Below are 72,089 nucleotides of genomic sequence, written 5' to 3'. Positions count from 1 at the left end.
GATCATTTATCACCCCTACATGTATGTGTCAAAAAGAAGTATGAAGTTCTGCATGAGGAAGAATATTCCATCTTGAAATATTCATGTTTCAGAAGTACTAATACAAATAATCCTCAATGGGAACAACTTTAATATAAAAAAAGAAACATTAAAAGCTTATGTTACGGAAAATACCTATGAGCTGTTGCTTTTTATGCTATTTTAATTAAGAGGGAAAGATTACTCCTTTCTTATTATCATTCCGTATGTCTGTTCCTAAAAATTCTATTTGAATACTATTAATCCAGTGAAGAACGCACGTTTATTTCAAAAATAGTTTTATTTCGACTGAAGAACGTGTGGTTGTAACAAAGTCTTAATATGCACTGGAATTTATTCTTTTTTTACCTTTCTTATATTGTCCGCAATGATAGCAAATTGGTAATTATGTCATTGTAGGTAGTTCGGTTAACTATTTTTTAGATCACTTGTCCACCAAATCATGTTAAAACATTACGCAGAAAATTGTCATATCATGTCAAACTAGATTCTAGAATCCCTTGTTTGGACTGTTAAAGGAAATAGTAATATCAAATTATTGATAAGTAATAAGTTGCTCATATGGTAAATGTACAACAATTGAAAACCAAGACTAATTGTATTGTTTTTTTGTACGTTGTTCATGCTGAACAAGAACTATCTTTTATTACCCTATAATATTCATCTTTTGTCATCGATTGTTCTATTCTTCTTTTTCAAAGTTTCATTGTCCATGATTCCTTTTCCTGGTACGTTTTTGTTTCCTATTTGTCTTCTAATAACCACATATTTTTCTGATATTTGCTATGTGCTGTCGAAACATACTACGTCCATGAAAAAGACAGTTCCGAAAATAACAGAGATAAATAACGCACCAACATAACCAATCGTGTGAGATGACTTTCGTTCGTCTTTAGCCGAAGTTAGTTTGCGCATGGTTGATGATAGCTCAGTTTTGTTTACTTTTAATTGATCTTGAATCCGCCTAATGACTGGCTCTAACTCTTTCCTCAATTCTTCAACTGTTTGATTTTGTGGTAATTTCGACCCCCAATATTCTAGTTTTCTTCTGTATTCACAACGGCAAGGACACATTTCTGTTGCTAGAAAAGACAAAACGATTATCAAATAGTTTTAATCGAAAAAAAGAAAAAAATATCAATTGATATATGTTAAATGAATATATGGGACAATGAAAACGCAAAACAAACACTATATTCGTCGGGGGTTATTTGTGAAAAAGATTAAAAAACTATCAGTAAAATGATTGTGCTATAAAAATCATATTTTGAAAGATTGTTTTTTGTCAATTTTCAATTCAGCGTAAAATGTATAGCAAAATATGCATTTGTACAACTGCAGTTGTATTATTCGTGTTAAATATCACTTGACCGATAATTCATATGCTGGATTAAGGAATTAAGGGGTCTGCTGCATCCTGCTTCATGTGCAGAATTTTCTCTCTGTGTTGAAGACATATTGGTGGCCTTTGTCCGTTTTCTGCTATATGGGCTCAATCGTTTTTTATCAGATTTGAATTGCACTTAATGAACCTCCTTGTATTTGTTACCATTATTCGTGACTAATTGAACACATGTGGTAATATACACAACGTCATACTCTCATTTGCTAGTCCTGAATAGATATGACGGCTGATAGAGTAAAGCCCAGGAGTCATTGATTCAATAGTGACATGATTTATAACATACATTCTTTAAAAATTGTTTTGCTGAATTAGAAATTTTCAAGAAACTATGGTTCCAACTCTTTAAAGTAAAGTTGATGTAGGTAGGTTGTTAATATATCCCCTTGTTTTCATATAGCTCCGTATAATCTATATAGCCATAGTGTTCCATTTTTTTTTCTTGAAGAAGGTACATCAAATATAGCTCTTTGGATGCAACAATTTATCAAGTATCATATTTCCTCGGTTCGTATTTTTTGTCGTCCTTAAAAGTAGTAAATGATATTTGATACTTAATCTCCCACCAAAATAAAAATAAACATAGATTAGTTTGTACATCAGCTTAATGTAAAAGACTGTGTTGGGAAATTGAAATTTTATTTTTACAATATGTACGTTCGATTTCTCCTTCTTTACCTATACAAATATGTAAAAAGTTATTATAAAATCGTGAGCACGGCAGTATTGGCTAATTTTACAGTGTATCTTAAAACAATGAAATCAATTTAACATACAAGTATTTACGAATAGTCTTGTGGTTCTGGTTTCCAGTATTCCTATGGTATTGATAAAACTGCATTCATAACTTCCTTCATCAGACCACTTGACATAATCTATTACTAAACTTGGGAAAGTAAATCCATGGGCAAATTCAGACACTACCACACTTGTACCATTCACATATCTGGTCCATCTAGTCTTTATGTCACTGACGCCGCCGCAAGTAAGTGTAACGCTTTCACCCTCGTTCACTATAATATCTGTAAAACAACATTTTACTTGTATATATAGCACAGCATTTATTTTCCATTCCAAGTTCCTTAGCAATGGATTTTTATAGTAATATTTTATGAATAAAAACTAGCCTTATTTAATGTAGTGATACGAAATAAGTAGGGAAAGAATGTGAGATCTGCGCTTGAGATTGTTGTCTGGAATTCTCAACGGAAATTCTGGTTCTTATGAAAGTTAATGGAACGATTAATTTTACTTATTGGACCATGGCAATATAAGTGTTTTAAAAATGTGAAGTACCTTTCAGCTGACAAACTGCACTGTAATGATTGACAACACTACAAGAAACGTCCTGCCATTGTGTTACGTCCTTATTAATAACAACACAATTTTCCACAAGGCCCCCTCCTGGTTGTCCTACAAAAAACAAAACATGCACATTAAATACTGTAAATGCAGGTCTACATGAAACTAAAAAGATTCGTATTATATCGTAACTGGTTTTCAAATACACAAATTGATATGGCAATTGAGACTACAAGCTTACATAATAAATATTATTTTAAGTATCATAGGAGACACACTTTATATGCTGGCGCAGTTGGTATTTTGCCACATAGACATTAAAAGGTCCCAATAATGAGGCATTTTTTTTTTACTCTCAGCCAACCCTCATTGTCAATTGTCAATTGAGATTCGAGCGTCACTGATGAGTCTTTGGTAGACGAAACGCGCGTATAACGTATATATAAAATTTAGTCCTGGTATCTATGATGAATTTATTTGCTTGATACAGTGAAATCTGGCTTAACGGAATCCTGCATAAACCGAAAACCTGAATAAACGAAACATGTTCTTAGGCACTTCCAATTCAAATTGGATGCGTTATGAATCTGATTAAACTGAACATCGGTCAAAACTAAACCAAATTTAAAGTCCCGAAGAGGTTTGGTTTAAAAAGGTTTCACTGTATAAGTTTTAATATGAGACAGACTCACTCAGTTACCACTATTTCAAGCTCACAATGAAGTTCGATTTAACAGTTTTGACTATATACAAAAGCCACGAAACAAAACATTTTTAGTGCGAACACGTCGGAACTGCAAGTAGGACGTAAACACTAGCTGACTTTTCTTTCATCTCGTATCAAGTTGTTGACGTGTTTATAAGTTGTCAATACAATATTATCTAATACGCTTTATCGCTTGTTAAAAAAAAGACAGCCAGCAAGCTTAACAAACTTTTTGTCAATTATCATGTTCCCCTTGTTGTGTGATCAGTTATCTATATCTACGTTCTTTTTATGAAAAAAATTAAGGATGATTTCTTCAATTAAGTTTTAAAACTTTAAAGTGGAATACTTGTATAAGTAGGAAAGTCAAAAGTTAAACCACAAAAATACTGAACTCCAAGGGAAATTCAAAACGGAAATCCCAGAACAAATGACCAAATCAAAAGTTCAAACACTTTATACGAATTGATAACAACTGTTATTTTTTTGACTTGGTACAGGCATTTACTCATGTCGAAAATAGTTGATTAGACCTTGTTTTAAAGCTAGCTAAACCTCTGACCTATATGCCAGTCACCATCAATTCCATAATATTAACAACGATATGTGAACAATACAAACAGACATAGTTGAAAAAAAGGTAAACAATTAGGGTATACATGATAACGGCTGTTCACTACTCTGATTCAAAATAACAATCTTTTCAAACTACTGTTATAAATTGATAGTATATAAATAAAAGGAACTAAAAAAAAAGAAATAAGTGTCCCTGTGCTTGTTTCAAGATATAAGCCATCAAAAATTTGGCGGGAAATACTTCTTTCTAGATTTTTTAAAACATTTTACATAAAAGGTTTTTTTTTCAAAAGCAAAACAAGGATTTTATAAGATTTTCGAAGATGACATTTCAAACTGTGTGTAATCAAATCATGCAAATGATGGAAAAGAATTTAGGGGTTGGTGATCAAAATTGGTTATGACACTACATCATCGTAAGAGGAAAACAATAACAGCAACAGTAATTTACCGCTGTTCGAAATTCATAAATCGATTTAAAAAAAAATAATTTTGGGTTAAAAACTAAAACTGAGGGAAAAGCATCAATTATAAGACAACTGTTACACGACAAAAACACAACATTAAAATGAAACAGACAGAGAAACTAACTATAATATAACAATGGCCATTTTCCTGCCTTGGTACAGTACATTTTAAGAAAGAAATGGTGGGTTGAACTTAATTTGTGGCATGCCAAACCTCCAGTTTTAATGGCAATATTAAATATAACATTAAAATGACAACATTACATGACAAGACTACAATACATATAAACACGAATAATAGCTATCAAAAGGTACCAGGTTTAAAATTTAATACGCCAGACATGCGTTCTGTCCACACAAGACTAACCAGTGACGCTCAGATGAGAAACGTTTGAAAGCCAAAACAAAAACTACGTTAAAAAGCACTAAGGACCAAAAGTTCCAAAAAGTTGTGGTTAATACAAGAACATCCTTTCTGTCTAGAATAGTTTATACTTCTGCAAACAGTCAATTTTATGAAATTACTATATAATCGATAAACATGATAAAACTGAAGTGGTGACTAACTACAGAATAAAAACGGATACATTACATAAAACAACCTAAGTACCAGAACAAAACAATACACAGCTGAGGTAGCCAAAGCCAGTTCAACACACAAAGTGACGCGCCATTTACATTTCTATAACGTTTGACAAACATAAGATAGAATAAGGATAGCATTCAAGATTATATTTGTATGCCTAATATATCATTTATTAATATCAATTAAAATTACAATACTAATTAATATCAAATTGTGGAACTAATTGGATAATTAATTGTATAATCTAGCTACATGCATGTCGGTGTTTTTTTCTGAATCAAACTGTAAACCAATTATGTCTTATAATTTTCGTTGATCCAAACTAAAACATAATAAATGAACTGAATGATAAATTATCTTTACCATAACACAATAAAACAACAAACAATTAGAGGTACTACAACTTCAAACGTAAAGACATTTGACAAAATCCGATGAGAATAACAAATATTACATCAAAACTAAACACATGAATTTGGGATGGAAAAATACCGTGAAATGTCTTATAGCATTGCGAATTCACACTCAGTAAAACAGTCCCAATCGGGAATTGTCTATTTCAAACCACTCAAAGGTATGATGTTCACACATGTTAGAAAATAGCACTAAATATTAAAAGTAAATTTCCAGTACTTCATATAAGTACAGAAATAGTACCTATACAGAAGTAGCAGTGTAGTTTCATAATGTTTATAATGCCATGTTTTGAATTCTGATAATAATTTTTTGAAAAAGTCTTCATTGTTTACGTGGAAATATAGTGATGAAGCGTTGTTTTATACACAATTTAGGTAACAATACAATTATACTTTTAGTTGAAATTCCCCCCGAAAAACATAGAACAGATTTATAATTATTTAGGATTTCCTGTATAGTAAATTTAGTTACGGTATATGTTAAGATTCCAAGAGAATTTTCAGTACCTGATTCGTTTATCAAGCAGTTTATGTAAAGTGGTTTACGGCTTTATCTGTAAGGACATGACTAGTTTTTGTGATTGAGGTATAAACATGGCTTTCGTAAAGTAGATGTAGAATGATAATTCATATACCCATTTAGTTTTGAAAAAAATATTTGCATCATTATCATATATCATAAAATTGAGAAAGGAAATGGTGAATTATTCAACGCCACAACAAATCGACCATAGAGCAAGCAACATCATGTATGTTCCATATTGATCAAACAACTAAAGAAGTAAGTCCGGTAAGGATCGATTTTGGCCTTAAATTTCAGGTTCTTCTGACGAAAGATTTTGACCGTTTCCTAAACACTTAAGTGTCTATTATATTTGAATCAATTAGTTTATGTGAAAGATTTTTAACTGATTTGGTCATTAAAAACTATCCGATTCAAACTCAAATATGAAAAATCTACCAAATATGCCGACAAATATAATTTTCACATGGTTTTGGTCAAATATGAAAGTGGCCGCATCCGATGTTCATCCACAACCTTTATATATGTTATGCAGTATCATCAAATGCAACTTACATTTCTATATAAAGGATGAACACGAATGCGGCCACTTTCGTTTTACACGAAAATCGTCTAAAATTTAACAAAAATGATAGAATTGTCAAGATTTCAGAAATTTAGCATGACTTAATGGTGCTAGTACCCGAGATATATGGATAATATTGTCAAAAAACAGCCCATATTTACGTAGCAGAACCATTCTTCAATAAATAACAAAAGTTTACATTTTAACAGTTTTATAAAACTGCATTATTATGGGGCCAAAAAGGGGTCTTACTGGACCTACTCCTTTGCTGTTTTTGTTAGACTAAAACCAATTCTTAAAGATTTTTTTATTAACGTATTTAAAATTAATTCACTTTTTATTGCAAAGAAATCTTTGTGAAATTAGTTATCTCCATTTCGCTGCTTTGGTATGATTTCTAATTTTTAAATTGTATATATTAATCACGAAACATAATTACCCAAATCAGTCAACATATGTAGAATCTAGTTATGTTCCTTCATTCCAAATCCATGTTAAAGCATATTCATTATAGGTTTGTCTAATCCAAACTAGATTCAAGATATCAGGACTCTTAAACTTGATCCTTTACAACTGTTCAATTTGCATATTATTCATTCAACATACTTACCAGATTTCCAATCTTCAAATGCAGAATCTAGTTTTGTGCCATCATTCCAAATCCATATGTCTTCATTTTCAGTATCGGTTAGTCCAATCCAAATTCCATTCCAGATATCATCAGGATCATGACTCTTGAACTTGATCCTTTCAGGTGTAACAATTTGATGCATTAATATAATTTATGTATATGTTAAGCATCGAACAATGGAGAATACAAGGGAAATATCATGTTTTTTGTTTTTCTTGTTTATTGAAATACCTTACTTGGTCAAAAATTCAAATATATGCTCAATAAAATCAGACTGATTTGGTATGTTTGTAATAAGCCTACTTTATGTGAGTGAAAGACCAATTGATAAGCTAGTTCTCAATATAACTCGTAAGAGTTTGCTATTTCATTGTAGGAGACTCAGTTGTTCGATCGTTTAATTTGTTGATACTGCATGACAGTCGTTGAATATAAAAATGTAAATTATTTAGGTTACCTTAGTGTTATGTGAACGTTTTTTAAAGTTGCTCGTTATTGGTCTAGATGTATGTAGTTTCAAAGGCAATTATATCAGATCTTCTTATTTTTATTGAACGCTAACATATTTATACGCAGAAAGACATTCTTGGTGAGGCTTCCTTTTCACAAATATTTATTTTTATATGATTCTTAGAAAAACGTCTTGCATAGGGGTAGAATTACTTACTGATTAAGCAGCTTTTTGGCTATTTCGTTTTCTTTTTTTGTTTTCGGCATGATCACGTCAGCATTTTGATCATGACAGTAATTTTGTGCATTTGAAAAGTCAGAAAATTGATGAGACATTTTATAACATTGCTTTCCATGAGGTTCCCAACCAGTAGGACATGTCCAAGTACCTATAAACACAAACAAAATATTAAAACCCAATGTACTGTTATCGAACTGTTTATATATATAAAAAAAAAGAAGATGTGGCAGGTTTGTCAATGAGACAACTCTCCACAAATGACCGAAATGACAAATGTAAAGCAATTCAAACGAAAAAACTAACGGCCTAATGTATGTAAAAACAATAAAACAACAACATGGAACACATCAAGAACGGGAACCACTGAATAACAGGATCCTAGCTAGTTTTAGAATGGCACATACATACATAAGGTGGCGGGGTTAAACATATTAGCGCGATCCCAATTCTTCCCCTTACTCGGGACAGTGGTGTAACAGTACAACATAAGAAGCTTGCACTTGTCGTATCATGACAGTGATTACCGAAAATCATTACACCTAAAAAGGAAAATTTGGTACGTCTCTCCACCAGAGACAAAATGACACGGACATTAAGCATTATATATCACCGTAGGTCCTTCAACAATAAACAAAGAACCTACCGAATAAGAGTCCAAGGAATGATAAATGTAAAACAATTCAAACGAAAAGAACTAACGGCCTAATGTATGTACAAAAAATAAAACAACAAATTTGAAACATATCAAAAAAGGGAACCACTGAATAACAGGATCCTAGCTAGCTTGGGACTGGCACATACATACATACATAAGTTGGCGGGGCTAAACATAAAAGGGCGATCCCAATTCTTCCCCTTAACCGGGACAGTGGTGTTACAGTAAAACATAAGAAGCTTGCATTTGTCGTATCAAGACAGTGATTACCGAAAATCATTACACCTAAAAAGGAACATTTGGTATGACTCTCCACCAGAGACAATATGACACGGACATTAACCATTATATATCACCGTAGGTCCTTCAACAATAAACAAAGAACCTACCGAATTAGAGTCCAAGAAATGATAAATGTAAAACAATTCAAACGGGAAAGCTAGCAGCCTTATCCCTGACAAAATAATAAACAAAAAAGAAGTATGTTCCATAACTACAATACAAAATCACTACCATGTAACTTAATGATATACCAGTTATTTAAGGAATGACTGTAATGTTTTATTTCTGTCTATGAAGAAATAAAATAAAAAATGTGGTGCACACTGAATAACGCGCGTAGCGGGTTATTCAACAATGTGCACCACATTTGTATGTAATTTCGAATAGACTGACACAATATCACAGTTATTTCTTATAATTTGATTTATAATTTCATTTTAAACTGGCGTAAATCATGACAAAACGTTGATTACAACTTGGTCACATGACAAAAATATGTCTACGATATGATAAACAAAACGACGCCAGCCAATCATAAGACGCTTTACATTATTTTTTTCACGGTATCTTATTTATACAATTTTACTAACTGGCCATGGGTGATAAGTTCAATTTATAAGAAAACTAAAAGTTTTTTCTGAAACAATTTTTATAATTAATCATTTACTGCGAGACGTTTATTGCCAATTTTGTTTAGGATGACGAAATAATTACAATTGGCATCCTTGGGTAGGATTGCTATGGATGATTCCGACAACAAAAGTAGGCGTGTAACTCAAATATATTCGAGATATGATCAATAAGAATATATATATCCAAAATGTTAACTTAAATGGCAAGAATTTTATGGGCACGAAATTAATTGGGAAATGGTATGGGGCAACCTGAAAAAAGGTTAATATCACCAATAAAATGACACAATGTCAATGGAAATGCATTCACAATATCATTTATACGGAAAGTAGACTTAAAAAATTCAATTATCAAACGGAAAATGTCATATTTGCCAAACTGCTAATAATACCGAGAGAGGTTCAGGGCATATAAATGTTGTAAATATGACGCACAGTCCTATATTTTGACCTTTGAATAAAATAGTAGTGCGGATAAATTTTCCGTTCTGTGATATTATTTTTCACGAAACTTCAGAGTAAAAGTGTCAGAGTTTTCGCCGCAAATAGAGTTCCTATGGGAAATTGAATTGTCTATGTTAATAGAACTATACTAATACTACAACCTATAAATAAAATACGGATAAACTGGATTTTTGTTTTTGCAAAAATTATTCCTAGATACTATCTTATGATTACAAACAAACTTCGATCCAAGTTTTGTAGAAATTTAGGATAGTTTAAGAAATTTTTTTTTTTATTTTCAAAAACTTTAACCAATAGCATTGTTCTTTTCCTACAGCAATGATTCTCTAAAAAATTGTATTATAATGGACAAATCTCGATCCTACATCATAAAATTCGATTCTGCACCTTAAGAGTCCGTTTAATGTGTGGTTTCATTAAATCGAAGTGAAACGGGGGGGGGGGGGAGTACGAAAATTTGGTTTGAATCATTTAACCCGAATCACGGGTTCAAACTAAACACAAAACGATATGGAACATAAATAGTTCCTACAACTGTAACGTCACTTGTGTATGTAAGTCACATTCGGGAATATAAAAAAGACACAAGTAGACGGGCTATGGTCATTCGACATATCAGCTAACCTATGTGGCAAATATAATCTGCAACGGACAATAATAGCCTGGTGCTGTCTGCAAATTTTTAAAGGATGAAATTTAACTCTATTGCATGATACACTTAATACTTTAACTTCAACTTGATTCGATCAATGCTGAATAAATCAGCAGAAAGTACAAGTTATGTTATTTTTCTTTTATAATCTTCTTTTCATTATGAAATAATAGATTTTTATAATACATTTGACTGTCCCTTTGGTATCTTTCGTCCCTCTTTTATTGGTACAAGAAACCAAGGCTTGGGACATTTAAAGATTGATCTTGTATTGAAAAATATAGTTCACAGCACTGAAATTGATCTAACACCTTGGCAATACTAGTATATGATCCTCTCAAATGAAAAAAAAAAGAATGTAGTTTTTAAACTATGTGTATCAATAGAAATAATATTTCAATATCAATATTTCAATCATTTTTTGTTTTATGCACCCGAATCGGTCATCCATATAGTAACTAACCTCTTGTAATAACAAAACATAGTATGCCGTTAAATAAAATATATGACAAAATAAATCATCCTTAAAGAATTCAAAAATAAAACATTTTACGTAATGAGACACAAATATGAAATCTGATTTTAAACTGAAGGAAATCGGAGTTTTTAATTATTTAAATTAATTGATGATTAAATCTACTTATCTTTAAAATACCCTCTTTCATCTAGATGCAGAGATGAATGATTATTGACATTTAGCATTTAAATTTTACAAAATTTCAGAAGATCACACCAAGCATATGCATGACCAATATTATTTTACGCATTGTGTCTTTTTAAACAACACTGTATTATAACAATCAACTCGATTCGACAGTCTACTTTATATTTTCAATAATAAAATTGCTCAACGAAATTTCTCAAATTCTAAACATTCAAGACTTTGTGTCATCTTTTCGAACCATCTTTAAGATTTTCATATTCAAGATTAAAACTCATACCTCAAAATTATATTTTGTTGTTCAACAATTACTTATCATTTCAAACATTCACCATTTGTTTTACAACATTAGACACTCAATGTTTAGAATTTAAACATTTGAATTTCAAACTACAACTATATTTGATTTTCATCTTATAATATTCGTTTTAGTTTTCAACATTCAGCTTTCATATTCTAACATTTTAATTAACATTTAATTTGCAGAATTCGACATTCAATTCCAACAATCGACTTCAATATGAAAACTTCTGTGATAACACTAAATCGTAAAGTGCGACATCGATCTCTCGATTTTAACCTACGATTGCAATTTCATTTTTATTCCATCAATGCTTAATAAACCTGATAACGGAACGACGTGTGTTTTATTTACCAGCAGTGCTAATCTAATGATGTGTTCTACTGCTTTTTTGCTTGTAAGACTTTTGGAAGGGAGCAATAAGTACATGATAACATTTGTTTTTTTATAATTTGCTTTTGTTATGAAACATTTATGTTCTCGAACATGACAAAGACGATATTCAAACTGCGTAGCGAAAACCCCTTGCGTCTATGATATAATTAACGATCGATGACAAAAATAATAACATGTCCAACCAACAGTAAAAATAATTCAAACTAGAAACCGGATTGTTCCAATAACACACATTGCATGTGTATGCTCCCTTTTAAAACATAGACAGCATGTTCTATATGTATGATAAAAAAATCAAACCACGTGTGACGAAAATAGTATTTGTAAAAAGTTGCTTTAAATATAAATCAAAACCAGATATTTTTACATCTTAAACAAGGAACACCCATAGATTGACTGAATGACAAATTAAGAATTGAATTAATAGAAAAAACAGTAAATTTCTATACAAAAGTCAATACAAAGTTGAAGTGTAAACACAAGTCCATACAAAGTTGAAGTGTAAACACAAGTCAATACAAAGTTGTAGTGTATACACAAGTCAATACAAAGTTGAAGTGTATACAAATGTCCATACAAAGTTGAAGTGTATACACAGGTCCATACAAAGTTGTAGTGTATACACAAGTCCATACAAAGTTGTAGTGTATACACTAGTCCATGCACAGTTGTAGTGTATACACAAGGTAATACAAAGTTGTAGTGTATACACAAGGTAATACAAAGTTGAAGTGTTTACACAAGTCCATACAAAGTTGTAGTGTATACACAAAGTAATACAAAGTTGAAGTGTATTCACAGGTCCATACAAAGTTGAACATGTTGATGTGAATACACAAGTCCATACAAAGTTTGTAGTGTAGACACATGTCCATACAAAGTTGAAATGTATACATAAGTACATACAAAGTTGTAGTGTATACACAAGTCCATACAAATTTGAATTGTATACAAATGTCCATACAAAGTTGAAGTGTATACACAGGTCCATACAAAGTTGTAGTGTATACACAAGTCCATACAAAGTTGTAGTGTATACACAAGGTAATACAAAGTTGTAGTGTATACACAAGGTAATACAAAGTTGAAGTGTTTACACAAGTCCATACAAAGTTGTAGTGTATACACAAAGTAATACAAAGTTGAAGTGTATTCACAGGTCCATACAAAGTTGAACAAGTTGAAGTGAATACACAAGTCCATACAAAGTTTGTAGTGTAGACACAAGTCCATACAAAGTTGAAGTGTATACATAAGTACATACAAAGTTGTAGTGTATACACAAGTCCATACAAATTTGAATTGTATACACAAGTCCATACAAAGTTAAGGCAAGGAACAGTTATGCTTTTTTTACAATGATCAGGTCGAACGTTTTCTAGTTTGAATGGTTTCAGATTTCTAATGTCGAAACATTTAATAGCTTGCTATCCGTTATTATTTTTTGGGGGGAATATTGTTTTCCTTTTCTTTGTAATAAGTCGTCAGATTATAATTCAAATATAATATGTAACATAGGGGTTAAACATACGAGACGGACATTGAAACTCATAAGTCGAAAATGCAATGGCTGAAAACAAAATATATAGTATACAAACTCAACATAACAAATAGAGACTTAAGTGCAAGTCTTTCTACCTTAAATTTTGTAAACTTTGTGTGGCGTTGGTTGTTGTTTTCTAAACACTACAAATGTGGAAACAAATACATCGTTTAATCAGTGTTTACTTACCCTGTTTGTACTTTCAATAATTAATGCACATCTTGTTTGTAAACAGACTTTTTACAAACTTAAAAACAAATACATTGTTTAATCAGGGTGAAGTTATAAACAAATGTAGTGTTCTTCTAACAAATAATGAACGACAAACTGTAGACGTATTTTTAGCGAGTGCATAGTTTGTAAAACATTATGTAAACTTTGCAAACGTATGTTAGAAACACATGAACCAAACATGTACGTGCTTAGCATCGTTTGTGTTAGAAAGAAATGCACCTATAGAAACACGAACCCCATCAAAACCTAGGTTGACCACATATGCTCAAGAATGTGATGTGACAGGCATTGATAAACATGGTCTTAAAAGATTTAATGTTTTAAAAAAGCATGTTTTAATGGGTTTTTTAAATGAGAAAGACTTGTTTACGTATAACAAGATGCGCAAAAATAAAAAATAAAATAAAAACTACCAGCTGATATTTCAAAGATTTCTTTTCGTTATTTGAGTGTTTGCTTTCACATATATAGGGTCACATTTGCTGTTCACAATGGGCTAATTGCGATTAATTCAGTATTGGAATACATGTCAACGTTCTGATCTGAACATCGACGATTGGGCGATTTAAAACAAGAGTTTAGTGCACGTTAATAAACGGTGAATTAAATTTTGCAATATCAAACAGTTAAAAACATTGAATCTTTTTGAATTTTGGAAAATATATTTAAAGATACGGTACATATTACATGTAGTACAAGTTTTTTGTTAATTAAATTGGTCATCAAAAGCGAAGTCACTGAAATGCAATTGTATTTAGTATAGAGAAGAAAGTAATATGATAAATTGCGATTGAGATGAGAAATTAAAATTAAAATGGAAATGCTTAATATGTGAAAGAGACAACAACACGACCAAATAGCAGTAACACCCGAAGCCCTCAATGGTTCCTCATCATACCGAGAAAATCCTGCAAAATTATAAACATACAAGACTATCAACGGCCAGAGGCTCCTGGCTTGACACAAACGCGAATATGCGGCGCGATTAACATGTTTTGTGGGTTCTCAATCCTTCCGTACACTTCTAACCAATAAAGAAATAAGAAACACACAGCGATACACACAGTAAAACTCAGTTTCAAGAAGTCAGAGTCCGATGAAGAGTTTATATAAAGACCATTACCAATGAACTTACTTGGTTGTGATCCTATCAACATGGTCAACTGATAGATCATAGAAATGACCAAGAGTCTTGCAAAATATATCATCTTAAATATGTACAGAAACAACACATGTTATTCATTAAGACACAACAATAAAACTGTTACATGACAGAATGTGATATTGGATATTTTAATTATTGAAACTTTATGATATGCACATCAACTTTGACTTCGACTTTCACATATGGGTGCCTAGATCGATGTTATACAGTTATTAGAATCTAATATTCGCATTCACCTAACTTTAAAACTAGATGTGTATAAGCAATGTTATTAAACATAATATTTTAACATTGATCATTTTATTCGACAAGATTCAACCTCGAGCCTATATGAAATGTGCCATTCGTTGAACATTTCATTTCGCCACAATACTGTGATATTGTGCAATCCTGTGCTATAATTGTGCAATATTGTAATACTGCTCAATACTATACTATTGTTCTTCTGCTAAATAATGTGCAAATGCACAAAACTGCCATACTTTGCAATTGGACATGTCTTGTTATTGCGCAATACTGTGCAATGAAGATTTTTTGCTGTTGTGCAATCTTGTGCAATTCTTTATATAATAATTCACACATTATGTTTAGTGTGTATGTCCTGGTATATTACTATGTTTTACTTGTATATGTAAATCAGAAATAATCAATGGATAAATGGGAAAAAAAATAAAAGAAATAAAAAAAATATTATTTATTACCTCCAATATCAATCTCAGCTTTCCCTTTGTGATATTGTACCTTACAGTACAAATCCAGAGAGATCTATACACTTAACCCATGTTATTGACTGGAAACTAGAAAAAGTCTTGTTTTTAGCCCTTTTCTGGTTCCTATTTGCAAAACGTATAATGCAATTATACCCAATCTTCAATCCCCGCCTTCACTTTGTGATACCTTGTTGTACAATTTCAGAGATATTCATACACTAACTCAAAAGTTATTGTCTGGAAACTCAATATAAGATTATTTGTGCCCCTTTATGGTCCCTAATTCCTAATCTATTTGGACCATTACCCCCAGAATCAATCCAAAATTTCCTTTTGTGGTTTCAAACCTTGTGTTTAAATTTCACAGATTTCAATTCACTTAAAATCTTAAATTTTTGCCCGTAAAAAAAATGTCTTCGGACTATGCTGACGCTGACGCCGACGATGACAACGACGTGATACAAATAAACGAACAATATTTCTCTTTCAACATAAGTATTTCAAACACAAGTATGAAGTGCCGGTATGAATTCTAGTATTGAAAAAAAGTGAAAATTGCATGAAATCCACGCGCAGTTATTAACTCACCATAGATAGCAGTATAAAAAATGAGAAATTTTTGTTTGTCAAATACAGCTAATGTAATTTATTCCTGTGGTAGGAAAATATCCTTAATAAACTTGGGGAAACTAGCTTTTGAATCTTGAATGTAGCATTTCTGCATTTTCTGCATCGAGTTATATACTTAAGCGTATAAATATTACATACTGACCATTTAGTAGTTGCACTTGCAAGTTACATGGACAGGCAGAGAGGAAGACGGACTGACAGATAGAACTGTTAGTCCTTTATACATTTACCCTAAACTTTGTTTGTAATAGATATAATAAAATATAACTTTTACTCAAGAACTTCTCTATAACGATTTTATAATTTTCAATTATCTTTGTTCGGTGCAGTAATAATATTTGATTATACATAAATCGAACTGTTATTATATCAAGTAAAAGAGTATAACTGTTTAAATTTAATTATGGCATTTTACGCTGCTGATTTGTCATTTTCCCTATGGATGAGAAACGTTTATTTCAACTTCAATTTATGATATGCTATTCAAATATTATATAATAAACCGTTGAGACATACCTTTTGTTAAAATACGTTATTGAACAAATTGTTCTAAAATAAAGAAACTTTTCTCTCAAACAAAGCTGATATGGGATGGTTTTGTACAAATTCTTCTAAAATAAAGAAACTTTTCTCTCAAACAAAGCTGATTTGGGATGGTTTTGTACAAATTGTTCTAAAATAAAGAAATTTTTCTCTCAAAGAAAGCTGATATGGAATGGGTTTGTTTTCCATGTTATGGCATTCGAGTTAAAGTCATTTGTTTTTCCTTTGTTGTGTTCTGGACTGGAATATTATTTCACTTTTCAATTTTATTTCTTATGTTTGTTATTCTATTTTTTTAAACTTTAAGGTTCAAGTTGATATGACGAAAGTCCCTGCAAGAATAATTTTCAGTCCCAGTTTTATATTCTATTTTTTTAAAGTTAATTATGACGTCACTTTGTGTGGCATTGATACATTCGTGTGATGCATAGTTTTTTTGGTAGCTAGCTGTTAAACCAGGTTTAATCCGCCATTATCTAGACAAGAAAATGCCTGTACCAAGTCAGGAATTCAGAATGACAGTTGTTTTCCATTCGTTTAATGTGTTTGAGCTTTAGATTTTGCCATTTGATTGGGGACTTTCCGCTTTGAATTTGAGTTCAGTGTTTTTGGTGTTCTGTCGTATTTAATGAAAATTGCCAATTATAATTCTGCTGTTTGCATGTACTACTAGTATTATATTATTTGTATGTGTGTGTCTGTCTTTGAGCGTTTTTTGTTTTGTTTATGTGTATTTGTTTTCCTGTCACGTAATACCCTGACCAGGTCAGGAATATGGAAGTTGTATATATAATAAAATCGTTCTTTCCATCCTTTATGGGTAGATGTTACATAGATATATAAAATCGTAAAATATAAGCAAAATGAGAATGTTAAATTTGTTGTATGCCTTTGTGTGCTTTTTCGTAACATTTGTTGTTTTTATAGTGATTACGATGATAACACAATGTTGACTGCTGTACCCCTATTTTTGACATATTTACTTATTGTGTCTGTTTGTTTTGTTCAGGCATCGTTGGCAATGTAATGGAATTTGATGCGACTCTCATACAAGTGAGAGGTTTAGCTAACTATAAAACCAGGTTCAATCCACCACTTTCTACATGAGAAAATGCATGTACTAAGTCAGGAATATGACAGTTGGTATTCATTCGTTTGATGTGTTTGAACTTTTGATTTTGCCATTTGATTTGGGACTTTCCTTTATGAATTTTCATCAGAGTTCTGTATTTTTGTGTTTTTACTTTTGTTTATATATATATAAATATATATATACAACTCGTCTAAACATCAACCCAACAATGTTAGATCTGTAAATTTGCTTTCGCAAATTTTTGGTTCTTCCCTCGCCGGGATTCGAACCCATGCTACTGTGATATCGTGACACCAAATCGCCTGCACTGCAGCCGTCCCGCTAGACCACACGACCACCTGGGCTCTCATAAAAAGAGCTTTCGGTGGCCATATGTTACCTTTCCACGTCAGTTTTAATCTAGCGGCGTACTACAGTACATGATATATAAGGCATGAAGATGTTATTGTTACAGATCAGCTAAATTATCTATAGTAAAGGATCCTACAAATTAATGTAAGATACAGTCACAGAAAATAATTATATTCATAAGTACGTCTGAGTCAGTGACAACCCTACAACAGATGTATCCATCGGATCGCCATCAATGATGGTGATACATGGCTGTGTACATAATGTATATACAACTCGTCTAAACATCAACCCAACAATGTTAGATCTGTAAATTTGCTTTCGCAAATTTTTGGTTCTTCCCTCGCCGGGATTCGAACCCATGCTACTGTGATATCGTGACACCAAATCGCCTGCACTGCAGCCGTCCCGCTAGACCACACGACCACCTGGGCTCTCATAAAAAGAGCTTTCGGTGGCCATATGTTACCTTTCCACGTCAGTTTTAATCTAGCGGCGTACTACAGTACATGATATATAAGGCATGAAGATGTTATTGTTACAGATCAGCTAAATTATCTATAGTAAAGGATCCTACAAATTAATGTAAGATACAGTCACAAAAAATAATTATATTCATAAGTACGTCTGAGTCAGTGACAACCCTACAACAGATGTATCCATCGGATCGCCATCAATGATGGTGATACATGGCTGTGTACATAATGTATATACAACTCGTCTAAACATCAACCCAACAATGTTAGATCTGTAAATTTGCTTTCGCAAATTTTTGGTTCTTCCCTCGCCGGGATTCGAACCCATGCTACTGTGATATCGTGACACCAAATCGCCTGCACTGCAGCCGTCCCGCTAGACCACACGACCACCTGGGCTCTCATAAAAAGAGCTTTCGGTGGCCATATGTTACCTTTCCACGTCAGTTTTAATCTAGCGGCGTACTACAGTACATGATATATAAGGCATGAAGATGTTATTGTTACAGATCAGCTAAATTATCTATAGTAAAGGATCCTACAAATTAATGTAAGATACAGTCACAGAAAATAATTATATTCATAAGTACGTCTGAGTCAGTGACAACCCTACAACAGATGTATCCATCGGATCGCCATCAATGATGGTGATACATGGCTGTGTACATAATGTATATACAACTCGTCTAAACATCAACCCAACAATGTTAGATCTGTAAATTTGCTTTCGCAAATTTTTGGTTCTTCCCTCGCCGGGATTCGAACCCATGCTACTGTGATATCGTGACACCAAATCGCCTGCACTGCAGCCGTCCCGCTAGACCACACGACCACCTGGGCTCTCATAAAAAGAGCTTTCGGTGGCCATATGTTACCTTTCCACGTCAGTTTTAATCTAGCGGCGTACTACAGTACATGATATATAAGGCATGAAGATGTTATTGTTACAGATCAGCTAAATTATCTATAGTAAAGGATCCTACAAATTGATGTAAGATACAGTCACAGAAAATAATTATAGTCATAAGTACGTCTGAGTCAGTGACAACCCTACAACAGATGTATCCATCGGATCGCCATCAATGATGGTGATACATGGCTGTGTACATAATGTATATACAACTCGTCTAAACATCAACCCAACAATGTTAGATCTGTAAATTTGCTTTCGCAAATTTTTGGTTCTGCCCTCGCCGGGATTCGAACCCATGCTACTGTGATATCGTGACACCAAATCGCCTGCACTGCAGCCGTCCCGCTAGACCACGCGACCACCTGGGCTCTCATAAAAAGAGCTTTCGGTGGCCATATGCTACCTTTCCACGTCAGTTTTAATCTAGCGGCGTACTACAGTACATGATATATAAGGCATGAAGATGTTATTGTTACAGATCAGCTAAATTATCTATAGTAAAGGATCCTACAAATTAATGTAAGATACAGTCACAGAAAATAATTATATTCATAAGTACGTCTGAGTCAGTGACAACCCTACAACAGATGTATCCATCGGATCGCCATCAATGATGGTGATACATGGCTGTGTACATAATGTATATACAACTCGTCTAAACATCAACCCAACAATGTTAGATCTGTAAATTTGCTTTCGCAAATTTTTGGTTCTTCCCTCGCCGGGATTCGAACCCATGCTACTGTGATATCGTGACACCAAATCGCCTGCACTGCAGCCGTCCCGCTAGACCACACAACCACCTGGGCTCTCATAAAAAGAGCTTTCGGTGGCCATATGTTACCTTTCCACGTCAGTTTTAATCTAGCGGCGTACTACAGTACATGATATATAAGGCATGAAGTTGTTATTGTTACAGATCAGCTAAATTATCTATAGTAAAGGATCCTACAAATTGATGTAAGATACAGTCACAGAAAATAATTATAGTCATAAGTACGTCTGAGTCAGTGACAACCCTACAACAGATGTATCCATCGGATCGCCATCAATGATGGTGATACATGGCTGTGTACATAATGTATATACAACTCGTCTAAACATCAACCCAACAATGTTAGATCTGTAAATGTGCTTTCGCAAATTTTTGGTTCTTCCCTCGCCGGGATTCGAACCCATGCTACTGTGATATCGTGACACCAAATCGCCTGCACTGCAGCCGTCCCGCTAGACCACGCGACCACCTGGGCTCTCATAAAAAGAGCTTTCGGTGGCCATATGCTACCTTTCCACGTCAGTTTTAATCTAGCGGCGTACTACAGTACATGATATATAAGGCATGAAGATGTTATTGTTACAGATCAGCTAAATTATCTATAGTAAAGGATCCTACAAATTAATGTAAGATACAGTCACAGAAAATAATTATATTCATAAGTACGTCTGAGTCAGTGACAACCCTACAACAGATGTATCCATCGGATCGCCATCAATGATGGTGATACATGGCTGTGTACATAATGTATATACAACTCGTCTAAACATCAACCCAACAATGTTAGATCTGTAAATTTGCTTTCGCAAATTTTTGGTTCTTCCCTCGCCGGGATTCGAACCCATGCTACTGTGATATCGTGACACCAAATCGCCTGCACTGCAGCCGTCCCGCTAGACCACACGACCACCTGGGCTCTCATAAAAAGAGCTTTCGGTGGCCATATGTTACCTTTCCACGTCAGTTTTAATCTAGCGGCGTACTACAGTACATGATATATAAGGCATGAAGATGTTATTGTTACAGATCAGCTAAATTATCTATAGTAAAGGATCTTACAAATTAATGTAAGATACAGTCACAGAAAATAATTATATTCATAAGTACGTCTGAGTCAGTGACAACCCTACAACAGATGTATCCATCGGATCGCCATCAATGATGGTGATACATGGCTGTGTACATAATGTATATACAACTCGTCTAAACATCAACCCAACAATGTTAGATCTGTAAATATGCTTTCGCAAATTTTTGGTTCTTCCCTCGCCGGGATTCGAACCCATGCTACTGTGATATCGTGACACCAAATCGCCTGCACTGCAGCCGTCCCGCTAGACCACACGACCACCTGGGCTCTCATAAAAAGAGCTTTCGGTGGCCATATGTTACCTTTCCACGTCAGTTTTAATCTAGCGGCGTACTACAGTACATGATATATAAGGCATGAAGATGTTATTGTTACAGATCAGCTAAATTATCTATAGTAAAGGATCCTACAAATTAATGTAAGATACAGTCACAGAAAATAATTATATTCATAAGTACGTCTGAGTCAGTGACAACCCTACAACAGATGTATCCATCGGATCGCCATCAATGATGGTGATACATGGCTGTGTACATAATGTATATACAACTCGTCTAAACATCAACCCAACAATGTTAGATCTGTAAATTTGCTTTCGCAAATTTTTGGTTCTTCCCTCGCCGGGATTCGAACCCATGCTACTGTGATATTGTGACACCAAATCGCCTGCACTGCAGCCGTCCCGCTAGACCACACGACCACCTGGGCTCTCATAAAAAGAGCTTTTGGTGGCCATATGCTACCTTTCCACGTCAGTTTTAATCTAGCGGCGTACTACAGTACATGATATATAAGGCATGAAGATGTTATTGTTACAGATCAGCTAAATTATCTATAGTAAAGGATCCTACAAATTAATGTAAGATACAGTCACAGAAAATAATTATATTCATAAGTACGTCTGAGTCAGTGACAACCCTACAACAGATGTATCCATCGGATCGCCATCAATGATGGTGATACATGGCTGTGTACATAATGTATATACAACTCGTCTAAACATCAACCCAACAATGTTAGATCTGTAAATTTGCTTTCGCAAATTTTTGGTTCTTCCCTCGCCGGGATTCGAACCCATGCTACTGTGATATCGTGACACCAAATCGCCTGCACTGCAGCCGTCCCGCTAGACCACACGACCACCTGGGCTCTCATAAAAAGAGCTTTCGGTGGCTATATGTTACCTTTCCACGTCAGTTTTAATCTAGCGGCGTACTACAGTACATGATATATAAGGCATGAAGATGTTATTGTTACAGATCAGCTAAATTATCTATAGTAAAGGATCCTACAAATTAATGTAAGATACAGTCACAGAAAATAATTATATTCATAAGTACGTCTGAGTCAGTGACAACCCTACAACAGATGTATCCATCGGATCGCCATCAATGATGGTGATACATGGCTGTGTACATAATGTATATAAAACTCGTCTAAACATCAACCCAACAATGTTAGATCTGTAAATTTGCTTTCGCAAATTTTTGGTTCTTCCCTCGCCGGGATTCGAACCCATGCTACTGTGATATCGTGACACCAAATCGCCTGCACTGCAGCCGTCCCGCTAGACCACACGACCACCTGGGCTCTCATAAAAAGAGCTTTCGGTGGCCATATGTTACCTTTCCACGTCAGTTTTAATCTAGCGGCGTACTACAGTACATGATATATAAGGCATGAAGATGTTATTGTTACAGATCAGCTAAATTATCTATAGTAAAGGATCCTACAAATTGATGTAAGATACAGTCACAGAAAATAATTATAGTCATAAGTACGTCTGAGTCAGTGACAACCCTACAACAGATGTATCCATCGGATCGCCATCAATGATGGTGATACATGGCTGTGTACATAATGTATATACAACTCGTCTAAACATCAACCCAACAATGTTAGATCTGTAAATGTGCTTTCGCAAATTTTTGGTTCTTCCCTCGCCGGGATTCGAACCCATGCTACTGTGATATCGTGACACCAAATCGCCTGCACTGCAGCCGTCCCGCTAGACCACGCGACCACCTGGGCTCTCATAAAAAGAGCTTTCGGTGGCCATATGCTACCTTTCCACGTCAGTTTTAATCTAGCGGCGTACTACAGTACATGATATATAAGGCATGAAGATGTTATTGTTACAGATCAGCTAAATTATCTATAGTAAAGGATCCTACAAATTAATGTAAGATACAGTCACAGAAAATAATTATATTCATAAGTACGTCTGAGTCAGTGACAACCCTACAACAGATGTATCCATCGGATCGCCATCAATGATGGTGATACATGGCTGTGTACATAATGTATATACAACTCGTCTAAACATCAACCCAACAATGTTAGATCTGTAAATTTGCTTTCGCAAATTTTTGGTTCTTCCCTCGCCGGGATTCGAACCCATGCTACTGTGATATCGTGACACCAAATCGCCTGCACTGCAGCCGTCCCGCTAGACCACACGACCACCTGGGCTCTCATAAAAAGAGCTTTCGGTGGCCATATGTTACCTTTCCACGTCAGTTTTAATCTAGCGGCGTACTACAGTACATGATATATAAGGCATGAAGATGTTATTGTTACAGATCAGCTAAATTATCTATAGTAAAGGATCTTACAAATTAATGTAAGATACAGTCACAGAAAATAATTATATTCATAAGTACGTCTGAGTCAGTGACAACCCTACAACAGATGTATCCATCGGATCGCCATCAATGATGGTGATACATGGCTGTGTACATAATGTATATACAACTCGTCTAAACATCAACCCAACAATGTTAGATCTGTAAATATGCTTTCGCAAATTTTTGGTTCTTCCCTCGCCGGGATTCGAACCCATGCTACTGTGATATCGTGACACCAAATCGCCTGCACTGCAGCCGTCTCGCTAGACCACACGACCACCTGGGCTCTCATAAAAAGAGCTTTCGGTGGCCATATGTTACCTTTCCACGTCAGTTTTAATCTAGCGGCGTACTACAGTACATGATATATAAGGCATGAAGATGTTATTGTTACAGATCAGCTAAATTATCTATAGTAAAGGATCCTACAAATTAATGTAAGATACAGTCACAGAAAATAATTATATTCATAAGTACGTCTGAGTCAGTGACAACCCTACAACAGATGTATCCATCGGATCGCCATCAATGATGGTGATACATGGCTGTGTACATAATGTATATACAACTCGTCTAAACATCAACCCAACAATGTTAGATCTGTAAATTTGCTTTCGCAAATTTTTGGTTCTTCCCTCGCCGGGATTCGAACCCATGCTACTGTGATATCGTGACACCAAATCGCCTGCACTGCAGCCGTCCCGCTAGACCACACGACCACCTGGGCTCTCATAAAAAGAGCTTTTGGTGGCCATATGCTACCTTTCCACGTCAGTTTTAATCTAGCGGCGTACTACAGTACATGATATATAAGGCATGAAGATGTTATTGTTACAGATCAGCTAAATTATCTATAGTAAAGGATCCTACAAATTAATGTAAGATACAGTCACAGAAAATAATTATATTCATAAGTACGTCTGAGTCAGTGACAACCCTACAACAGATGTATCCATCGGATCGCCATCAATGATGGTGATACATGGCTGTGTACATAATGTATATACAACTCGTCTAAACATCAACCCAACAATGTTAGATCTGTAAATTTGCTTTCGCAAATTTTTGGTTCTTCCCTCGCCGGGATTCGAACCCATGCTACTGTGATATCGTGACACCAAATCGCCTGCACTGCAGCCGTCCCGCTAGACCACACGACCACCTGGGCTCTCATAAAAAGAGCTTTCGGTGGCCATATGCTACCTTTCCACGTCAGTTTTAATCTAGCGGCGTACTACAGTACATGATATATAAGGCATGAAGATGTTATTGTTACAGATCAGCTAAATTATCTATAGTAAAGGATCCTACAAATAAATGTAAGATACAGTCACAGAAAATAATTATATTCATAAGTACGTCTGAGTCAGTGACAACCCTACAACAGATGTATCCATCGGATCGCCATCAATGACGGTGATACATGGCTGTGTACATAATGTATATACAACTCGTCTAAACATCAACCCAACAATGTTAGATCTGTAAATTTGCTTTCGCAAATTTTTGGTTCTTCCCTCGCCGGGATTCGAACCCATGCTACTGTGATATCGTGACACCAAATCGCCTGCACTGCAGCCGTCCCGCTAGACCACACGACCACCTGGGCTCTCATAAAAAGAGCTTTCGGTGGCCATATGTTACCTTTCCACGTCAGTTTTAATCTAGCGGCGTACTACAGTACATGATATATAAGGCATGAAGATGTTATTGTTACAGATCAGCTAAATTATCTATAGTAAAGGATCCTACAAATTAATGTGATATATATAAACGAGTCTAAATTGAAAACTACGTTCAAACCTATGACTGCGTTGGATAAAAACCGCAATTTTTATACGTGTGCATGTCAAACAAATTTCGTTGTAGAAGGGTCTAAAAACAGCACAAACAACATTTTCCAAAAGACCAAAAGAGTGAAAAAGTATATTTAATCAAAACGCATTTGACTAACAGGTCGAACAACTGATGTTCTTTAACCCTGATGACTGCCATTGACGATTGCCAAATAAAATTGATCACAAGATGTAACAAACTGGATCTTAATATAAATTTAATACGTCACAGAAAAAAAAAGTTGTTAACTTGTGGACAGGATGTTGTGCCACAAACATTCTGTGTCAATATTTCTTTAGTACACCATATCCGGATTTCGACAATAAATGTCTCTTCAGTGATGTTAGGGATCGAAACGGTATTTGGAAGGCCATATAAAAAGTACCCTCATTTTTTTTAGAGAAAGTACCCTCATTTTTAGATTAACTCTTGAATTTTAAGAGTCAATATATAGGATGAACGGATCATATAAACCGGAGGGAAAATATGATACATGCCCAAACAAAAAAATATAAACGAGTCTAAATTGAAAACTACGTTCAAACCTGTGACTGCGTTGGGTAAAAACCGCAATTTTTATACGTGTGCATGTCAAACAAATTTCGTTGTAGAAGGGTCTAAAAACAGCACAAACAACATTTTCCAAAAGACCAAAAGAGTGAAAAAGTATATTTAAACAAAACGCATTTGACTAACAGGTCGAACAACTGATGTTCTTTAACCCTGCTGACTGCCATTGACGATTGCCAAATAAAATTGATCACAAGATGTAACAAACTGGATCTTAATATAAATTTAATACGTCACAGAAAAAAAAGGTTGTTAACTTGTGGACAGGATGTTGTGCCACAAACATTCGGTGTCAATATTTCTTTAGTACACCATATCCGGATTTCGACAATAAATGTCTCTTCAGTGATGTTAGGGATCGAAACGGTATTTGGAAGGCCATATAAAAAGTACCCTCATTTTTTTTTAGAGAAAGTACCCTCATTTTTAGATTAACTCTTGAATTTTAAGAGTCAATATATAGGATGAACGGATCATATAAACCGGAGGGAAAATATGATACATGCCCAAACAAAAAATATAAACGAGTCTAAATTGAAAACTACGTTCAAACCTATGACTGCGTTGGATAAAAACCGCAATTTTTATACGTGTGCATGTCAAACAAATTTCGTTGTAGAAGGGTCTAAAAACAGCACAAACAACATTTTCCAAAAGACCAAAAGAGTGAAAAAGTATATTTAAACAAAACGCATTTGACTAACAGGTCGAACAACTGATGTTCTTTAACCCTGCTGACAGCCATTGACGATTGCCAAATAAAATTGATCACAAGATGTAACAAACTGGATCTTAATATAAATTTAATACGTTACAGAAAAAAAAAGTTGTTAACTTGTGGACAGGATGTTGTGCCACAAACATTCGGTGTCAATATTTCTTTAGTACACCATATCCGGATTTCGACAATAAATGTCTCTTCAGTGATGTTAGGGATCGAAACGGTATTTGGAAGGCCATATAAAAAGTACCCTCATTTTTGTTTTAGAGAAAGTACCCTCATTTTTAGATTAACTCTTGAATTTTAAGAGTCAATATATAGGATGAACGGATCATATAAACCGGAGGGAAAATATGATACATGCCCAAACAAAAAATATAAACGAGTCTAAATTGAAAACTACGTTCAAACCTTGTTGGATAAAAACCGCAATTTTTATACGTGTGCATGTCAAACAAATTTCGTTGTAGAAGGGTCTAAAAACAGCACAAACAACATTTTCCAAAAGACCAAAAGAGTGAAAAAGTATATTTAAACAAAACGCATTTGACTAACAGGTCGAACAACTGATGTTCTTTAACCCTGCTGACTGCCATTATATATATTAAATGACTGAATAAATAGTCAACGATAAATCTTACGGGGCGATGGATCATATAAACATGATGCAGTACACTACATAATATAATATATAACAAGTCTAAAAGAATACAACATCACCAAAACACAATAAAACGAACAATATGTTAGATATTTCGGATAACAGATATCCTTCTTATTACCGAAGAAGGATATCTGTTATCCGAAATATCTAACATATTGGTCGTTTTATTGTGTTTTGGTGATGTTGTATTCTTTTAGACTTGTTATATATATATGCACGTTTGTTTTGTAGAAGTTTAGTGTGTCTATTGTTCCTTTGTATTCCTCTTATGATATGCTTCCCTAGGTTTAATTTTGTAACCCTTACTTGTTTTCGTTTTATTGATTGATGACTATTGAACGACTGAATACTACTGTTGCCTTTTTCATGTCTCCTCGGAAACTGACACTTAACCAACAAGATAAAAATATAGCAGCATTGATTATTGGACTTGAGATGAACACCTTCATTTTTATTATATTGAAACATGATGTAAACTATAGGTGTAACAGGCCTTTTTTCCGCATTTTGTTTAATATTCAAAGAGCCATTATTAACCTAAACATTAGCCATACGTTTTAGTTTTTAAAACTTTTTATAAAGGAACATAACAATGATATTTCATGATACCACAAACCAAAAAGCAGACCTCTGTGTTGTCGATACTGTTTTGGACAAAACGTCCACCAGCAGTGACATCGACCATGTAGTTACCTGATCAAGGATTCCAGGCCTATATTTTGGTACGCGAGACAAGCTTTTCAGCTACATATATATAGATAAAAATTCAACAGTGACGGTTGCATTATAACAGTTGGAAGGAAAATATGCAAGAGATGTTTTATTTTCATGATAAATTACGTAAAGTTGATTGTTTCTGGTAATTAAAACCATTTTAATAAAAATAAATGATTATTTTGTCAAGTCACTCATACTGTGCCTCTCTTACTATCTTATTACTAACGTGTTCCTTTCATTTATCTAAATTTTGCTAGGTTCCTTACGACATATAGCTTCTCAATCATCATATATCCAAATAATGATACATCCTAGAGTAAAAGATATTTGATTTTGAACTCTTAATGTCGTTACAATTCAAACCTAAACTATATTAACGTGGCTGCGTATTTAAATCTTCGTGGCCTTAAAATGTTTAAAATGTAAAGAATATAAAGGTCTTGATAAGACAGAAAACATTCTTCAACAATCTCAATACCTTTTGGATTATAGCTCTTCGTCTTTTATTTAAGCTTTTGATTTCAAATGTTTTGGCATGGAGCATTTACTGAAGAGACATGTATTGTCGAAATGCGCATCTGGTGCAGGAAAATTGATACCGTTAATGTCATTACAGTATGCTGAAAGATTTTTTTTGTCAACCAATCCTGCTCTGTTTTTTTGTCTTAAAAATTAACGAGATAAGACCTGTTTTCATTGAACTGCCGTGAACAAGTAAAATTGTCTACGATTTGTGACATTATGGAAATAACCCCAATTTGTCATGTATGTACATTTTCATGAAAAAGCCTATTTTCCACTTAGTAATTGTTCCAGCTATATTGATACTCAAATTCAGTCAATAAATCCTAATCTTAAATGTTAGCTAAAAATAGGTGCCATATTGGAGCCTTATATTGACTTATAGATCCAGTGGGCCGGTTGACAAACATTGTATTGACAATATTATACTCTATATATACACAATGCCACTATAATAAAAAAATACGTATTCGTATAGAACCTACTCTACCTATAGCTACCGTTTTCTACATAATAAAACGCCTGTACCAAGTCATGATTATGACAGATGTTAACCATATGAATCATTTATTGGATGTGTTTGCATTTATGGAAAGCGGCTGTCCTTAATATCCGTTACGTACGGCGCGATATGGCATATGTCAGTACCGATTGGAGTTTATATTACACCTTATCGCTATTTAGTCCAATCCGGGGAAAACAGTCAGTTATACAACTTTCTGTTTGGGTCCAGCGGCCGAAAATAAAGGTTTTTCAGTAGAGAGCTGACGGAGGAAAAACTTAAGAAAGCGATCATCAAGGAAATTTAATAGAGTATGATCCACTTTTTTCGAAATTAAAATTGAAGTCAAAAAATATTTTGTTTGAAATATTTACGGTAGTTTAAACCGGCCTCATTAAAAAGTATCGTGAATGGTGAATTGTTTAAACAGGGTCCCAGATAGCTTCACTGGATGAAAAAGTTGTGTAATTTTAGAACTTATCCGGAATGGAATAAATAGCGATTAGGTGTATTCCTAATTACTTTTGATCAAAAGCATTGTTGGTCGAGAAAATTGATAAATGTCTGTATAATACATGGGACAACACGAATATCAAGCGTTCTGGGGATAAAATATCGAAATAAGGGTTTTATACGACGTTAAAACTTCAAAAAGTAGTACATAACTTAACAGGTAGTCGTTCGTAATGTAAAGTTTTCATATAGAACGGCTATTCGTAAAATTCTTCAAGAATAAGCATGATGTGTTCATCATCTAATATATGCATGACTTTATGATATGCATATTGAAAAAAAAATTATGAAATTGTACTTCTATTATATCAACAAAATGTACGAATCGAATTGTTGTATTGAAATTTTATTTGACGAGTAATAAAAAGACATTTTAATGAATAAAACATTAACACTTAATAGAGATCAGACAGATAATACGGATGGCAAACATTGCCGTCCCAATAGACGTCTAGAAAAAGATAGTTTACAAGTATAAAAAATTTGATTTGACGCTATATGTATTTATTTCATGTAAAAAAACTGTTCTTTTTATTAGTGTGTAGTTTAATAATGAATAAAGTTAAATAGAAATAGGATTCAAAGATAAAGAATCGCCATAGTGCTTCTGTTATTTGTTTTTTAATTCTAAATAAGTCTGCATCTGTGGTTTTTATTCTATAAAACCCCAACTAAAAGCAACCCACATATACTCATTCATTGGACAATAGAAACGTACTTTAGAAGAACAAAAACAGAATATTTATAGAATAATCAACAAATTGTAGGATTGACTTTAGAAAAATGATCAACGAGGGACCGATTAACACATTAATTCACAAATGCGCATGAGTTATTTGTCTGTTTTTGTCAGTTTTTTTCAGTCACGAGCAACGTAGTTATATTTTATCATGCATATGGTGTCTGTTAAAAAAAAAAAAAAAAAAAACACGTTAAATAATTTCATGCGTCCGAAGCACTTTTTTTTAGATTTACCTTCATTAGGAACGCTAAAAGCAAAAAAAATTGAATTCCGAGGAAAATATAAGTACCGAAACAGTTAAGAGCTATATGACAAAAACCCTAAAACAAATAGCCAAATTTATCTATGGTCAACTTTGCCTGAGGGAGTTGAAACCTTAGTGTCTTTACAATTTAGCAAAATTTATCAACGGACAATTTAAATAGGTTTGTTATAAATCATGTCAGTACCGAAGTACTGACTAGTGAGCTGATGATACCCTCGGGGACAGATAGTCCACAAGCAGAGGTATCGTCCCAGTGATGTAAAAAATTGAGGGAAAAAAACTTGAAAAATTGCATGCGCCCGACGCGTTTTTCTATATTTAACTTCATCATGAACGCTAAAAGCGAAACATTTGAAATCCTAGGAAAATATAAGTACAAAAAGAGTACCACTGCTGGTGGACGTTTCGACCCCGAGGGTATCACCAGCCCAGTAGACAACATTTCGGTGTTGACATGAATATCAATAATGTGGTCATATTTCATAAAGGAGTAAGTCCGGTAAAGGCCGGTTTTGGCCTCAAATTTCAAGTTCATCTGACGAAAGATTTTGGACACTTTTTAAACACTTACATGTATATTTCAATTGATTCAAATATTTTTTGTGAAAGATTTTATCTGATTCACTTATTAAAAACGCTCCGATTCTAGCTTAAAAATCTATCAAATCTGCCAAAAAAACTTTTCATATGGCTTTTGTCAAAAATGAATGTGGCCGCATCCGTGTTCATCCTCGACCTTTATTTGTGTTATGTATTATCATAAAACACAACTTGCATTTCAATATCAAGAATGAACACGAATGCGGCCACTTTCATTTAAGACGGAAACCGTCTAAAATTTAACTAAAATGCTGAAATTGTGAAGATTTCAGTAATTTAGCATGATTTAATGATGCAAGTACCCGATATATGTGCATTGTATTGTCAAAAACAGCACATATTTATATAGAAGTACATTATACCTTCCAAAAAGAAACTAAAAGTTTTTATCAAAACAATTTTGTTAAACTGTTTTGGGACCATAAACATGAAAAAAGGGTCTTAATGAATCTACTCCTTTCCTGTTTACAAAACTCTGAATTTTACGAAAAACTAAGGATGTTCTTATCCCAGGCATAGATTACCTTAGCCGTATTTGGCACAACTTTTGGGACTTTTGAATCCTCAATGCTCTTCAATTTTGTACGTGTTTGGCTTTATAAATATTTTGATATGAGCGTCACTGATGAGTCTTATGTAGATGAAACGCGCGTCTGACGTACTAAATTATAATTCTGGTACCTTTAATAACTAATTAAAGTAAATTGCAAGTCAACAGGCAAAATTTTCAGCATACTTTCCATCGCAAATTGATGGGGTAACAAACTAGATGCAAACATCTTTGACATTTCAAAAAGGCCGCAAATGTCATTATCTGACTTCTTTTGCCGTAAATTAGAAAAATATCAAAAAGTGTATAAAAGTAAACTTCTCATCAGATACCAGGGTAAAAGTGTGTTACCCTGCTGCTTTACTCTTTGAAACTTATTTTTATTTCCTTTGAATACATCTGACAGAGAGGACAACTTCTGAAAATTTGTAAATTGTTAAAACTATTTTTGGGAATTCTGGACTGCAAAAGGCAAACTTTTGGACTACAAAAGTCAAAATTCTGGACTTCAAAAGGCAAAATTCTGGACTACAAAAGGCAATATTCATGACAATGTACAGCTCCTATACAAAAAGTAACCTTTGCAAATTCTTTCGTTACATATTAATGTTGCTGATCCTGCTGTGTATTTAATAGCTGGTTTACTACCCATAGAAGCAGAAATACATCTGAAAATCCTTATAATGTTTGGAAATTTTTCAAGAGCAAACAAAACATTATCTGAGTGGAGGCTAGCAGAAAGACAACGACAGATTGAGAGCATGAATAGTAACAGCTGGTTTATAGATATGAAAAAAAGAGTTGTATCAAACATGATTTAGAAAATCCATTATCAGTACTTTATAATGAACCGCCAAAAGGAAAATGGAAGAAAATAAGTACCACAACAGTACATAAATATTGGACAAGAATTAACGAAGAAATAATGTACTGCTCTAGCAAGAAAAACATTCCGACATCATCATTTACAGTTGGGAAAAATCATCCTTTGACCTAAGCGAATAGTGCTAATCAAAGAGACGTCAACTGACTTCCAATTAGAATATAAATTGCAACTGGAACCTTTATTCTACAGACAAATAGTCAGAGCAGCTTACAATTAAAAAAAACGTGTATCCAACATGTAAATTATTTGACCAGGCTGAAGAAACACTATCAATTTTTTGGCTGTGTTATCAAACCCTAGACCAAATTCGAACACCAGTAGTGAATTATATGTAAATGTAGTGAGCTTCCTGCTTTGCAATATCCTTTTATACAGCTAGACATTTTGCAACTAGTTATTAATATATTCCAGTGTGCTAGCAGTGATATGAGTCAGACAGTGATATAAGCTGTAAAATAGAACCTCTGTGTACACAATTAATATAAAATTTACACAATAAGAGATATGAAATACTTTCAATGCTTGATAATTAGTAGGGGGAAATCATCTTTAAAGTCAATTAGACAGGTCGCATAGAGTGTTTGCAGATCGGTTATGCTAAATATTATAAAATAGAATTTTTAAATATCTGTTTAAATAATATGCAGACAATTTTCATCTTTTATGTCAAGAAGGATAAATTAGTATCTTGATAGAAACTGTGAGCTGTGTACATAATGCTTAACGTGTAAATATATTGGTGTATAATTCTACAGTGGTGGAACTATTTTATTGTTTTACTCCATATACAAAAGTGTGCCTATATGGGCAGAAACTAATTGGATACAGATACAGATGACATCCTTCACATAATAGGCTGTTCGAAATGCAGTTTTGGGAATTTGTACTGCCAGTGCAAAATGAGGGACTTCACAAGTACTGTTGAAAGTGTTCTTAACTTGAAGATAGAGAGGGGCACTCTGCTTACACGAGGTATCTAATTTGATTTCAACATTCTGACCGGTCGTGGCTATATACATTTAAATCCCCTGAACGGCCAAAACGGACTACCATGGAAAGACCTAAATTCCGCTAAAACCTGTTCTAGGGCCGTGTTAACATTGTAATAAACTTTCTTTTCTATATAAATGAACATGACTTTAGAGTGCATGTAAAGAACATCCTTTAACAACAAGACATATTTTTGCAGTGTTCATTTATTTGTGTTTTTAAATCCTTTTTATAACTTTAACGATTATTCAATTTGTTTGTAATATCCTTTAAGCGTGGATATGTATCACGCCAATGTATTGTTGAGCTGTGGTATTTTTTTTGTATTTTAGCCTTTCATTTTAAAGGAGTAGGTCCGGTAAGGACCGATTTTGGACTCAAATTTCATGTTCATCTGACGAAAGATTTTGACCACTTTTTAAACACTTTAATGTCTATTTTATTTGAATCAATTAGTTTATGTGAAAGATTTTGACTGATTTAGTCATAAAAAACGCACCGATTCAAGCTGAAATATGAAAAATCTACCAAATATGCCGGAAAATGTCATTTTCAGATGGTTTTTGTCAAACCCTATAAAAAAATACAACTTACATTTCAATATTAAGGATGAACACGAATGCAGCCACTTTGGTTTTATTTTTGGGGCCAAAAAGGGGTCTTACCACTCCTTTGCTTGTGTTTGTGTGTATGACATTTTGTTTATCTTTGTTGACACATTTTTTATTTAAAAAACATTGTGTGAAATAAAACAAGAGTGCACACTCTGAAATGTATCACCTTCTTTACTAATCATTGATATCACATCTTGATAGTCATAAATATGAAGGGTCCCAACAACTATCACATAATCTTAACATGATCCAAGAAAATGAGGTCAAGGTCATATAAACCAAACAAGAAATACATTTACACTGTACAATCGTTCAATACACTAAATATAGTTGATCTATTGCTAGTTTCTAAGAAACAGACTAAATCAAGAAAACTAAATATTTACCAATGAACCATAAAAATGAGGTCAATGTCAGTTGAACCATGCCTACAAAAGTAGGAGGCTCAACAAAACAAGTTGTCTGTTCGTAAATGTGCATAAGCTGCCTCAGGATTTTTCCATGTAAAGCAATTTTGCGCCTGACCAAAGTCAGGAGCCTCTGGCCTTTGTTAGTCTTGTATGATTTTTTCATTTTAGTTTGTGTATAATTCGGAGTTAAGTATGATGTCCATTATCACTGTACTAGTATACATATTTTTAAGGGTCCAGCTGAAGGATGCCTACGGGTGGGGGGGTTTCTCGCTACATTGAAGACCCATTGGTGGCCTTCAGCTGTTGTCTGCTCCAAGGTCGGGTTTTTGTTGCTTTGACACATTCCCCATTTCCTTTCTCAATTTTAAAGATGATTTTTTTCACTGGTAAACAGGGTTTATCTAAGAAAAATAAAACTTGAGAAATTTTGGATCTACATACAAGAGGTCCCTTTTCCTGTTTTTTTCTGGCAAAAGTTGCTTCTTTTATTATATTCAATGAATATAGAGAAAGGCACACGAAAATTGTCTTCAAACCTTCTACAAGAACAACAATAAAACCAACATATGTGTTGGAGTGCAGAATTACTCCCACTTAAGACAAATCTGAGCCTACTGTAGCTGTTATAATACTCAGTACAAATGTAGCATGTAAAAAGCCATTGAATGAATGCATTATTTTTTTTGTAATTCGTTAACTCCAACTTGTCTGTATTTTGTAAACAGCACAAAAATTGAAAGAAGTTTTCAGCCTACAGTTGCATGAGTTGAGAAATCAATTTATTTATAAGCAAGTTCGACACATGTACAGCTGTAAAATATGTTACAGCTTTTCTATTTTCATTCTTAAAGTTACAATGGTTTCTGGTTTTTTATTGTCATATAAAACCATAATTTCTATATTATATCTCTGTTCCGGACCATATGAGTATTTGGACCATACGCGTATGGTCATGACCATATGGGTATATACTCATATGGTCCGACCATATGCGTATGGTCGGGGTAATTAACACTCTGTTATAGTTAACTTTTAATACTTCTAAACTCTTCATATGGTATGACCGTTCATTCAAAATACGCTATCATATTATAATAAAAAGATAAGCTAAATAAAAATAAGAAGTTTAACATAGTTAGTTTTACTTAATTGTCAAATTTAAAGTAAACACATTTTGTACCGATGGTCATTACCGATTTGTTATTTCGAGTAAATGGCAATATGTCGACTAAAAAATTAAATTCCAAAAAATTCTTAATGAACTGTTACAGAAGAAGTCACTGGAAAGTAGTATACTATTAGTTTATTTAAGTTGTGTTGTGAAGATGGTGTATTGCAGTCATTTTACGATATTTGAGATCTAGAGCTTCTTAAAAACACTGTAGACATCAGAATTGCCAAAGACCTTGGTATCACTGTACGCAGCTGCAAAAAAGGCTTTTTTATCACTCGCAAACAAAATGTTAAATGAAAATGATCGTGCAAAAACGCTATGATACCGTGTGGAAGTGAGTGTCATCCAAACCTATATGCACGAATGTAACTAGCGATGAAAACTAACTATGGCATCAATATTAAATTTTTACGTAGTTTTTTGGATTATAAAATTAAAAAATTGTCATGATTTAAACCATCACTGTTTTTTAGATAAAGTTTTTGTATTATTGAAACGTTTATAATGTAATTTGAAAAAATATATATACCTATATGGTCCAAATACTCATATGGTCCGGCCTGTTAATAACCAAACGAGTATTATACTCATATGGTCCAACCATAGGCATACGGTCGGACCATACACGTATGGTTGGACCATATGAGTATACGCATATGGTCATGACCATACGCGTATGGTCCAAATACTCTTATGGTCCGGAACATCTCCAGAACGCTTGATATTCGTATTTTCTCTCATATTATACAGACAATTACTGATTTTCTCTACCAACAAAGCTTTTGATCAAAAATTTTTAGGAAATGTCATATCCTACCCAGGCTCGTAGCCAGGAATTTCCAATGGGGGGTTATTTGGCCTCAAAAACTCGACTTTAACAGTCACAATTTGAAAAGAACGATTTGTTATTTTACTTCTTGACACCATTCTAATTAAAGTCATCTGGATGAGTCCACTATTTCTATAACAGTGGGATTGGTAGATGTAAATAACAAACTAACTTGACTATATTGCTGTTCTTATACATTTATGTTGGTGTAACTAAATACCAGTAGATAATTATTTTAAACATATTTGTTTATAGTGGATTGGGAAACAAGTTTTACAACTTATATTAATCCCTTTCCACTTAATTAGTGACAAATAAGAATACAATAAGCTTTAATTATAATTACATGTATGATATGTCTAAATACCTATATAACAAATATAAATAAAAACAATCAGATCTAAATGATATAAATTAAAATAAAATAATGTCCTTTGCTGTCCTGTCATACCATCTCCATACTTTTTGCCATCTCTTGTAGCTGCTTTGAGAGATTCTGCAAAACATGCAAAAAAATACTGTAAATTCAGAAATTAATGCGAGGTTTTTATTGTTGTAAAAAATGGGACTGGGTTGTAAATGCAATAATTTAAACTCGCATTTTGAAATATTTTATATGAATTTAACAGGATTTTTCTCAAAATCGTAAAAACTAAAATTGCATTTAAGTCTTAAATGACAAAATCGCAATAATAAATGCACACAATAATTTCTGAATTTACAGTAATCAAAGATTGTGAATAGGCAGTTCACATCCTTACCAATATTCCAATGCCCACAACTAGTAAAATTTTATTTTAGAAATAGTAGGTATTTCAAAATTATGTTTGGACACATGATAGAATGTTGGAATCTTGGTCTTTTGACAAGGTGTTGGAAAAGATTTTATTGCAAACTGAATAAGCAATGTCTTTGTGAAGGAAAATAAAATACACATAAATACTGATATAGAATATTTATGCAATGTCTGACATATAAAAATCAGATAGAGATCTTTATTTCAGTTATTGAGGGATATTTTAAAAGTATAATACCTTAAACTGTGGAATGGTCATTTCAAAGGCATGTGATGTTAGGTTTCCTGATGTATCTGCTACTTTTAAGGTCATAGCAACAAATGTTGAATTGAGATTCCTGCAGTCATCAGAGCTTACAGCAACTCCTAATTTCCACTGCATATCTATAAGCTAAAATAAAACAACTGATTAATATAAGATTTTCTTGTTTAGTTAAAAAGTTTTTTAAGTCACAATCTGTTTTTGTCTCAAAACTTCATTTATAAACATCATCTGTGGTTATTATCTGTACATGTGGTTCATCAGTGTTTCTCGTTTCTCGTTTCTTGTTTTTTATATAGATTAGACTGTTGGTTTTCCTGTTTGGATGGTTTTACACTTGTAATTTTTGGGGCTCTTCATAGCTTGCTACACTCCTTGTAGAAGACCATACTTGACCTATAATAAGTGACTTTTATGAATTGTGACTTGGATGGAGAGTTGTCTCATTGGCAAGCATACCACATCTTCCTATATCAATATAAGTCAATAAAGAAATGACAGTTTTAACATAAATAGTCAAAAATAAATTGAAAATTTATCATGATTTCAATTTCTATTTTTTTTCAATGCCAGCTTATGATTTCCACACACACAATCATAAATGTTATTTACAGTTAGTAACAGAGCTTAAATTATTATTCTTGCTAGAAACGTGTGGTACTGGCAGGGGTCGAATTAAATTTTTTATGTGAACTGGCCAGCCAGACCAGTGGACTAAAAGTCTACTGGTCTGGCTCCAAATCTACTGGTCCTAAAAAATGTGGTTCATTTGACAAACAGTAACATAAATAATAACCAATCCCCCCCACCCCCAATACCAGTAATTTATTTTTGCAGGTTTTTTGGTAAATAAATTGAAATTACCAAGCAGTTAGTGATTTTTATCGACAATTCTCTACTGGTCCACAGGACCACCAGCTGACAAAGTCTACTGGTCCTACAAAAATTCTAAGATCTTGGACCACCAGACCATTGCTAATTTGGACCCCTGTGGTACTGTTGAAATGAGGCATTTTGTATGTTTGTTCAACTAGTTGTGGTGACATTTTTTTTCAATTTGATAATTTCTTTAATCACAAACTGTCTAATTTGTAAAAGGTAAAATGAAAACAAATCATCCAAATTAAGGCCAATAAATTCAACTAGAAAAAAAAATACTTTAAAAAAATACAATCCATAAGATCTTAGAAAATATGACAGCACATAAATTACCTTTCCAACATCAAACATTGGAAAACTATGATCACTCCTCAATACATCTCCCTATAAAATGTAGAGTAAAAATCAGTAATTCTCATATTATTTTTTTTCATTTTTAGAAATACATGTAAAAAAATCCATTCTAACTTTTTATTATCAAAAATAGATGTGAAACAGCATTTCTTTTTTTTTTATTTGTATCCTTTTTACTTGTTTATCAGTGTATGGTTTTCTTGTTACTTTCCTAAAATTATCAAGTGATTAAGATACAGCATGCACTATTCTCCCAAATTTACAGCAAAAAGCTGCATTTGTGTGCACATGTCATAAGTCAGGAACCTCATGTTCAGTAGTTGTCAATTGTTGATGTGGTTCATAAGTGTTTCTTGTTTTTTATATAGATTATACCTTTGGTTTTCCTGTTTAAATGTTTTTTCACGCCCTATGCGACACATTGCGATAGCAGGAGTTGTAAGTTGTAACCTTTGGTTTTCCCGTTTAAATGTTTTTTTTAGTCATTTTTTGCAATAGTTAAGGCTGCCTGTTCAGTGTGAGCCAAGGCTAAATTGAAGACCGTACTTTGACCTATAATTGTTTTGTTTTATTTTTAAAAATTGTGACTCAAATGGAGAGTTGTCACATTGACACTCATACCACATCTTCTTATATCTGTTTCATTTGTTGGAATGGACAATACCCTTTCACCAATAAAGTCCAATAACTCCAAAAAGTCAACAATTGAAAAAGTCATCTTTTTTCGTCTATTCCATTTTCTGAGGGGAGATAACCTTTCTGACCTATTCTTATTGCCTTCTTCTGTTTTCAATCCGAAATTCTAACAATATATTGACAATTCAATACTGTTAAAATTTAGAATAATTATTTGCAGATACTGATAATCTCGGAACAATTAATTGCAGACATGTTTTTTTTAGAAGGACAAACAAGTAGCATTAATCCTTTAATAGTCTTTTTCTATTCAATAGTAAGTCATAACTGAGTTGTGGTTAGCTTATATACTGTAAATTCAGAAATTAATGTATGCATTTATTATGGTAATTTTAGACTAAAATGCACTTTTATTTTTTGCGATATTAAGAAAAATCCTGTTTTATTCATATAAAAAATCTCAAAATGTGAGTTTTAATTATTGTGAATAGAACCCTGTCACATTTTTCAATATAATAAAAACATCACAATAATTTCTGAATTTACAGTATTCTATCATGCAGATTATTGTCCTTACATATTCTTTCCAGTTCTGAGCTATATTCTCTGATGTTTCTTCTGTAAATTTTAAACTTGACAAAAGTTGCTTCTTCAAGCTGTCATGATGAACTCTCAGTTTACTTGCAGATCTGAAAATAATAATTATAGTAGTTATTACATTGGTTGCAATAAATTACATCAGTGTTCCAGCTAGGACGTTTGCAGAGGGTGTGGCGCCCGCCCTTTCCCGAGTGCCTCCCTGTGCCCTTTTTACAGTTTCCAGGGCGCCCTGTCTTTTTTTAAGAGCGATTGTATATTCATTTGTTCGTATTGATATGATATACGCTAAATTACTAAATTTTACCTGGGGAAAAGATTATGACTTTTATTACTACCCCAAGCTAATCAACAGTTACAACTGGTGTCATAATCTGTTGTAATAGGTTATCCGTTTATCGGATGGGTCATTAATGATCATCAACATTAATTTCTAAAAATAGAATCGGTCAGTCGGCAATTATCATTGAAGAAATGTGCATACAACAACTTGGGCACAATTTGCAATGTTCACCGTAGTTTCATGGAGGAAACGTAATGACAGAAAGTTGAAAACCATAAAAAACTTGTTGAAGACATTGTTTTACTTGTTTTCCGTCAAATAAACAGAAATTTCAGACGTATTTGTCATTGACTGCCCTCTTTTTTGATACGAATATAACAAAATCGTCCACTATTTTGTGATCCTATTTACATCATATTTACGTACTGTTTATAATCCTCCAAAGAAGGAGCACACCCGAATAAAGAAAGATAACTCAATCTGATTTTTTCCTAGCATTGAGTAACCCATTTACATATTCTAAAATATGTCTACATACTTCTTGCTTAAGAATATATATGTTTAGATATTTTGAGTTATGGGAAAAGTTAAAGAGGGTCTTAGTAGCAGTACTGGTAGGGTGCCTTGGTCATCTTTTTCTGTATTCTTTATTTTTGATACAATTTTTCACTGTTGCTATATATCCTAACATTGTGCATTTACTGAGCACAGCTGTTTTGTGCTGTATTGCCATTAAGCACAGCAGGGGTAGAAAGGTGAAACTAATAAAATGTGCCAGACCATATAAACAGATTGAAACATGTCACCTTTCAAAACATACTGCATATAAAGCTCAACTGTGCCAAGCAATGATCTAAAGACTTGTGTGACAAGCTGCTTGACAAGTTTTCAGCCTAAAAAGTAGAAAGATAAGAGTTCTATATGGGCTAATGTTGTTCTTGTATAACCTGTGATAAACACAATGTTTGATTAATATCGTCATCGATAAAGGCGGATCAAAATAAATTGTGAATGCGTAGAAAAAGATATAGTTCCTTACATGTTTTACATTAATTTCTTGAAAAAGCCATTTGCCAATGTAATAAAAAGAATAACTACATGTAATTAAAGAATTCAAATATCGAAAAATATTCAACTTATTACACAAAACACTGATAATTAACTCATGTGCTACCCACATTCTTAAATCAATGTGTTGTTAGGTCACTCATTGAATATTTGTCTCTAGATTTGAATTCTTCCATAAGTTATTCTATAATAAATGAAAATAACATGAATAATGTGAATGATTTGAAGTGTATTTCTGAATGATATAGTGACTAAAAGATATCAAAATATAAGTGTCATTTTACAGTCTGCAAAAATTATTCTACTTGCAAAAACATTTAAGATAGTCAATCTGCCTTTGAAAGTGTAATTTCTAATGAAAAAAAATATTTGCAAAAGTCCCCATTAATATCTTAATCAATTAATTTAAATTGTAACAGGGCACATTAATCATATAAGCTAAACACATTTATTCAAAACCAGTTGTTGGCATGACAAGGGTTATGTTCTTCTCATATATGTTATGATGGTATGATACTAAACCCCTAACAGGAAGGATTGTGCCTGATTTTCATATGATGAAATCATAATCTTTCAGTCAGTTTAATTGAAGCCTGGAGCTGGCATGTCAGTTAACTGCTAGTAGTCTGTTGTTATTTATGAATTATTGTCATTTTGTTTATTTTCTTTGGTTACATCTTTTGACATCAGACTGGGACTTCTCTTGAACTGAATTTTAATGTGCGTATTGTTATGTGTTTACTTTTCTACATTGGCTAGAGGTATAGGGGGAGGGTTGAGATCTCACAAACATGTTTAACACTGCCGCATTTTTGCACATGTCCCAAGTCAGGAGCCTCTGGCCTTTGTTAGTCTTGTATTATTTTAATTTTAGTTTCTTGTGTACAATTTGGAAATTAATACGGCTGTCATTATCACTGAACTAGTATATATATGAACGTAGTTTTCAATTTAGACTCGTTTATATATATATATATATATATATGTTATGGGGCCAACTGAAGGACGCCTCCGGGTGCGGGAATTTCTCGCTACATAGAAGACCTGTTGGTGACCTTCTGCTGTTGTTTTTTTCTACGGTCGGGTTGTTGTCTCTTTGACACATTCCCCATTTCCATTCTCAATTTTATTAATATAATTAGAGCTGTATGAAATAAACAAAATAATGATAAAATTGAAAATCAGTCATCAAATTATAGATATATCTTGCACTTTAATTTATCTCTCATCTTTGTATGATTCCTATTGTCAAGATTGCAGATTTGGTCATATCTAAAAATAGATTTTACCTGAATATTTTCAAATTCACACACATGTATCTCATCCAAAATCTGTTAGCCTATTTTTAACTTTCAAACATATTTTGTAGAGAAAGTAAAATCACAAAAATACTGAACTTGGAGGAAAATCAATTCGGAAAGTCCATAATCACATGGCAAAATCAAATAACAAAATGCATCAAAAACGAATGATGATCCTACCTATCATATTAAATTAATTCTTAATTTGATCTTGTACTAAATACACATGAAATATTTGCCAATGGACACAGTCTGCACCATTGGCCACTAGACAGATGCCCAAGATTAGTAAAATATCATTGGGACTAATAAATATTTGCAAAACTTTGTTCAGACACAGAAGAAAAATGTCTGAAAATTGGTCTTCAAACAAGAAGTTTAAAAAGATTGTGTTGCTGACTGCTTGACATAACAACAAACAGCAATGTGACAATGATATTTTAAAACAATTGTCATACCTGTATATATATTTGAGTATGTGTAGAATACTTTGAAAATCTTTATCTTCAATATGAATGTTGTTCTCTTCAAATCTCTGAAAGAAAAAAACATTAATTTGGTCATCATGGTCATAGGTAGTTATTGATATTTAGAAGTTATAATTAACAGATGAAGTATCAGACAAAGGATAGATGGATGGTTATAAGATACTGTCCAAATACTGTGTAATGAATTTTTCAAAAACTAAGGATTTTTTCAATCCTAGCTATATAGGCATAGATTACCTTAGCCGTATTTGGCACAATTTTTTTGAACTTCGTGTCCTCAAAGCTCTTCAAATATGTACTTGTTTGGCTTTATAACCATTTTGATCTGAGCGTCAACGATGAGTCTCATGTAGATGAAACGCATGTCTAGTACATTAAATTATAATTCTGGTGCCTAGTGTCAGTGTTTTACAAAAAACATTTGTACCATCTATTCAAATTAGTTTCATTTCCTTTTTTGAATTGTTTTACATTTTTTTTCATTGAGTAAACAGGAAGAGTAAATAATAAATACATTGTTTCTTTAACACACAATATATAGAGAATAATACATGGCAAAATCTGTATCATATGTCATATCATCCCGAGACACCAATATCAGCAGCCTGAGGGATGATAGTGGTTGAGGGTGGTACGGCATGTGATACTGATTGTGCCATGTTTTATACCTTTTATCATATATTTCAACAGGAGAGATATATTTTATGAACTGTTTTCTGTACATAGCACTGTGTTACCTTTAGTTCTACTAAAAGCCTTAAAAGAACTGCTCAATTACTTACTCCAAGCACCTGGGTTACCTTACAATTTTTGTGCTGTTGTTTTAAAAATATTTTGTTTATTATTGTATTTTTATTGTGTGTTTTGTATTTTTTATAGTTGCAGTTAGTGTGCCAAAAAATATGAAAACTTGACGTTCGTGACGTCACATGTACATACCAAATAATGACATAATTCAATAATGACGTCACTACTGAACGATAGATCTATTGGACCTATTTTGAGGAAAAATATTTCTGAAGCTTACATAAATAAAAACTGACTCTTGTAAAAAAAAAAAAAAAAAAATTTTTTTTAAATTTGGGGTGTGATAAAGGGTATGCAATAAAGGGTGCACATCAAAGTTGTGCAATATGGATTAAACAGCAGGCTATTCATCAAATATTCAAAACTACTGTATTTACTTCTAAACATATGATATATATATATATAGATTCTACCACTGCATCGAGTGTAATATGATATTTATCCACTCCAGACAGTTAAATTTTCAAATTTAAAGTCCGAGCTGCCGTGGATAAATATAGTATTACGCGAGGTTTGGTGGTGGAATCTGTTTCTCTAATGATTTTCTAACATTATGCAGGCAAACTTATTCCTTCTTTTCGAATGATCTGCAAAAAGATGTGTTCTTTCTATGTGACGTCGTCAGGTATGGTCGCCTTTTTTCATGCCATCACAATAGGAAATTCAGGGGAAAGCAAGAAAATTCGACGTCACAATCGAAATTTAACCAATGAAGTACTGAGATCAAACAAACAACGCGTTGATTAAATTTTTTTATACAATGGGTGCAGAAAGGGATAAATTGACGAAGAATTAGAGAAACATTGTACCACACATCAGAGAGTAGGCAGATAATTAAAGTGGAGACTTGGAATCTAGCAGTTGATATTCATCTAACCTTTTTAGTTTCATACAAAAAAATACTTACTTCTTTCAGTGTTTCAACATCAATGGCTGGAATTTTAAACTGTAGGAAAAATAAAACATCATGGCACTGAAAAATAAAAGAGAAAAGTTACTTCTGATGATAAGCATGGTTTTCAGTGACCTTGACTACCCATTAGGGTTTCATACAGTCAGTAAGTTATTTCTATTAGTCAGGGATAATACTTATACAAGCGATTTTTATTTACTGGTAAAGTTGTATTTTTTTTATGTAGAGTTATTTCCCTTAGAATGTCAGATTATTTCATAAATAAAATAAATGTCTTATTTTCTTCTTTTCTTGACTTCAATAGATTATCTGTCAGTAAAGAGGGGGATAAGAGGGGTCCTGATCCCGAAATCCCGGACTTAAAAAAACGAAATCCTGAGGTCCCGAATTTTCAATAAAGTAAATCCTGACGTCACAAAATCCGAAAACTAGAGGCTCTAAAGAGCCTGTGTCACTCACCTTGGTCAATGTGAATATTAAACAAAGGACGCAGATAGATTCATCACAAAATTGTGTTTTGGTGATGGTGATGTGTTTGTACATCTTACTTTACTGAACATTCTTGCTGCTTACAATTATCTCTATCTATAATGAACTTGGCCCAGTAGTTTCAGTGGAAAATGTTAAAAAAAATGTACAAATTTTATCAAAATTGTTAAAAATTGACTATAAAGGACAATAATTTCTTAGGGGGTCAATTGACCATTTTTGTCATTTGACTTATTTTTAGGTCTTACTTTGCTGTACATTATTGCTGTTTACATGTTTACAGTTTATCTCTATCTTTAATAATATTCAAGATAATATCAAAAAACTGCAAAATTTCATTAAAATTACCAATTCAGGGGCAGCAACCTAACAACGGGTTGTCCGATCCATCTGAAAATTTTAGTGCAGATAGATCTTACCCTGATAAACAATTTCATACCCTGTCAGATTTGATCTAAATGCTTTCAAATTGGTTTTTGAGTTATAAGCCAAAAACTGCATTTTACCCCTATGTTCTATTTTTAGCCGTGGTGGCCATCTTGTTTGGATAGCCAGGTCGCTGGACACATTTTATAAAGTAGATACCCAAAAGAAGATTTTGGCCAAGTTTGGATTAATTTGGCCCAGTAGTTTCAGAGGAGAAGATTTTTGTAAAAGATTACTAAGATTTACAAAAATGGTTAAAAATTTACTGTAAAGGGCAATAACTCCTAAAGGGGTCAACTGACCATTTCGGTCATGTTGACTCATTTGTAAATCTTACTTTGCTGAACATTATTGCTGTTAACAGTTTATCTCTATCTATAATAATATTCAAGATAATAACCAAAAACAGCAAAATTTTCTTAAAATTACCAATTCAGGGGCAGCAACCCAACAATGAGTTGTCCGATTCATCTGAAAATTTCAGGGCAGATAGTTCTTGACCTGATAATCAATTTTACACCCTGTCAGATTTGATCTAAATGCTTTGGTTTTTGAGTTTAAGCCAAAAAATTGCATTTTACCCCTATGTTCTATTTTTAACCATGGCGGCCATCTTGGTTTGTTTGCCATGTCACCGAACACTTTTTTTAAACTAGATACCCTAATAATGATTGTGGCCAAATTTGGTTATATTTGGCCCAGTAGTTTCAGAGGAGAAGATTTTTGTAAAAAATAACTTACATTTACGAAAAATGGTTAAATATTGACTATAAAGGGCAATAACTCCTAAAGAGGTCAACTGACCATTTTGGTCATGTTCACTTATTTGTAGATCTTACTTTGCTGTACATTATTGCTGTGTACAGTTTATCTCTATCTTTAATATTTTTCAAGATAATAACCAAAAACAGCAAAATTTCCCTAAAATTACCAATTCAGGGGCAGCAACCTATCAACCGGTTATCCGATTTATCTGAAAATTTCAGGGCAGATAGATCTTGACCTGATAAACAATTTTACTACCATGTCAGATTTGCTCTAAATGCTTTGGTTTTTGAGTTATATGCCAAAAACTGCATTTTACCCCATTGTTCTATTTTTAGCCATGGCGGCCATCTTGGTTGGTTGGCCGGGTCACTGGACACATTTTTTAAACTAGATACCCCAATGATGATTGTGGCCAAGTTTGGTTAAATTTGGCCCTGTAGTTTCAGAGGAGATGATTTTTGTAAAAGTTAACGCAGGACGACGACAGACGACGCTGGACGCCAGGTGATGAGAAAAGCTCACTTGGCCCTTCGGGCCAGGTGAGCTAAAAAGGATGCCCGGATCCTGAAAGGGTCGATCCCGAAATCCTGAGCTTAAAAAACACCCAATCCCAGAGTCCGGATAAAGGTCCTATCCCCTCTCAGTAAAGGTTGTCTCTCCCATCCATAAAAATATCACTTTGTGATCAATGAAAATCTCATGTGTTTATCAAAATATTGCTCATTTACCTCGTTTACAAGCTTCCAAGGGGCAATTTTTGAAGGACTTGTCTGGTGGGTTAACATCTGTGTGCAGTAGATTTCTTTGTCTATTTTTTTTAAATAAAAGGTTGAAATGTTATAAAAAATACAATTGGCAATCCAGAAGAAATGTTGACCTTGGCTCCAAACACTTGTTAAATAGGTTGGGAAATTATCTTATTGTCCTGTTTATTATGATTGGCTTTTCAACATACAATGTAAGTTCATGCATTCAAACTTTTTGAAAATAGATAAAATTTCTGTTCAGAATTTATATTTTCTGCCCCAAATACTTACAATATCTGAGAAAACTTCAGTTGGTAATCTGTTTAATATATCGATTGTGTGATCACATCCTAAAACATAAAAATTATATTTTTTATTCATTGACCATGTTGACATTGTACATGTTGTGCATGATATTAAAGAAAGTCTGAATCTGCTTTTAACTCATAGAGGTCTAAACTTGTAAGTTTTAGGATTTGTCTCCCTTTAATGTCAGACAAATTATGACTTGAATAAGTCCAATATTGTTAAACAAGAAATAATTGACCAGAATAAAAAAGTTGCAAATATCGACTCCTACAAGTCGATGAGTGATCAAAATTGGTTAACTTCAAGACCCACGCATACTTATAAGGAGGTCATGCATCTAATTCAAATAATGACTATTATGACAACATTGAAAGCCAATGCTTTGGGCCACAATTAAAAATATTTTGGTTTGCCCAAACCCTACCCAAAGGTTGAAACAGTGGGAAGGTAGGTAGGCATTTTCTTTTTTTTTTCAAAAAGAGAAACTGAAGTATCAGGTGTTTATTAGTCTTCATGCCTATCTGATTAAAAAAAAAACTTCTTCAAATCAGGACAATAAAAGAATTTTAGTAGGCAGCTTTTTTCTGGGTAGGTAGCGTTAGGGCAAACAAACCTATTCTTTTTTATGGCCTTGTCTTCTAAAGAAAAATATGAATGAGTGTCTAAAAAATCGGAGATATTGTTAATTAACCTTACAATGCAACCACCTGGAATCACACTTAATGAGGTAAAACATCTGTGTTTAGTAAGGATGTTCAATTAGATAATTAAATATAGATAGCTCAAGTCCTTGTGAACTCTCATACAGGTTTTTGCTGTCATAGGTGGTGTAGTTTGGCCACAAAGTAACATTAAGTTTTTTCACCAACATAAATAGACCTAAACAAGTCTGTCATTTTCTGACTTAGATAAGTCTAAAATTGAAACTACATTTTTATAATAAATACATGTTTCGACTTATTTAAGTCAAAAACAAAAATCGACTTGTTTATGTCTGAGCTCTGACCGTCTAAGGTAGGCAATTCTATTTATCATGTTTACATTTTAAAATAGTTTAATCTTTAATGCTGAACATCCTGATCATTATTTTTTTTGCAACTGTCAATGACCGTGATCAAGGATATGTGTCTAAATCCAAATGATTGACCTTTCCTTTATTTTACTGTAAACAAATCCCTATTCCTAATCAATCTTACTGTTAAATTTATTAGAGTATTAAACATGTTAAAGTGGGATTATTGATTGTTCTAAATAAAAAATAATGTGCTTGTACATCATTGTGTACATATATGTTCATTGAACTTCTGGTAACATTTCTTTTTTTAGACTTCAAAAGAGAATTTAAACTTTAAAGAGAGTAAAGACATAATGGGCGTTGATCTACTGCCTCTGCAGTGTCAGTACATGTATATTAAGACTGTCGCACTGATAAAAGTATAATTTACAGTAGTCTGAGTAGACACCTGTACATAACCAGCAGTCCTGACCTATGGACACCATGTGATAAATACAGGACTATCTTGTGACAATATTTGATTACCGATAAATGTAGTTATACGATTTTGTAACACTAATTGTGACGAAAAATTAAAGATAGCAAAATTGTGATCAGAACCTTGTGGTAATTTCTCAAGAACTTCCGCCATAACCGGATTTTAAATCATAAATAGAGCATTTATGAATAAACAAACTGGCGATATGGATACAATTCTGGATAAATATTGGATACTAATTTGCTGTGTTATAGCATTTTTAGCAGGAACTTCTCTTGCAGGTCCTTGGCCAGCTCCGTACAAGTAAGTAATTCTAAAACTGTATTGTACTCGGATATGGCCAAGTAAAATATACGGAAAAGATAATTTTAATAATCAGGATGATGTGAGCCGAGGATGTGAGTTTCAAAATCGTAGCTGACACATAAACGTCAAGTTGGTTACTTGTTCCTTATTCCTTTTTCGTTACTTATTCCTTATTTCTTATTCGTTACTTATTCCTTATTCCTTATTCATTATTCGTTACTTACAAGTTCCTTATTCGTTACTTATTCCTTTATTTGACAAAATACATTAATTCACATGTATATGTTACAGTGAATTTGTATAATCAGTGAATATGTAGAAACCCTGAATTTTCAGGGATTATGTAGAATCACTTGCTAGTTTAGGGATTATATATAATCACTAAAATTTTCAGGGATTATGTATAATCACTAGAAAAAACGTCAGGGATTCTACATAATAACTGAGACTACTCATGATAACACATTATTATAGTAGTCTCAGATAATAACTGAAATGAAGAAATAGTTTTATTTATAAAGAAAATAAATAAAATTGAAATTATTTATTCAATAAAATCACATAACAACATCATTATAAAGTAACATCATCACATTGTAAAATGTTAAGCACAATATATCAAAATAATAACCCATTTTTTTTTTAAATGTTAGGCACACTACATGAAAATGTGAAACACAATATATCAAAATAAAATGCTTCAAATCTGTTTTTACCACAATATCCACATTTTAGAAAACCTTTTCCTGCACATATCAAATCAGATTTTAACGACACGCCTAAATGAAATACAGTGTTCAGTAAAACATCTGAATGTACCCCCAACAAAAGATGGGAATTTGCAACCTTGAACCGGTTCAAGCAAGAAAGATACCATGTTTTGTAGTCAGGTTATATCATTTTTCAGACTTTTTTTAATCAATTGTACATGTCATTATGTTTTTGGGGTTTCCCTTTCCTTTTTTACCATTTGGAATTGCTATAAGAATATTACACCAAATGCAAGCTTCCTCTAAAATTTGTTTCTATGTGTCAATCCTAAGTTCTGCCTGTTTTTCCTACATTTAGATGCCTAAGTTCTCATAGTTTGAATGTCTTGTTCATTTAAAAAAAAACACACATAAAACAGATGTTCCCTAATCTTCTTCACCATTTGCTTTACATGTATCACAAATAACATGCTTTGTGGATTTAAAAATAAATTGTTTTACATTGTCATTTCGGGGCCTTTTGTAGCTGATTATACGGTATGGGCTTTGCTCATTGTTGGAGGCTGTACGGTGACATATAGATGTTAATTTCTGTATCATTTTGGTCTCTTGTTGACAGTTGTCTCATTGGCAATAACACCACATCTTTTTTACCTGAATATTTATTTGACGCTGGCTTTTAATAAACAAACAGTACATGTAAAGCTATTGCTATAAAGGGGTTGATATTATTTATTTTGTAGTCTTCAACTTTATCTCGAAACCCTGTGTTGGTTATATCTTCTAGATCATCCTCTGTGTTTAAAAGCAAAATTATTTCATCTGGCAAGGAATTAATGAAAGAAGAAAATATAATTTGTCTATATTTTTTTTTTATCAAACAAACTTTAAGGATCATTAAATTATTCCTAATCCCTGAAATCATATTAGGGAATTTGTAGAATAATTATTTAAAAGTTCAGTGAATATGTAAAATCACTGGTCATTTTCAGGGATTATGTATAATTACTAATGATTTTAGTGATTCTACATATTCCCTGAAAAATCAGGGATTCTACATAATCCCTATTTATACAAATTCACTGTAACATATACACGTTTGGTCTGGAATGATTGAATTTTAATTATTGAAACCATAGAGTTCATGCTCATAATGATGAACAACCACTTTGAATTATAATAGGCCCTTTACAGTGTTTTCTCGAAAATAATGCGAAATTTTGACTGACTGGCTGGCAATTTTATTCACAATTTTATACATTCAAAATATAACCAATTTTACAAAGGACTATATATAAGAGCCATATTGCATATGAATCCCCTTGCAGCGAAACAAAACTATAATCATTAATAGTTTAGTTTTTTTCAAATTTTGTGGCATCTATCATTTATCTCGTTTCTATGAAAAATGTATATAAACTAGTAAAGAATGCTTATACTTCATAATTATCTAACTAAGTTTGTAACATCAAAAAAATCAGTCATATATATAGATATCAAGAGACAAAGAGGCAATTGATAATTAAAAAAATATGTGAAAGATTGTAAGATATGAATTTCAAGTAGAGTATACCATATCATTTCAGGGTTGAGTTCAATATCATAGTACCTACGTAGTGCTACGTAGATTTTGACTATTGAACGTGTCGCTATAGACTAGTTGCTACATAAATATTGATACCAGCTACGTTCGTAGCCGTAGCTAAGTACGATATTGAACTTAACTCAGCTGCAGGATAAACAAACGACTCAATCGTTTAAGCATCGCAACTGAATTGTTAGTACCTATTGTTCAATTCAATATGTTATATAATTCTAGGCGCTATACTGTAAGACCTCAGTCAAACCCATTCTGTAATGCAGGTGTCATTTCGTTCTGCCCGACGGGCGAGCCAGATAATATCATGCCCGAATTCAATTCCGGCGATGCCATAGAAATATATGCTCTGAAGAAACCTGTCTGGCAATTTAAATTTGGTGATGTTCTTGGAAAACTTGTAAGTTAATTTACATGATTTATTACATTCATTTTATTACTATATATATGTTCTTTCTATTATATCTAGTACCTAAAATTCCGAATCAAATATGGCTAATCTAAATTGGAGTTTCTTGAAGGATTCTTATCATATATTTGAAAGTTCAAGTCATAGTATTTTACTATGAGTCTACTATGCTGAAAATGTTTATCAATTATTTATAACGACTCGAACGTGGAAGTCTTATTAGACAGTCCTTCGTGGCTCGTTTGTTAAACAAAAAGCTGTAACTTTGAAATGCAAAAAAGCTAAAAATTAAATATCAATAAATAAAATATAAATTACATACAAATATGGAGATAATTCTAGTGTAGTACTGAAGAAATACATGACTATTACTAAAATATAGATTATGGAAGATACAGTTAGACGAAGGGACTCGGTTCAAAAAAGAAATATCTGAGATTGTTTATTTTTCTGTGATCATTTATAATTTTCTTGTCTGCTTTCATTATTACATTTTCAAAGTGACACCCTTCCAATCGACCACCAAATTAGTCCATGTTCACTAGTAACTGTAAGATGCTGTAAATTTAAGCTTTTGCTTGTCGGATGAACAGAGTAGAAAAATAGAATCATTTCAACTCGCACTATTTACACATTTCTCCGTGATGCAAGTCAACACCGAATGTCGTACATCTGAGAAAAATGGATATCAATGCAAAATATTCTTTTGAATAAGCGACTTGATCAAACATGAAATGTAAAAATTACTGTGAGTATAGAAAAGTATTAACGATACAAATACGTGCCGTTCATTTAGCTTTACACCGATAAAATGTGTGGTTAGTTTTACTTTTACCAATTTCAGAATATAATGCACGATGCTTTAGGATTTAAAAATCTGAACACTGGTATGAATTACACCATGGAATGGTATGAGCTATTTCAACTTATGAACTGTACGTTTGCACATGTGCTGAAAAATGAGTCAATACAGTGGTGTAATCAAGGAGCTGTGTGCATCTACCCTGGAATCAAGGACAGATTATGGTCAGAAAATGGAACATTAGCAAAAATAGCAACAACTACAGGTACTAGACGTTCGGAATTAGTGATCAAAGATATTTAAGGAGAAGCAGCATGTGATTTTACTTTCTAACAACAATGACAACATACTAAATCGTATCTTGTTATATCGTTTGTGCAGTGCCTGTAATGGTTAAACCCCACCATATTCTGTGCAGGTATCAAGTATTTGGACAGTTTTGACCGTGTGATTTTCGTCTATTTTGTATGTCTTTTTTCGAATGTTGGTGCATGGCTATAGTGTGTATATAGTTTGGTGTAAAGCCAAGTTTTTTTTGTTGTTTTTTTTTTTGGGGGGGGATTCTTTTTATTAATATGCGTTATGTTGCTAAATTTTGTAAACGACACTATAATCCTAAATAAGTAACTATATACTAGGTTTGTTCAGTATACATGTTAGAATCATCATTCCCATATAGCAGCACTAGCGAAATACTTATTAAGGTTAGTTTGTATGCATGTTTAGGGGATCAGGGGTTCGATCCCTCCTTATTGAGCTAAATGCACAGTTCATGCATAAATTCAGGAACGAAAACCCGATGTTCAGTGCATGGTTGTCGATTGTTGATGTCGTTTCTTGTAAACAAAATCATAGATTAGACCGTTGGTTTTCCTGTTTGAATGGTTTTACACTAGTCATTTTTTGGGAGGCTTCATAACTTGCTGTTCGGTGTGAACCCAGGCTCCGTGTTGAAGGCCGTACTTTGACCTATAACGGTTTACTTTTTCAAATTGTGACATGTATAGAGAGTTGTCTCGTGTTGTGTTTAAAAGGGAAAATTTGACTGCCCAAAAAAACTATATTTTCTTATTTTCAACAAGCATTTTGTTCATATGTTTGTCTTAAAGTCGCAGACCATGGACGTGGTTTTCTCTAGCAAGTTTAAATATTATTATAGTTGATCCTTCAGTAATTAGGTGTTGATACTTGATTTTAAACTCGAGATTGATTGTTGCTTGAATGACGTCCAGCAGCAAATATTTCATGCATATCTGTAATAGGTAAGTCCTGCAATGTGGTTCATACGAATTAAAAGACCACAAATTGAGTTTAACATTGGGAAATGAGGACATGTTGGGCAATTGCAATCTTAGCTAGCTAAGCGTAATAAACCGCCTATCTTCTCTTCGATGGGCTGAATCCAAGCTCTTGACTAGCAAAAAATTAACAGGCAGATATGTACACATAGTATGTTGTGTTAATCTTTTTGATCGCAACAAAATTGCTCTCTTCTTATTTCATTAAATGGTTCTAATTTTTCCTCTAATTTTTCTCGGTGATGTCAAATTCAGATTGTGAGATAATCTAAAGATAAATTTTCATTTGGCTGAAAAACTGTTTTCATAGTTTAAATTTTTTGAAACTAATGAAATATACCTCTTTTTTACAAAGCATAATAAGGACTACAATTAACCATATCATTTTTGATCTATATTGATAAATAAAGACCAGGCTGATAAAAAAAAAAATTAGGTCGTTAGGTTACTGTCTCATTAACATTAACCCAGATTACTGTTTTTTTCATATCATCGATATTTTGTATTTCTTTTTTCAGGATCAGTTTTCAATAGTTTTTCTGACTGGGTTCTTTGGGATAACAGGACTGGTTTGTTCTACGAAACATGGACTGTAAAAGATAAACCAGGTGTGTACTTGAATTATTTATTGACTATGCTGAACTTATCTATACATAAAGGGTACAACAGATACAGTTAAATCCGCTTCATGTATTGACTTACATGCAAAAATTAACAACAAAAACAAGTTGAAAACAAAACTAAATATGAAAAGAGATGATTTCAGCTAGGCCATTGTATACTTTTTATTTTTACGTAGTAACATTCCAGCACCGCCTGCATACGGAGTTTAGATCTTTCTATTGATAAGATGTTCATTAATGGAGGATTGCTCCTCACAAAGAAGATATTAAACCAAGATTTCCAAATGTTGAAGTGATGAAGATGAAATCAATCGCATCGTAAATCTAAAGCTAAGTTGGTTGACTATTATAAAGACTATCTGTTACAGCGATGACGACAGATATGTTCCAATTGTCGTAACTACATACAATCCTTTCTCCTTTCTCCCGAAATCTACTTATCTAATAAGAACCTATCATCGGGTTTGTACTTACATGAACAATATATACGAAGGATGCCATATATGGAGCTAGACCAGCTTACCCTTCTGGGCCCATGCTTGTCTGGCAAAACAGCCGTTGGACGTCAGAGTAATCTCGTACTATACCTTTTTAAGAAACTACAGCGTGCAAATATTGCTATCAAATATGAATTTCGAGTTTATTAAAGAAAATCTGATTTCACTGTATTTTATTTTTTCATGTCAATTGAATTGTTTGCTTTGTTTTAGATGGGAATACTACATGAATCTGATTTTACTGTATGTATTTTTTTTCATATTGCACTTTGAACTATTTATTTTGTTTTTTTTTTAGATGGGAATACTTGGTTTGAGCCTTTTGACTGTGCTAGCTGGGTAATACGTGCATTGGATAAATTCGGTCGACTTGGTGTCAGTTTTAATCAAAGTGTTCATTTGAACTATACCAAAATCAATCTCTATTCTGACCAACCACAATATGTAGGAACGTCGGCTGAAGTGTTTGACAAAAGTGCAAATAAAACAATGAAAGCTTCTGCAAAACATATAGTGGATTTTTACTCAAAATTCCAGTCACAGAAAAAATGGGAAGACTTAGCTATAGAAATAATAGAAGATTTATATGAAATATTCGAAAAAAATGAGCCTTTCTTCTTGTACTACAATGATGCATACTGGCTTCTTAATTTGACATCTCCAATAGCTAAACTGACATACGAAGAAAGTCCCTTACCGAAACCAGGACAGATAGATAACAAGCTATACTTTGAAAATCATTTACCATGAATATATTACAGTACATAGCAATGCGAATGTTTCACAACAGAAATTCAGATTTCATTATTTTGTAAATAGAAGCATGTGTGATAGGTAAATGAAAGGTTCTACAACGGTTTTCAAACAATTATGTGGTGCAGTTTGAGATACTCAGTAATTAAAACAAGTGATCATTATATTGTCTTTATTCATTTTATAACTATCTTGTATTCTACATATAGTTTTATCTTTATACCAGTCCTCTGCATTGGAACTATTTTGTTTATTATATGTACTGCTTTCCAGTATGTTATTTTTGACTGGGACCGAGTTATTGATGATACATCTTAACGTAAAACATTATATGAATCATTTTGTAAATAATTCCGCTGATAATGGTGCTAGGACCATCTTAAAATTGCAGTGGGGCAGTGTTCTTTGTTGAAGACCTCACTATGAATTTGTGAGGGAGATCAACAATAAAAACGCTGTCCCTTTGCTTTTTGTGTGTCAGTTTTTGCTGATTGTGTGTCATGGATGGATACCCTAATATCCTTTTTGTTTCCCCCCCTCTAAACTGGTAATTGGCAAATACCCCATTGTGAGCATGATATATTTATATGATAACACAAACGATGAATTTCAAGGTTTATCATGTACATGGCTTGTTGACAAGCCTTGGAAGTATAGCATGTTCAGAATGTATTCTTTGCTAACACAAGGACATGATGACTATGTTTTTTTCTACTATGTCATATAAACCTTTCGGGATCGTTTGATACTTTCTACCATCTGTCATAGAAACCTTTCGGCATCCTCTGTTTTTTTCTGTTATCTGTCATTTAAATCTTTCGGGATCCTCTGTTTCTTTCTACTATCTGTCATATAAACCTTTCGAGATCCACTGGTTCTTTCTACTTTCTGCCATATGAACCCTCGGAATCCTCTAGGTATATCGTTATGATATTACATACCTTCAAAAGTTTGAAGGCTAAATTTTCACTGGACAATGAAATAATAGTCCAATTGTGTTATCCGATCCCAAAAATTCACAAAGGCGTAGCTTGACCCTTATCTCTAGTGAGGCAAAATATTTGAGGAATTAATGCAATGCCTCATTGTGATTCAAAGACCGTAATGCAACGTGTGACCTTATAGTTGAATGGGTGAAACTGGCACTGTGAAGGTGCTCTGTACTATATAAGCAGTAACACATGAATACGATAAAGTTGACATCGGTCTAGTTGATTGTTGTTAAAAGTCCAGTGACAAATATTTCAGGATGAAAACAAATTGACTATAATTTAATATGAGATTATGTCTTGCAGAGCTTTGCAGAGCAGTGGGTCAACTACGATATCACTTGAAAATAGATGCTTTTGCGACAAGGGTTACAATAATTTTCAAATAATACAAGTTCAGTTACAACCCATGCAGTTTGTCCCTGTTTTTCAGATTATATGCATACCAGATATAATTGCATAACATAAACCAACTGTAGTCACTCAAAGTAGATTGAACAAATACGAGATATCTAATTTGTCTAATATCACTATTAGATTTTGCAGATATGGTAAATGCTGATAAAGAAAGGGCTCCGCTGACCAGAAAATAAGACTTTTGACCATTTTATTAAATTTAATTTAAAACTTGTATTTAATTGCATGCTTCCAAAACTGTTCAGATAGGCATAACTACAAAGACCAATGGATTATAATACTTATAATAAGGACTGCATTAAATTGGTCTTTGTCTTTATGTATAATAAGTACTCAATATATCGATTTTTTTTATTGAAAAAATCTGTTTACATTTTTTTTCTAAATAAAGAGAATATTTAAGTGTAAGAAAACATTTTAAGTTTCAGATCTTTTTTTTTATTTTAATTTTGAGAATACTAATGACCTGAGTGGCTTAAATTAAAGCATAATAAAGTCTTTTTGCAATAATGTTGATATATTATTTGCTGGTCTCTATCATTATGAAATAAAATATTTAGCCTAAAGATTGACCATTTTTTGATATTCTTACCCTTGCAAGAAAAACGGCAAAAATCTAAATAATCATAACTTTTGAACCACTTGACCGATTGAAAAATCTGGCACCATTGCGTTTTTTTTACCTAATTTGTTATGACGAAGTAACGCAGTGACGGATCCAGGAAAAGGGGGTGAACCCCCCTTTTTTGGACAACTCATGCATTTGAATTAATTTTGAATTTGAACATATGGTTGCCCCCTTTAACCTGGGTTGGGTTCCTCCCGTTTTGAGAATGACTAGACCCGCTCCGGTTATTGGAATATCAGAAAGACTATAAACCAGTCTCATTAACATGATTAACAAAACTCTGGCGCATATAGTTCCATAGTAAATTCCGGAGCACCTGTTATCACTTGAAATTAATTGACTGCTGTATTTTTGATTTTTTTACCTATGTCTGTTTGTTTTGTTCATGCATCGTTGTAAATACAATGGAATTTAATGCGACTGTCATACAATACAGGATTTTTATTTAGTACGCCACACGCGTGAGAGGTTAAGCTAGCTACAAAACCAGTTTCGATTTTACATAAGAAATTTGCCTGTACCATGTAAGGAATATGACAGTTGTTATCCATTCGATTGATGTATTTGAGATTTTCATTTCGCCATTTGATTACGGACTTTCCGTTATGAATTTTTCTCGGAGTTCAGTATTTTTTTGTGATTTTACTTTTTTCTAAGTGTCTTTTTGAGAAGTCAGCTGATGATGCTGAAGTAGGTTGTAGATTGGAAATAAAAGATAAAATCACAGAAAATGATCCGATAAATTTGTGGTCGAATTAAAAAACAAATCCAGTATATCCAGTAAATATACAAATTCTTTCAAACATTCACATGAAATGCTTTTTGTGGATAGTACATTATTCATTGTATATAATTAGTCGGTACCAACCGTACTTCACAATATACCGAATCCGACAAAGAGATTATAATTGTACTTTGAAATGAAATAAGGTTTCTGTCTGTAAACGTTATTTACCAATGCCGTTATATGATTCATTAATAAACTCATCAAAGAATTTATGCTGTACATTTCTTAACGTCAGACTAGTGTGTCGTCTAAAAAACATAATCCGGTAGCTGTCATTTTTATGTATATAAAAAAGGGATGTATATTGGCTTGTCATGACAGAACTTGGATTCTTTCAATCATTATTTTACATACATCTATATAAATTATTAATTAAGCTTTTTAAATTAGTCATTAAATGCCACACGTTAAAAACAGTACGCACTGCTTAAATATATTTGGTTCATATTTATGTGAAGTTTAAAGCAATACCTCAGTCATTCGCTCAGGCTGCAGCAAAAATCCCAGAAAGTATGGTGTACCATTTGGTTCAAAAGGTATTTTTATCGATTAACCGCTATTTATATACCGGTTAACCGCTATTTTTATCGGTTAATCGCTATTTTTATCGATTAACCGTTATTTATATACCGGTTAACCGCTATTTTTATCGGTTAATCGCTATTTTTATCGATTAACCGCTACTTATATGTCGGTTAACCGCTAATTTTATCGGTTAACCGCCATTTATACCGATTAATCGCTATTAATATGTCGGTTAACCGCTATTTTTATAACATAATCAATTCTTATTTATAGTGTATACACATAATAACTTAATTATTATTTCAAACGAGTAAGTGATTGATGGACAAATTGTGTCGCTCAACCTGTTAAAACAGTACTAAACAGTAGTGAGGATTGTTTACACCTCCCATATATCTATTTTTGACCAATCACTCCTACCCAAGTTATAGAATTGTTAATCGGCAAACGAACACACAAAATTTTAGTGTTGAACACGTGGCAATTCTATGTAGCACATTACACTTTATTGTTTACAACAATTTTTGTTTTATTTATTTTATTTTACACTTTTAATACGACTAAATGTATTGGATTTCATGGACCAATATTGAATAATTATGACGATGTTTTAAATTAAAATAGAGATACTTGTATATACTCCACTCCTACAATATAAATGTACAAATCTGTATAAATGATAATTCGATTGATGATACCATGTGTAATGAAGACGAGAAACGTAATCTTCTAACATGCACATATATTAATTTTGTCTTATTTAAAATAAAAAGAAAGGGAAAAAGTGTTCTCTACCATATTTCGCCCACAGACATGAAACAGTATCTGTCATACGTGTTCTATATTATTGAATTACGTTGTTGATGATATTCAAAAACTCGACCAATGCTTTAATTTAATAGGTTTTTAATAAATCACTTGAAGAATGTATCTTTCTCTGTAATTGTTTTATTGCAATTGCTATTTAAATTATAAAAAAAAAGGTGGATATAGCATCCACGTTCCGATTTATATCCGATATATGTAACAAGTCGTGATGGTATAGAGCAACGGAGAGGGTGTTTTAATGAGAAAGTTTAACTGTATTTTATAACGAGAAACAAGCGTGTTATGAATATTGTCAAAATTCCGCCAACTCATAGAAATGTATATACCTGTTGTTTTTTAAGCAGTTTAATTATAATCACTCAATCTAAAAAAAAAATAGCTACTTCTATTTTTTGTTTTTTTCTGACTTTTCTAAGTTATTTGATAACGTTGGATAATAAACCATCTGTATTTGGTCATTTACCCGCTGAAGTCCTTCAGGAATCAGTAAAAACTCAAGACTAGAATATTTCATTTAAGACTAATGATATATTTGATTAACTCGTTGTATTAGTAGATATTTTTTCTGAACAAGTTTGGACCAGCATCTCGGTCTTAATACACTGCCAATCGAACCAGGTATTGACCACGAAATAATAAGCTGGGCGAATGGTTAAGGAAATGGCAATTTATTTTACAATTTAGATAAGACGGATAACAAAGTATAGTTACTAATTTTACTTTCCAGATCTAAACTTTATTTCATAAAGCCAGGACATTCCAATTGCTTAGTCATATAAACATTCGGTTGTAACATTTGACACTGAAATGGGACACTCGTATATATTGAATTCTTAATTGACCCAACATCTTCTTTCTCTCCCCCTCTTCACCAAACCCTCATCCGTACTATTATATATATATCATATGTACTGCAAATATTTCTGGTTATATCTTTACTTTTTAAGGATATACTGCATTATGCTTCAAAATTTGGGAGCATCAGTACTTATAACCGGGAAAATCAGTAATGGAAATAGGATGCTCGGGGACTATTTGTTCATTAATGATTAAGTTAAATTGCAAGATATTTTTATAATTTATAATTTTATTTTGTGCAATGTCTACATAAATTTGTCAGTTTTTATATTCGAAAAAAAATCATGAAATCTAATATACTCAATGTTTTCTTATTGAAACTGAAAACTTTGGACTTAAATCATCTGCATTAGAATCAAAATACAGAAAGGGAAGGTCATTGTGTAACTTAAATTAAGGCAAACCTATCTTGGAATATTACTTTACTAATGACAAAATCAATTATCTTTGTAAAATTGATCATGTCCAGCTATTTAAATAAAGGTAGAGTTTATATTCCTCCAAAAAGCTCCCGCCTCGAAACGCAGAAGTTAAAACAAATACAACAGTGACCACAGGCTGGATCAAATGAACTTGAATGTTATTTCACCTGGTAGACCAATCATATCACAGTGTGGTTCGGTAATTAATCGGTCATGTTATAATGTTTTATTTTGATGTTATGTTAGATTCACGATTGCAGATTTATTTTTCTGTAACTCATACAAAAGCCTTTTTCTGAAACTGTGATAAGAATGTTAATTGCCAATCTCAGAAAAGATCCGTCTGGAGTAAATTTAATTGATAAATTTAAAAAACATTTACTATATCGTTATCTTGCTGATAGTTTTGCTTTACTTGACTTATAAAACAAATCACATTTTCTGCGGAAATCTACGCATAGGAACTTGCTGAAAAAAATCTTTAACATACAGAAATGATTGTATTTTGCTAGATTTGAATTATTTTATTTCAGTTTTACTCGAGAAACTCTTACTTATACAAAAAAGAGACGATTTTTTGTTCTTTGATGTTAATTGTCCTTTTTTTGAAGGCAAAGTTGATTTGGACCCAGATTATTGTGTGTATTTTCTCTCTATATGCCGGTGTAATACAGCCTTTCTTCCCCCATGCCAGTTTCCCCCCGGGGGGAAAGACTGACATGAGCCAATGTTTCCCCCTGGGAAATTGTGGATCATAGTCATTCTTCCCCTGCGGAAAGTTGACAATACGTATACATATAGTAACTTTTTCCCCATGCCAATCTTTCCCCCAATGATATAGATTTCAATATATTTATAATATGCATGTCTGGAAATTAAACCGAACAGTGTTAGAATTATATTTATTTGTTTACAAATGTGTTGTTCATTCAAATTTACACAAGTCTGTCTACAGGTTTATCAGTCTGTCTATGTGTCAACTAGTCTGTCTTTCTGTTCAACAGTTTTCTATGTGTCCCCTAGTCTTTGTACGTTTTCAACTGTCTGTCGATATGTCCACAAGTCTGTCTATATATTCACCAGTCTGTCTATGTGTCAACTAGTCTGTCTTTCTATGTGTCCCTTAGTCTTTTTACATACTAGTATTTAACTGTCTGTCTATATGTCCACAATTCTGTCAACATATTCACCAGTCTGTTTACATGTTTACCATTCTGTGACGTCTATGTCCACTAGTCCGACTAGAGAACTATACATGCACCTGTAGGGCAGGTGTGTTTTTGTAGATCTTGTACTGCTCAAACTTTAATGTGGTTAGTCCCTGTACTTCCACGTCTGCCGTGCTGGCAAAAGCGGGTGTTCATATCTCCTCTAAGTTTAATGAAGTTTTAACTATCGGACTTCTTCTCCTGAATGAAAGTTTAAGTCGACGAGTATTCCTCTCTATCCGTGCTTTTTTTTAGTTCTTTTACTTATTAATACCTTATACTTTCACCATAATACTTTGGAGATATCAGAGACGTCTGTCCTTGGAAAAATATACTAATTGACCTGAAGTGGTGAAAGTAATTGTATTCATTTAGTCAATGATACCAAGGGTCCACGAAAGAGAACGGATGAGATCATCACATCAGAATGTGTTTCGTGTGTATAAATATAACATATATATCTCTATTAATACCTATCAAATGTATAAGCATACGATGAAGCTTTGGTAACAATAAACTGATATAAGAAAAGTTACTAATCTTTTGTTTCATAAAAAAATTCTTACCGTGACGTCGCCGACGTTATATTACAAGGCGGAAAATTTAGCTTCTCACGCTTCTACGGGGGAAAATTTGCCCAATCCTGGTTCCCCCCCATAACGCTGAGGGGGAAAAGTGGGATCATGCCAATTTTCCCGGGGGAAATATTGGATCGATCCAGTCTTTCCCACCGGAAAATTTGGCATGGGGGAAGAATGGCTATAGGACACCGGCGCCTGCAATAGGATATTCGATTTCAAGTAACGTAATTTATGCATAATTGATAAAAAAAACTCTGAAAAAAATGTTGTTTCAAATCAGCTCCATTGCAATCTAAACAAAAGAAACACAAGACGTTTTCAATATTGCTCTCGAAAAATTACGTATGTAGTGTTTATGCTGAATTTGAAGTATTCCTTATTCGTAACTTATTCTGTATTCGATACCTATTCGTCACTTATTCTTTATTCCTATTTGTTACCTATTCGTGACTTATTCCTTATTCGTTATCATTATTTCTTATTCTATTTGTTACTCCTTATATGTCTACAAATAACGTGTTTTACTTTCTTAATATCACTGGTAAAATTTCTTGGTTTGTATATATAATAGGTGAAATTACTTTAAGCGCGAATGTACCCGTTTCAGCGCTTGACTGATTCCCTGTTACTTATTCGCTTGTAACATGTGTTAAACGTTGCACTTTTAAAAACGATTACGTTTTTCTTGTCTCTTGTGTTACATGTAGAAATAGGTTCATGGAGGTGAAATAACCCTAATAGCGCATATGTATAAAAAATTTGTAAGGGTTCCGCGGAACCCAGTGTCTCGCCTACTATTGCTGTAAATCGCAGGCTCAACAAAAATTAGGAAAAAAATCAATAAAAATATTCCTCTTGATACAATCTTTTGATTGTAAGAAGCTTCTGTCCAAATTTGGTAAAAATCTAGGATAGTTATTGAATCTAATAAATGTTTTGAAAACTTTAACTGCAGACTGTATGTAAGTCCATTTATAAGAAAAATACGGAAAAAATGGAATTTTATTTTTACAAAATTTACTTCTAGATACTATCTTATGATCATAAACAAGCTTCTGTCCAAGTTTGGTACAAACCTAGGATAGTTTAAGAAAGTTATTAAAATTATAAAAACTTTAACCACAGAGTGAATGTAATGTTTCCCCGCAGAAAAAACTAAGTCCATTTATAAGTAAAATATAGAAAAAATGGAATTTTATTTTTACAAAATTTACTTCTGGGTACTATCTTATCATCATAAACAAGCTTCTGTCTAAGTTTGGTACAAACCAAGGATAGTTTAAGAAAGTTATTAAAATTCTAAAAACTTTAACCACAGAGTTAATGTTATGTTTGACCGCAGAAAAAACCAAGTCCATTTATAAGTAAAATACGGAAAAATGGAATTTTATTTTTACAAAATTTACTTCTGGATACTATCATATGACCATAAACAAGCTTCTGTCCAAGTTTGGTAGAAATCCAGTATAGTTTAAGAAAGTTATTAAAATTTTAAAAACTTTAACCACAGAGTGAATATTTGTGGACGCCACCGACGACGACGCCGACGACGACGGAAAGTAGGATCGCTTAGTCTCGCTTTTTCGACTAAAGTCGAAGGCTCGACAAAAAGAAGATGTGGTATAATTACCAATGAGACAACTCTCCACAAGAGCCAAAATCACACACAGAGAAATTAACAAATATAGGTCACTGTACGGTCTTGAACAATGAGCAAAGCCATACCGCATAGTCAGCTATAAAAGCCCCCGAAATGACATATGTAAAAAAAATTAAACGAGAAAAACTAACTGCCTAATTTATGCACAAAAATGACAGAAAAACAAATATGTATCACACAAAAAACGGCAACTACTGAATTACAGGCTCCTGGCTTGGGACAGGCACATACATACAGAATGCGGCGGGGTTAAACATGTAAGCGGGATCCTGTAATCGTTTCAGCACTCGACTGATACCCTGTTACTTATTATTTCCTTTTTTACTTAAAATACGTGTGTTATACGTTGCACCTTTAAAAAGAATCATTCTGATTTTCTGGTCTCTGGTGCAAGCTATATAGGTTCTTATAGGTGAAATAACTCTATAAGCGCGTATGTACCCGCTTCAGCGCTCGACCATACCCTGTTTCTTATTCATTCCTTATTCGCTTGTTATACGTTGCACCTTTTAAATAAATTCTTGGTTTGACAACTCCGTATTTTTGCGCCTGTCTCATGTCATGAGCTTGCTTTTGTCAGTCTGTGTATTTTAAGCTCACCGGGTCCCGGAGGGTCCCATTTAAGATTATGCCTTTACTTTGCGTCCGTCGTCGTCCGTCGTCAGTCGTGGTTAGCTATTAAAAAAAATCTTCTCCTCTGAAACTAAAAGGCCAAATACCTTCAAACTTAAACTAAATGGTCCTTAGAGTATCTTATTTTATTTTAGTACTTGTATATGTTTACTTTTAGAGTTAAGTCTAACCCATAGCGTCCATTTTCACTAGTACACAATTTTATTTAGGGGCCAGCTGATGACCACCTTCGGGTGCGGGATTTTCTCGCTGCGTTGAAACCCCATTGGTGGCCTTCGGATTTTATCTGCCCTTTGGTCGGGTTGTTATCTTTTTGCCTGACATATTCCCCATTCCCATACATTCTCAATTTTATCTTTCCATTTTTGTTTTCTTGTCTCTGGTGTTAAATGTAGCTATGAGTTCTTAGGGGTGAAATCACCCGATTAAGTCTTATGAACCAAATTTAACGCTCGACTGATACTCAGTTCCTTATTCGTTCCTTATTCGTTTGTAATACGTGTGTTTTACGTTCCATTTAATTTCAATTTTATTCTTGTCTCTGGTGTTGGCTATGGGTTCATCTATGTGAAGTAACCCTACTAGTGTGTACACACTGGTATCAGCTCTCGACTGATACACTGTTACCTTTCATTCCTTATTCGCTTGTAATGAGTATGTTATACTATGTCTCTGGCCTTGAAGTCATAATACTTTCGAATCAATTTTTTGTACTCATACTCCAAAATCAACCAATCAAAATGATGGATTTCATGTTTCGAGCATAATGTGTGTGCTCCGAGCACTGAGCGAAATTTTATGACTTCAATCCCAGTTGTTAGCTATGGATTCTTAGAGGTGAAGTAACTATATAAGTGCGTAATGTAACGAATAAGGAATGAGGATTACTAGGAAGTAACCTACTTGAAAATGGGTGTTTTTTTTTTTTTTAAAGCAAACAAGGAATATGGGACGGAAATTTGAAACAGAGGAATACATGTAAGCATGTATTTGTTGGTGACCTTCTGCTGTTGTTTTTTTATTTGGTCGGGTTGTTGTCTCTTTGACACATTCCCCATTTCCATTCTCAATTTTATTCATCTCAGGTTTAGGAATTTGTGTGAATTTTTCACGAATTTTTCAGACTCCTTGTGTTTTTTTTTTTCAATACAGGGTAACATATATTTCCCCCATACATGTATTACGCTCTTTTCATTGCATATAAGACTGCAATTTATCATATCAACAAGGGTGACTGGAGAATAGAATTATGGTCACCATTGGTCTCCCTCTGACCGGTATTAAAACCCTCTTCAATAGGGTTATCCGTTTAGCTGTGCGGGATGTACAAATGTGCAGCAGCATCCGGTCAGAATGGAGATATGCCATCCGATGTCTTGTGTATAGAGAGTGCAACGCTCTTTGAAAGTTAAAATTCCTTGCAACAACTCCATGCTGAGTCCGCATTTCTAAATCTCTGTCCCTTTCCAATATACCCTCATTTCCTTGGTTGTCTTAATTTATCTGACCTCCATCCCGGATGCCTCTATTACAGAACCTTCCTATGCATTTATTGTTAATTTTTTCTCGTCCTGAATATGCATGAAATATTTGCCATTGAACGCTTAGCAACCAACAATCAGTCAATCAATTTCTCATAAAAGGTCATTAACCAAATTCAAGCTGATTCTAGATTTCTTCTCTCACGATTGAGAGCCAAATATTGCCTATGCTAAATAAGGTAAAAGTCCAAGTCAGCCTATTCCCGCCAAAAAAATATATCAAAAAGGAGATCCATTACCTATCAATTATTTTAACTTATACTTAAACTAATATACGGAAGCGTGTTAGCGCCACACATTTTTTTTTTAGTTTTTCTTCATTTCTTCATATCTTTGCGTTGAACGCAAACCTTAGCCAAATAACGCAAACATTTGTTTTATTTTATTTCTTATCAAAGATTTAAAAAAAAACAGCAGCAGGGGGAGCCTGTTTATTAAAATTTATCACCCTTGAAGTCATTGCAAAGTAAAATGCTTGAATAGTTAGAACATATCATTGAATAACAATGAGCAGAAAATATAAGAAGATGTGGTATGCAGTGGCGGATTCATAAATTTTCATAAGTGGGGGCCCACTGACTGACCTAAGAGGCGGCCCGCTCCAGTCACGCTTCAGTGATTCCCTATATAAGCAACCAATTTTTGTTCCCAAAAAGGGGGGCCCGGGCCCCCTGCCCTCCCTAAATCCGCCTCTAGTATGAGTACAAATGAGAAAACTCTTCATCTAAGTACATGTAACTATTCGTAAAAGTAAACCATCATAGGATGAATATATAAAGGTCCCCCAAAACGATATCCATGTTACTACTAGTATATATATTACCAAGAAAATTGAGAAAATTTAGGTTATACCGAAGAAAAAAATCACTCCTGCTATAGATAATCAGATATACATGTAACTGAATATAAATATACTTCCAAAGTAAGTTCTCTTTAAGAACTGTGTAAAGTTGGTTAGATTCAAACAAGCTACCCTTTCATAAGGAATGTATAGAATAAAGATGTTTAATTAATAAAATTATGTCCTCTCCATTCACATTGCTACGCAGGCATCTTAAAAATACTTAACTATATTGAAATGAAAAATTAATAACTTCTATCAAAAAATCTTTATCAGATTCTAAGATTTTTGCTTCAAAATTAAAAAAATATGTGTCCTTAATAATAAATCATTTTAAAGCAAAACTATCATCTTGCCTATTTGACTATGAAATTTCACAATTGTATGACATTATTCTTGATCTTTCCTATATACTATCATACTATATCTATTTTCTTATTAAATTATATACTTTTCTGATTCATTAATCAGTACTTATTTATGTATAATTGTACTTCAAGTATTGCATATTTATTATAATGATTTGGCCTCGTATGTACATGTATGTTTCTTGACAGACGGACATTTATACAAAACTTAATGAATGATTGCAATCAAGATATTTGCGTTATAATGCAAAGGTTAGCGTTATTTCGCAAAGATTTGCGTTATATCGCAAAAATCACAGTTTGTGTTAGAACGCACATGTTTGTGTTATTTCGCAAAGGTTTGTGTTATACCTATAAAATAGGAAGAAAAACCAAAAAATAAAATGTGTGGCGCTAATTAATACATGTACGCTTCTGTACGAATACTCTTCGGATTTAGCCTACTAGTAACAACTCTTATTTCCAGATATTTGTTTAATTTCACGTAACTGCATTATTCAAGATAAAAGATTTAAATGAATAATGTATTGATATAAATGGCATAAAATGATGAGACTATATTTTTGAAATATTGATTGTTTGTAATTTAATGGGGAGAGATCCGTTTGCGCCAAAAATGCGTCCTTTTGCGCCACAACTTTTTTCTCCAATGCTACGTTTTTAAAATAACATGGTATCATTTGCGCCAAAAGTAAAACATACGATTGCGCCAATTAGAAGAAGAATTACTTCCCTACACCTTTATTCGGACTTGGAACTGGCAGTTTACACAGCAAATGTTTCCTTTCCTAAAACATACTTTCTTCTTACTGCTGCTGCATGAGTATTCTCTAATTTAATATATGCAGTAGCTTGTAACTTCACTTTATTGTAAAAAAAAACCACCAAACATTGAAGGATGAAATGCATAAAACAGTTCATAATAACTCCCCGTGGAATGCTTCTGCTCTATTACTAGTACGTCTTGCGATAGATAGACGGTTTCACCCCATGCGGAGGGTGTGAGCAAAGCACTGTGTAATCAACATATGTGACTAAAACATAATCAGCAAAAACTTATATTTTCTTCGCTTTTGCATATCTTGTATTAAATTGTCAGCAAAGCAATAAGTGTTTTCCTCTCTCTGTACATGGACTGCCTACTGCATTTCAAGTCATTTCTCTCAAGATGCTCATCTTCATGGTGAAATATCTCTGATCATATGATACTTTTCAAGCCAAACATGTAATAAGAATAGATACGTGTATAGGTAAATTGGCGCAAACGAGTTCCGACTATTGGCGCAAATGATACATTTGGAAAACAAAATTTGGCGCAAATGATACCTCTGAAAAACAGTAATTGGCGCAAAAGAACTGCTGGCATTTGATGCGCGATAACCACTTCATTCATTTTATATTCTACTTGTAACCATGGACGTACGTTGTATCGGTGAAATCATGCGATTAAGTAAAGTTTGTTGTACTTTTCTTATTTAAGAAGTAAATAATAATGATTTTGGATTTAAACGTAAACACGCAGTAACCAAACAACTCAAATAAGATCTACATATGGCCTAAAAAGATTGATATTCGCACGACTTCAATGTAAAAGGTCATATGGCAATACATTGATGTTTTTTTTTTAATAAATTTGATACCGGGAGATTGGTGGCCTGTTCTCAGTAGTATCGTATTTTCTTAAAATATTTTCTCGCACAATATCTGGACATCGGTGGACATGCAGCATTGTAAAACCACACAACCGTTCACCCGTCATCGTAACTCTAATTCCGATAATATTCTCTCTAATAATTTCATGTAGTTTTTTAATTAGACAAAAGGTCCTTCGGTATCAGAAAACTCCCAAGTTAAAAAAAGATATACTAGATTTGCAAAAGAAAATCAACACTTAGAATTTAGTCAAAAAGTAGGACAATATTAAAAAGAACAAAAAACAAACCCGGGTACAGATAATGATAGACCTTTAACACTGATAATAAAGATGGATCTCGAAAAATATACAGGGGCAATATCAAAAAGTGAAGAGAAATCAGCTGATTATTGCAAGACACTCGCCGTGTAAACAATACGATCTGAAGAAAAGCTTTTGTTCCAACTTTTTTAAAATTATTTCCAACATCAGACCATGTAAAATTATAAAATCCAAACGGAATTATTCAAAGTCGATGTTCAAACGGCCAATGTAATAAAATACATCTGTTGACTGAAACTTATTAGAGATTACTTTTTGTTTGAATTTATTGGAAAAAATATATATAAACAAATAAAAAAAAAAAACACAATAAATGTACTAGGTACGATAATTGACGGCAGTCTTTTAACCTGAAATCTGTGGCAATTTTTTAAATATTTTAAATAATGAATAATATATTTTCTGCTGAAAACGAAACGTCACACGGAAAATACAGGGTGATGGATTTATAATATATAACGGAGCATCAGATCAGCATCTGGTCAAACTATTCATAAGTGTTGTTGTAGCTAAAGGTTTAAGATTTACAACATATGGCATTCTTGACCTTGAAATACATTTAAAAGAAACAAATGTTATAAATCTGAATCAAAATAGCTGTCCATCACAGCATGTATTCCAAGGGTTTACTAAAGATGAAGCGACTGATACAGAAACAACAGGTGACCATCCAAATTAATACAAATCTAACAAATTTTAGATTAGTATAAGTGGTTATGATAACGTCAAAAACGACAAAACTAGTATAATTACAAAACATATATATATGTAGTATTATTATTATTTATTGATTCTACTGAAATATTGCAGCACAGAAACTTAAACAAGAAAGAATATATTCATTATTTTTTAATAGCAAAACATAAAGTATCATGAAATATTCGAATAAATTTATTGCAGTCTGAAGAGGATAAGTTTTAAATGTTGAACCATTAGTAATGTAGGGCAATCACAAAAGTCTAGGGGAAATGCTAACTATAGATCAAGACTTTTAAAACAAACAATTGATAGT

At 33.1% G+C, this 72,089-nt stretch overlaps 2 protein-coding genes across 3 annotated transcripts; one reads left to right on the top strand and one right to left on the bottom strand.

The window, feature by feature from the left end:
* Window positions 1–37,506: 37,506 nt before the first annotated feature.
* LOC134700224 (COMM domain-containing protein 6-like) lies at window positions 37,507–50,129 on the bottom strand. Of its 2 annotated transcripts, XM_063561582.1 has the most exons (8): window positions 49,944–50,129; window positions 48,311–48,369; window positions 45,585–45,650; window positions 43,841–43,917; window positions 40,711–40,822; window positions 39,477–39,527; window positions 38,241–38,393; window positions 37,507–37,702 (listed from the first exon to the last, which is right to left on the bottom strand). In XM_063561582.1, the coding sequence occupies exons 1-8, from the start codon at window positions 49,972–49,974 to the stop codon at window positions 37,652–37,654; spliced, it is 600 nt and encodes a 199-aa protein (XP_063417652.1). In that variant the 5' UTR covers window positions 49,975–50,129; the 3' UTR covers window positions 37,507–37,651. The 2 variants fall into 2 exon arrangements, with proteins under 2 accessions (XP_063417652.1, XP_063417653.1); XM_063561583.1 differs by lacking the exon at window positions 39,477–39,527 and having other exon boundaries at window positions 37,519–37,702; window positions 49,944–50,117.
* LOC134700223 (ceroid-lipofuscinosis neuronal protein 5 homolog) lies at window positions 49,944–56,937 on the top strand. Its single transcript, XM_063561581.1, has 5 exons — window positions 49,944–50,124; window positions 52,657–52,834; window positions 53,688–53,910; window positions 55,462–55,551; window positions 56,362–56,937. Exons 1-5 carry the CDS (start codon window positions 50,006–50,008, stop codon window positions 56,811–56,813), a joined length of 1,062 nt encoding a protein of 353 aa, XP_063417651.1. The 5' UTR covers window positions 49,944–50,005; the 3' UTR covers window positions 56,814–56,937.
* Window positions 56,938–72,089: the final 15,152 nt, after the last annotated feature.

The sequence above is a fragment of the Mytilus trossulus genome, unplaced genomic scaffold, assembly GCF_036588685.1.
Source record: "Mytilus trossulus isolate FHL-02 unplaced genomic scaffold, PNRI_Mtr1.1.1.hap1 h1tg000128l__unscaffolded, whole genome shotgun sequence".
Classification (NCBI taxonomy): Eukaryota; Metazoa; Mollusca; class Bivalvia; order Mytilida; family Mytilidae; genus Mytilus; species Mytilus trossulus.
This window is presented reverse-complemented; position numbering and strand designations above follow the sequence as displayed.

What these genes read in the sequence shown, in the direction of transcription:
- LOC134700224 (XM_063561582.1), bottom strand. Translation starts at nt 49,974, where the DNA reads ATGGCGGAAGTTCTTGAGAAATTACCACAAG. An exon ending in ATACTCAAATATATATACAG is followed by an intron (nt 40,823 to 43,840) that starts GTATGACAATTG and finishes TATTATTTTCAG; the next exon opens with ATCTGCAAGTAAACTGAGAG. An exon ending in CAATGTTTGATGTTGGAAAG is followed by an intron (nt 38,394 to 39,476) that starts GTAATTTATGTG and finishes GTTTTATTTTAG; the next exon opens with CTTATAGATATGCAGTGGAA.
- LOC134700223 (XM_063561581.1), top strand. Translation starts at nt 50,006, where the DNA reads ATGAATAAACAAACTGGCGATATGGATACAATTCTGGATAAATATTGG. An exon ending in AAAAATAGCAACAACTACAG is followed by an intron (nt 53,911 to 55,461) that starts GTACTAGACGTT and finishes TTCTTTTTTCAG; the next exon opens with GATCAGTTTTCAATAGTTTT. An exon ending in GACTGTAAAAGATAAACCAG is followed by an intron (nt 55,552 to 56,361) that starts GTGTGTACTTGA and finishes TTTTTTTTTTAG; the next exon opens with ATGGGAATACTTGGTTTGAG.